Source organism: Schistocerca cancellata, chromosome 4, assembly GCF_023864275.1.
Source record: "Schistocerca cancellata isolate TAMUIC-IGC-003103 chromosome 4, iqSchCanc2.1, whole genome shotgun sequence".
NCBI lineage: Eukaryota > Metazoa > Arthropoda > Insecta > Orthoptera > Acrididae > Schistocerca > Schistocerca cancellata.
In genome coordinates this window covers 180,064,164-180,136,252 of record NC_064629.1, presented here as the reverse complement: position 1 = coordinate 180,136,252, position 72,089 = coordinate 180,064,164, and the positions used below count along the sequence as shown (strand labels likewise).

General features: G+C 40.5%; 1 protein-coding gene across 1 annotated transcript; it reads right to left on the bottom strand.

The window, feature by feature from the left end:
• Positions 1–32,501: 32,501 nt before the first annotated feature.
• On the bottom strand, positions 32,502–71,815 carry LOC126183361 (protein sarah). Its single transcript, XM_049925281.1, has 5 exons — positions 71,601–71,815; positions 71,066–71,352; positions 62,758–62,931; positions 46,193–46,361; positions 32,502–33,365 (listed from the first exon to the last, which is right to left on the bottom strand). Exons 2-5 carry the CDS (start codon positions 71,324–71,326, stop codon positions 33,232–33,234), a joined length of 738 nt encoding a protein of 245 aa, XP_049781238.1. The 5' UTR covers positions 71,327–71,352; positions 71,601–71,815; the 3' UTR covers positions 32,502–33,231.
• Between the last annotated feature and the right edge of the window lie 274 nt (positions 71,816–72,089).

The window sequence follows — 72,089 nt, the reverse complement described above, 5'->3', positions numbered from 1 at the left end:
CTCTACTATTGTAATTTATAATTTACAATTTTATTTATTTATTTATTTATTTTTTGTTTACACATCAAGTTCCATAGGAACAAATTGAGGAGCAAATCTCGAGGGTCATAGAATGTGTCAGTACATGAAATTACAGCATAAAAGTAATAACAAATAAAATAAAATGTTTATGAATGCAAACAAAAGTCAAGCCATAACTTTAAGTAAATGCAGCCAACAATATAACGTAAGAATTAGCTTAATTTTTCAAGGAACTCTTCAACAGAATAGAAGGAGTGACCCATGAGGAAACTCTTCAGTTTCGATTTGAAAGCACGTGCATTACTGCTAAGATCTTTGAATTCTTGTGGTAGCTTATTCAAAATGGATGCAGCAGCATACTGCACACCTTTCTGCACAAGAGTTAAGGAAGTGCGATCCAAATTCAGATTGGATTTCTGCCGAGTATTAACTGAGTGAATGCTGCCAATTCTTGGGAATAAGTTGATACTGTTAACAAGAAACGATAGTAAAGAATATATTCAAAGTGCACCAGAAAAATGCGTACTCACTTTAAGGAATGAAAAGTCTTACTTATGTGTTTAGTTTACATTTAATAATTGATCACACATGTTGTACAACCTTCAGTTTAGCACATGGTTACTTTAAATGTCAGAATGTGCACCACTGGTGGCTACACATATAACAAACAGAATGACGAGCGGTCACCGCAACTACATCAGTCAATGTTACAGTGGAGATTGCTCTGCACATGTCACTGTAATCTCCTGGCGAAGTTCCTCCAGCATGCATGGCTTACGTCGATTGATGTTATCTTTCACAGTTCCCCACAAGTAAAAGTCCATAGGTGTTAGATCTGGCGACCGTGGAAGGAACTCAATGGGCCCTCTTCGTCCAATCCAATGCCCCGGAAAATTGTCATTCCGGAAAGCCCATATGGCTAGGTGGTAGGTTGGTGGTGCCCCATCCTGTTGGTAGAAGACCTCTTCATCAGCTCCATAAAGTGCATTTATACCTGGCAAAATTGATGTGCGTAACATCTCCAAGTATACTTCTCCAGTGAAGTGGCATTAAAGAAAAAGGGTCCTACTAAGCTCCTAGATGATAGTTCACACAACATGTGAACCCCTGGTAGATTGACCACTTTATCCACATAAACATGCGGATTTTCTACTGCACAGTACACACTGTTATGCCAATTCATGGTTCCATTAGGTTTAAATTGTGCCTCATCACCCCACACTAACTTCATCACAAATTGTTCACCATCAATTCAAACTTGTCAATGATGTGTTTAATAGTTAGGTGGGTTGGGGGTTCTGTTTCAAACTCCTGCCTCCCCTGACATTGCACTTTAATGGCATTAAAGCGTATCCCCCCCCCCCCCCCCCCCAATCTTGTTTTCTCAATACCGAGATGAAAGTAGTAGCATCTGTTGAGCCAAAGACCATACTACAACACACTTGTAACTCAAATCATATGACAATATTAATATCTCGATAGAGCCTGACAAAGAGTGTATACATTTTTCTGGTGGACTCTGTATATTGAGAGGAAATGTCAAAATACACAGACTAATGAACAGGGGTCAACAAGAGGTCTGCAAACTTACACCACTTATTGCTCAAACTGCCCATTTCTGAGCCAAAAATATCCGTTTAGAATGGGAAGAGTTACCCCAAAATATAATACCATATGACATAAGCGAATGAAAATAAGCAAAGTAGATTAATTTTCATGTCGAACAATCACTTACTTCAGATACTGTTCGAATAGTAAAAATGGCAGCATTAAGTCTTTGAACAAGATCCTGATTGTGGGCTTTTCAAGACAGTTTACTATCTATCTGAACGTCTAGAAATTTGAACTGTTCAGTGTCACTAATCACATGCCCATTCTGTGAAATTAAAATGTTGGGGTTTGTTGAATTGTGTGTCAGAAACTGTAAAAACTGAGTCTTACTGTGATTTAGTGCTATTTTATTTTCTACAAGCCATGAACTAATGTCATGAACTGCACTATTTGAAACAGAGCCAATTTTACACACAACATCCTTTACTACCAAGCTAGTTTCATCAGCAAACAGAAATATTTTAGAATTACCCGTAATACTACAGGGCATATCATTTAAATAAATAAGGAACAGGAGTGGTCCCAACACTGATCCCTGCACTAAGTGTAGTATAACACTATTATCATAATACATGTAATGTAAAATATGTAGAATGACTGATTAGATGTAAGAAAGGGCCTGACAGTCCTAATATTGCCAGGTTAACACAATGACTGTCACATGCGCAGTGACAGACATTTCACCACCAGGCCATAGTACCAGGAGTAAGGTTCCACTGTGGGCCTCATGGCAGTCAATGTGTTAAATAAATAAATATTTTCCACTGATAAGATGTACTATAGACAAATGTGATACACAGGCATCCGTACACAGTGGGTGCAGGGTCTGCAGTTCCTGCTTCTGAACTTGTGATGGAAGTGATGACCTCTCGTGATGGTGTTGTCCTCTCAGCTGTCACTGTTTACTTTTGATTTTCACTTGCTGCCAGGTGTATCACTGCAGCAGGAGGTCTGGCCACCTCATAGCTGGGTGCCAGTGTACTTGGTTTCCCAGTCAAATGACCAGCAGGTTTGCTGAGTTCCGCTCCAACGAAGACTGAAAAGCCGATTCGTTGCATATCGTACAGAGATGTCACAATTATAATCCACGGAAAACGCAGATGAGTAACTGGTCTGTTTTTTTGTTATTTATTGTTTCCTGCTTCATGATACCACTTTCACAAGCTATAATTCCTTTCTTTAGCACTTCTCACATGGTTATTGTATAGTTTCCCTGCTAATCTCAATTTGTACAATAAGATTCATCTTGGCAACTAATGTGTTTGTCTCTGATACAAATGTGCAATCTGGGAACAGAGCAAGGTGATTGTAAGTGGAGCTCAGCATGAACATCAAGAACGTAAGCCAGAAAGCCGATGTCCGAAGCAGGGTTGAAAAGTGAATAGCAGCTAGACAAGATGTAACTGAATTCATGCAGTGTACTATATTGGACTGAGCCACAGCTATTTGCCTAGAACTGAGCTGCTGTTGGCTGATAACATGTGACTTAGTGGTCACAGCTCTGGTGGCACCTGACCAAGTGTAACTTAATTCCTCTGCTCTCCTATACATCATGTTCACTGGCATGGATGTAAAATCCCTCCCCTACCCCCCTGAAATTCAAATGTAGGGCCAAAACAGTCAGTGCCAGTGCTGGGGGTGGGGGTGGGAGGGTGTTGAGGTAACTCTCCCCATCAGCGGATCTAAGACCACTGTCTTGGGCCCAACCACAGCAATGGGCATGGTTGAGGGCTGAAGGGGCAGCAGACCCATTAGTGCACTCACTTCATGGAACTGTTCCTGTGCCACAAGGGCAAATGATGGGTGTGTCGGAGGGTGCAGTTCTGTCTCCATAGATCCCCAAACCATGGTCCAATCATGTGCCTGCATGCGAATGGGTAGTGTGGGGACAGAGGTTACACCATGGTGCAGGAGGTGTGGAGAGAGTGCGAGAGAACTAGTTGGAGTTCAGTCTGTGGGTCAGAGGTTGGCGCAAAGGCAGGGGTGTCGATGGCGAGTAGGATTGTGACTGGAGCTGGTTGTGGTAGCAGGTCGGGTGAACATGCCTGGCCATGACATCAAACAGCTGATGGTCCCTCTGGCCTACTATGACTCCTTTGGTCCATTCTGCATGCTGGCCAAACGTTCAAGCCCAGACACAGGTGTCCCATTCATAGGTGGGCCTTATGCAGGATAGGCAAGCAGCATGGTGCGATGCCTGCACCCATGCAGAATATCAGATGAACCAGTACATCACAAGTAAGCTTTTCAAGGCATCCTAGGCCAACAAACTCTGTAAGGCCTCCAGCATATGAGTCTTGAAGGTGCACACCATCTGCTCATCCTCTGCTTTGGAGGTAGGATACAACAAGGCCATGGTCACATGGTTGATGTCGTGGCGGCAACAGGAAGCCTCAAAATAAGTCAATGTAAACTGGGGCCTGCTGTCTGACACCAGCATGCAAGGTGCTTTTTAGTAGCAAAAATAATCTCAAGTCAACCAGTAGCACTCTGAAATGGCTGCACAGAATCAACGTGGGCCCTCTCCTAAGAGCTGTCAGTGTGGAGCCATGGTGAAAAACATTGAGCCTGGGACACTTGATTCAGGGTGCAGGCACAGCAGTAACGGCACGTGCATTGAATATCGATATTGATGCCAGAGCAATAAAAATGCCACCTGACCAACCATGTGTGTCATCTCCCAGTGTGATGCATGAAGGAGCTGGAGGATGTGGGGCTGGAGTATGGGGTGGAATGGCAGTGCAGGAGTTAAGAGAACTCCAGGGCCAATGTTAAGACACTTGAGAGGCATTGATCATGTAGCACAGTGTGATATAACTGCAGAAAACAAGATCAGCCTACCGGGAAACATGCTCTGGCCACCACTTCTGGATCGGTGACAAAACCTTGTACAGGACTGGGTCATGGGACGAGGCAGAGGCATCCTTGCATGCCTTCAGTGGAAATTCATTCGAGGTTGTTTGCAGCAGTTGATCCAGGGAAAAAAGAGACAATAGGGTTAAAGAGGGAAGTGGGATGAGGCTTTTGCATTGGCATGTTGAGCAAAATGTATTTTGTAAAGGCACCCACCTAAAAATAACACCCAGCACTGCTGATAGTGTGCCATCTCATCTAGGAGCTCAGACAGATGCCTGAATCAGGAAATCAAGGGTTTGTGGTCAGTCAACAGGAGAAATTTGCTGCCATAAAAATAGACACAAAACTTCTTGACTATAAATGACACACCTGTCGCCAGCATAAAGGGCAGACCAGACGTATATGGCATCAGACACAGAGCCACCTTGAGATAATCCCTAAGGTGCTGAAAAGCCTGTTGACAGGTGGCCGATCACATGAGTCTGATGCCCATATTGCACAGCTGATTGAGAGAGTGCGCGATCTGTGCCAGTTGGGGAATGCATGTGATTTTCCCCAGGAACAGCTGCGACTGTTTACAGTTATCGGGGGCCAACACAGTGATGATCACATCAACAGGGTCGTACGTGGGTGTAATACGGTTGTGACTAAGAATGTGGCCCTGGTATTTGATGCTGGGAGCAAAGAAACTGCACTTTTCTAACTGACAGTGTACACCACCTTCCTGGAACCCCTAAAAATGTGATTCAGTATTCTTGTAATGTCCTGTGTGTGTCAGTCCTGAAAAAATAATATCGTCCAAATAGTTAACACAGTGAGGAATACCATGCATCTGTTGTTCTAAATATTTTTGGAAAATGGTGGGTGCACTCACAACTGCAAATGGTAAGTAATGGTGTATTTAAAACTAGGAACAGGCAGGAGGTATCATCAGGAGGTAGTTGGAGATCACATCCTTTAAATCTATCTTCAAATAATACTGAGCCCCAGCCAATTTAAGCAATTCCTTCGGGTGAGATAGTGGATAAAAATCTATATTAGACTGAGAGTTAATAGCAGACTTAAAATCACCACAAGTAGGTAACATTCCATTCAGTTTTTTAATGACCACGATAGGTGTCGCCCACTGGCCGATGGAAACTGGGTAAATGATGCCACGGTTCTGAAGCCGTGCGCATTCCACCTGAACGGCCTCATGAACATCAAACAGAATTGGGTGAGCTTGGCAAATTTTAGGTTCCACAGAAAGCTTCAGTGAAATGTCAGCTGTAAAGTGATGTGCCCGCCCACACAACAGTTCAAAAGTCTTCCTATACATTGTGCACAGTGTATCAAGATAAGTAAAAGACAATATGGTTGACACTAAATCAACTTGGTCCTCTACTGTGAACCAAAAAACTGGTAAAGGCATCTAAGCTGAGAATTTTAGTAGCAGTATGGAAGTACACTACTTAGAAAGTTAGTACATGTTCGACATTTACGTACTTAGCTGCAAGTGACAGTTCACCGATGAGAGGAATGGCCCAGTGGCAATAACACAGATTCTGGTGCTGGGCCTGTTGCAGATGAGGTTGATTAAAGACACAGCATCAGTGTCCAGCTGGAATTCTATGGACTGCGTACAATGTTAACTTCCGTAGCAGCAGAGAAACTGTCGGCTTCACAGTCGTGACAGAACAGACAGTTGTGTTGTCCTCCTGTCACAGCTAGTATGCAGCCAGCGGGCTTCTTGTTGACACGTGATAGCGAGGTGACCACTTCTGCCACAGGACCAGCAGTTCACCACACGATGCGGGCATTGACCTCTGGTATGCCCACTACTGCAGTCGGGACAGGATTGAAGCTGCTTCTACACGCGTAGCCTGTGTCTCAATACTGAGGAGAGGGGGAGATTCTGACCCACTAAATTAAATTACAGAAAAGCTCAGGTGGTGATGAGGAGGGAGCACAAGAATTGACATACTTATGTCTTTCGCAAGACACTCAAGAGCCAGACACCTGTTAACTGTGGGGCGGGGCACTTAATGGCAGAATTAGAGGATGATGAAATGATGAATTGGAATCATCAGACGATTGCTGCTTGTGGCAGCAACTAACCAACTTGGGAAACTTTAAGTGCATTTTTAAAACCATGTTGAGCTGCCGAAGAAACGTCAAAAGATTCAGCAATTTTAAGCACTTCACTGGGATTAGGACAGGACTTGACCAAAGCTTTAGCTGTGATATCCTTGTCAGGAGCAAGGCACACTGTCACATCTTGAATCAACAATTCCACATACAATAATTTACAGTTCTGGCACACAAAATTGCACTTGCATGCAAGACCTGCAAGTCGGCTGCCCACACTGCATCCGACTGTCCACGTTGTTTACAACACTGATTAAATTGGAGCCTAGCAGCAGTGAGGTATGTCTGCTAACCATAGTATTTGGCTAATATAGCATTTTGAAATAAAATTCACTAGGATCCGAGAGAGTGTGCAATTTCTGCACCACTTCACTTCACATAAATGACTACTAGAAGACAAAATCAAAGCACTTTGATGCCTACCAGAAATGCCATAAGCGAAATAGTACAGCTCAAAATGACAAAGGTAGAGTTCTCAGCTCTCCACAAACTCATTGTATGACTGTGGGGACGTAGCCACAGCCTGCTGTTCTTTGTGCTGTTTGTTACTCTTCAGCCATAAAACTGCTGCTGTTGGAGTGACAGCTGTTGTTGCCGAAGTTCCATAAATTTGGGGTCCATAGTACAGGAAACCAAAGTGAAGACATTACCGTAAACATAATGGGGTAAGAGCTTGTCACCACTAAAGTGTCCATGCCTGATACAAATGAGTAATCTGAGAACAAGTTGAGATTATCGTGAGCAGAACACTGTATAAACACCAAGAACATAAGCCGTAAAGCCAATGTCCAAAGCAGGGTTGAAAACCAAACAGCAGCTAGGTGAGATTTAACTGAGCTCTTGCAGCATACTAGACAAGACTGAGTCACAGCTACTTACCTAGAACCAAACTGCTATCAGCGGAGACAATGTGAGCTGGTGGCTGCGACTCTGGTGGCATCTGACTGTAATTCCTCTGCTCCACTATCCATCATGTCCACTGTTGGTGATATTAAAGTAAAACTTGTGCATTATATCTTGGTTAATTGTACTAATTCCACTCCATTTTTGCTTCTATTGTTTGTGCATTGCAAAAGAAAAATAATCTTAACCTTTCACTAAAAAGTGGTTTGATTCATACGATGTTCCTCTTTGCATTCTACCATCAAAACATCTGATACTGGGGTTTTGCTTCGTAATAATATAGTCAATTATTGACTGCAAGTATCTCATGGACCAACTCTAGTTACATTTGTGGAGCGGGGGGGGGGGGGGGGGGGGGGGGGGGGGGAAAGAAAATTTAACCCACCATCTGGTCTGCCGATCGCTGTTGGCAAGCAGGGTGCACTCAGCCCTTGTGAGGCAAACTGAGGAGCTACCTGATTGAGAAGTAGCAGCTCTGGTCTTGGAAACTGACATACGGCTGGGAGAGCAGTGTCCTGACCACTTGCCCCTCAATATCTGCATCCAGTGACGCCTGTGGGCTGAGGATGACACGGCGGGTCATGGCCTGTTTGGGAGGAGTTTAGTTTTAGTTTTTACTACCAATATATCCACTGAAATTAGCCATGAGCCATCACATTTCCTTCCTCTTTTATGAGGCAAGATTGTCAATCTATAAAAACATTCACCTTTTCCCAAATATGATGCATTGTCTATTGGTGTATATACACCAATTTAGAAAATTTTATGTCCTGATGGTTGAATATCAACAGTTATTTGCTTTTCATTTACAGTGCCCCAACTGCAGATGTTTTTCATGTAGTTAGTTTGCAGAGTTATGGAACACCAACTTTTATCCTATTATTTTCACTGACTCCACTGTAAGAGTTACATGACCTCCTTCCATTTCATTATGATTACCCAGTTTCTTTGTTTTATTCTAAGACATCATAGTTCTTTGTACTCAGACCATGTATGTTGCAACATTCAAAAGTCATAGTCGATTTCCTTTCTTCAAGGGGCTATTATTTTGATGCTAATGGAAGTGGCTATCCAACACTCATTTATCTGTAACCAGCTTTGTCTTCAATTTAGTGTGAGATGAATGTCTTCTTTATACTTTCATTTCAATCTCATTTTGACCCTGATGCTATGAAAGTATTTGATGATGTCTTTATCATTTCCTTGTTCAACTTCTTCAAATAACTTAGGGAAGGGGGGCAGGGTATCCATAGGCATTGTGAAGCCTGTCTTCCTACCCTACCCTGATTACAACTTCCAGTCTTCCAGAGTGGTAATTTAAGTTATCGACCTGCACTCTTATAGCAGAGTTTGTTTAAGTTGATCCCCAACAGCTGCAGTGGTCTGGGTGTGGCAGCTTTGCGGACCTACCTCAACCAATAACGCAATGCGATTCTGTAACCTTAACCAAGGGCTCTATCACAATGCCTCAATGTTATCACAATTCTGTAGAATGGTACCATTTTTGTCTGCAGCCATTAGCACTTCACAGTTGAAAACTGGCAACAGCTCTGCAAGCTGTTAGGGATCTTCTTATGCCATTTCTATATAAAAAAAAATTATTTCTAAAAGGTCCCAGTCAGAAGTCTCTGAAACCAGTGACTGATCAACTAACTGACTAAATTATTATTATTACATTAGTATTTTACATTTTTTTTATTACAGTAAACAAAGAAAATGAATTTATTATGCCAGGTTTTAGGTTTTATATTTTATCACTAGTTGGACACTTTCCAAGTATCTAGGACTGTGTGATGTATCAGCATATAATTCAAGCTGGTCCCAGTAAAGTGCCATTTTGTAGCTGTCAGATGGGTGTTTTATCAGTACCAATGGTTTTCTAGTGCCCACAGAGATCTTTTGGTACTGCTCTTAGAGAGCCGAGAACTACTGGGACCACTTTCACTGGTTTATGCCAGAGTCGCTGTAGTTCGATTGTCAAGTCCTTGTATCTGACAAATTTTTCAAGTTGTTTCCTCATCGATTCTGCATTCACCTGGGATAACAATTTCAATAATCCACACTATTTTTCTCCACAGTTGTGATGTCTGGTGTAGTTGTTCCACCATCCGATCTGTCTAAAGTGAGAAGTCCAACAGTAATTTGGCAAGTTCATTTTTGACAACTTTTTCTGGCTTTTGGTCCCAGCATTAACTTGCCACTGATAGATGTAAATTTTAGCATAACTGCCTGTGGAGCATTTGTACTGCTTCATTGCGCCTCTGCTTCTATGTAATCTGGATGATCTAGTAAAAGCTCAAGGTATGATAAATTGTTTTGTCAGCTTCTTTGCAGAGTTGGCACTATTGGTGTTATGCTGATTTCTCGATTCTGGCTTTGATAGTATTAGTCCTGATAGCTGTTCTTGAGCAACAAAATTCAGTCCTTCCATTTCCTTTTATAGGGTTCCACTGGTCAGCCGGGAATGGGTCTCTTGTTTATCTATTTTGCCTTCAGTCTTCTCCAAAACCTGCCCATGCAATGCTTTGTCACAATGGCTGTCAGTCTAACATTAGAGTATAGCTTTCTGGTTTTGATTCTTGGCATTATGTACCTTCAGAGACGATCTGTTGTTGTTTTCAGAGATGATTCTTTGCTGTCTTTACATAGTCTGTCAGTGCATGTTTTATCTCTTCCACTGCCTGTTCCAATTCCAACCATCCTCTACCACCTCCTTTTCTGGACAATACAGCCTCTTACTGCGAGGGTGGAGTGCATGATTTTTCTTGCTCTCCTGTTCATATTACCTAGATCTACTTGTGCCCAGTTGACAATGCCTGCAGTGTATCAGATGACAGGTATGGCTCAGGTATCGGGTGCCTCGATGATATTACCACCATTTAGTTTGTTTCTTAAAATTTTCCTGACCCTTCAGGTGTATTCTTCGCAGATCACATTTCTTACATGCTCATTCTTGATGTTATCTACCTGCAAAATAACTATGTATTTGTAAACTTGTGACTGGTGGCAGCTGGTGGTTTATCCAGTAGGCATTTTGATGCCTTCACTTTCTGAGAGTCTGTGCTTCTTTAATGATGGTGTGGCAAACTTGCCAAAACCCAAACACATGCTGAAATCATTTTTGAAGATTTAGGGATTATTATTATTATTATTATTATTATTATTATTATTATTATTATTATTATTGATGAAAATGAAACAAATATGTAAGAAATTCAGTTACATTTAAGGGGAGTTAGAACAGAAAATTTTTTTTCACAATTTTCGGATTTTTATCACATTATAAAATTTGCAATTTTCTGAATAAAATGATATATGTATCATTTATAAACTCACATGGGAAATATTTTATTTTATTTATTGTAAATATAATCTACGCTGGTTTGAAATGTTAACATTTTTACTTGCATTACTTCAAGATCTAATAAAATCAGTAATTTTTTATATAGAAGGCTATGTTATAAAGGTTAAATTATGTGTTTGTATTGGTAGCACTGTCAAAAACAGTATCATATCATTTCATAGTATAAACACGCGTTGTACGCCGAAGTGCTCCCTCTTATAAGAGGTAGGCTTACAGGCAAAATGATTGATGAACTACAGCAGTATTATGGGATGGCCATTAGACTTGATACTGAGGATTTGTTGAAAATGAAGCAGGCAAACTGTCAACTGATGAAAAACCAGTACACCACCTTTGCCCTCCTGGACCTAATTCATAGTACAATTACCACAATGCTCAGTACTCAAACAGTTCATACAGCCATAAACATTCCATCCCAGCAGCAGTCATGGATATCATGAAACATATTTACAGATACCTGACAAATACTGAATTACTGAAGAAGTGTCTGCATGGTCAGACTCAAAATCCCAATGAGTCATTCAATAATCTTGTATGGACTTGCTTACCAAAAAATGTTTTTGTTGGAATGAAGACACTAAGGGGGGGGGGGGGGGGTCAATGATGCTGCTATTGCTTTTAATGATGGCAACATTGGTAGGGTGGAAGTGCTACAGCATATGAGAATTAATTCTGGTGCAAAATGCATCAGAGAATTTGAATGGATGGACAAGGTTGATAAAGCAGAGTATGCAGCACAGTTGGCCAATAAGGAGTCCAGAAAGAAGAAAAAATTTGGAAAAAGATCAAGAGGATGATATACAGTATGGTGCAAGGTGCTGCTGAGTGACTAGAAATAAAAAATTAAGCAAATATTGAGTGAGTTACAGTCTTTTGAAACTTTAGAACCTGTTCCTGAAAATTTAGATTTTCAGCTGCATTTTTCCCTAAATCTCAGAAACCACTTCCAGTAGAGTACACAAATTTTCATGGAGTAATAACATACATATCCTGAGTCTACTCTACTAAAAGAAGAACATAATGTTATGTATAATTAAAATTATTTAGGATAACATGCAAAAAAGTAAACAAAATTTTAACAGTGTATTTAAAAAATTGTATTTCCGAAAGCAGTGCCTGAAATGCAATTATTGTAGTTCAGTAAACTCAGAACATACAGTTTAATGCCCTGTAAAAGTTTCATGTCAATGGCTACAGTGGTTCCTGAAATACAGGGAAGCCAAGTCATTAGGGCGTTCCAACTCCCCTTAATTCAATTGCTCCAGGCAGAAGGGGGACAGTGATACTCAGGCACCTGAAAAGGGGGACTGGAGTACAGAGCTTTTATTCATTACAGAATTCTCATACAATTCTAAAAGTGATTTCCCATGATTCCGCCAAACCTCTTGTTCAGCCAACCGATTTATTACATGGTTGACTGCACTAAGACAATACTATATGGCTTTAGCAATCACTATTTATGTTGCAATGATATAAGGTGATTAACATTCACAGTGAAGCTTCTGATAAAAACATGTATGACATGTGTGACTGGCTACAGCTGAAGCATGGACCCACTGCCTTGAACTGGAAGCCGCCGGGGTGGCTGAGCGGTTCTAGGTGGTACAGTCTGGAACCGCGCGACCGCTACGGTCGCAGGTTCGAATCCTGCCTCGGGCATGGATGTGTGTGATGTCCTTAGGTTAGTTAGGTTTAAGTATTTCTAAGTTCTAGGGGACTGATGGCCTTAGAAGTTAAGTCCCATAGTGCTCAGAGCCATTTGAACCATTTTTTGAACTTTGAACTGGATATTATAAACATACCATACGCTATTGGCTTGACCCGGCTCAGTGTGAACAGCACAGTCCATAACAATGGGTCTGATATATGAGGGTGGTTTGAAAAGTTCTCAGAATCACCACGAGAGGTCATCACTAACGTGACAAATTGTTCATGTGATATTCATTGGACTGTTGCCTGTAAACACGTGCCATGTTAGTGCTCTTGGAAGAGAGCTGTGGCAGTGACATGGCTCTGTTGTTGTTCCCACGTAGTGATTTGCGAAGATGTAAAAAGTCAAGATTTGAGCAGTGATTAAGTACTTCGTAAAGAAAGGTATGAAAGCAAAGGACTTTCATGCTGATTTCCAGAATACACTAGGGGACTCTGCTCCTTCATATTCAACTGTTGCCAAATGGACATATGAATTTAAATTTGGTCGGGAGAGCTTAGATCATGATCCACGCAGTGGTCGGCCAAGATGTGTCACTACTCCAGAAATCACTGCAAAAGTGTACAAAATGGTCATGGAGGATCGTCGATTTAAAGTGCGTGAAATTGCTCACACTTGCCAGATGTCATCTGAAAGGGTATATCACATTTTAACTGAAGAATTAGAAATGAAAAAATTATCTGCAAGATGGGTGCTGCGACTCTTGATGCTGGATCAGAAACGTATGAGAATGGACGTATTGGAACAATGTTTGGCCCATTTTAGGAGAAATGGACAAGATTTTTTGCACTGGTTTGTGACCAAAGATGAAAGTTGGGTTCACTACTACACCCCGGAGACAAAACAACAGTCAAAACAATGGAAACATGCTGATTCTCCACCACCAAAGAAAGCAAAGACAATTCCTTCAGCAAGAAAGGTTATGGCATCAGTGTTCTGGAATGCGAAGGGTATTCTGTTTGTAGATTATCTCCCCACTGGGCAAACAATTACTGGAGAAAACTATGCTAACCCTCTGGACAAATTTCAACAAAAGATACGTGAAAAAAGGCCAGGTTTAGCAAGGAAAAAGTCATCTTCCATCAATACAATGCACGCCCGCACACATATGCCATCACCTTGGCAAAATTACACGAACTAGGGTATGAATTGTTGCCGCACCCACCTTATTCATCTGATACAGCTCCATCAGACTTCCATCTCTTCCCAAAACTGAAATTTTTTCTTGATGGATGAAGATTCATTTCAAACAAAGAATTGATAGCTTAAGTTGACAACTATTTGTAGGCCTGGAGGGAACTCATTTTCGAGGTGGGATCAAGGCACTGGAACATCACTGGACCAAGTGCATTAATCTACAAGGATGCTACATTGGAAAATAAAAAAAAGTTTCAGTGATGTTAGCACTTTTTTTCTATTCCATTCCGAGAACTTTGCAAACCACCCTCGTGCCAACTACATATGCAGTGTGGACATGTCTAACAAGGGGCGGCCACGACATATGGATTTACTTCAATCTTTGTACATCTTTAGTAGGCCATTAAAACAACATAATGTGCAAGTAGTAATGTGTATTACTCTGGCAATTCCAAGAAAATTGCAAGAGAAGTTTTACTTGTCTATTATGTAATGGATATATCTGTGCATAGGTGCTGGATGTTACAGTTTATAGTGGTTAAGTGATGAGTGGTCAAACTTCACAAGACGAATATCTGTGAGGCGACGGTTTGACTCCCACTTGAACATAATTTTTAATCTATATTTTTTTCATCACTGGTCATATTAGGGTTTTGTTTTGCTTTGAGTCATACGCACCCATGTCAGAACCATAGAACATGACAATGAAAGGAGTTGAAACGACTATACATTAAGCCCAATCGACAGAAGGAAAGACAGCTAAAAACAGGGACTTGAAGAAAGGTCCATAAAATACACCTTAGAGATAACAGAGGTCCTGAACTAAAGATTAAATGTCCTGTGCCACATTGCTACGATGGATAAAAAGTAAAACGCGGTCAACAGCCCACACATTTTTCTCTGAAAGGGCTGATAAATCACAAGGTAGACATGAACGTGAACATAAGTGGCTAAAAAAAAAAAAAAAGGCATTCTGTCAGGAAATAGCAAACTGTTAGATGTTGAGTGCAATGAGCACAAAGTGGTGGGGGATCACAACTTAACAAATGACAATGGCTAAAACAACAGTGTCCAATATGCAGCCTAGCTAAAATGACCTCCTCGTGGTGAGAGTGCTGAAAGGAGGTTGTCCAAGTCACTGGGAGAGGTTTAATTACTCTGAGCTTGTTCCCATGAAGGGAAGACTGGTGGTGAGGCCAAAGTGACACCACCTGTGGACAGATGGCAAAACACAGATCATCAGCGGGAATGGAAGAAATAGCAGGCTGAGGTACGTGGACTGCAGCCTTGGCAGCAGTATTAGTGGCCTCATTTCCCATCAGACCAACATGACCAAGGACCCACACAATCATCACAGTGGCTCCATAAAGACTGAGCAAGTGAAAGCTTTCCTGGACCCAATGCAATAAGGGATGGATGATGTACAGCACACAGAGGCTCTAAATGGCACAGAGAGTTGGAGTAGATAATGCATTTGAAAAGCCTGTGTCGCTGGATGTACTGCGTGGCCTGATACAGGGCCAACAGCTCTGCTGTAAATACTGAGCAGTGTTCTGGAAGCTGATACTGAAAATTGTCAGTACCAGTGACAAAGGCACACCTGACACCACTGTCAGTCCAAGAGCTATCAGTGTACACAAAGGTACTATCGCAAAATTCTGTGCAAAGGTTGAGAAACTTACGGTGATAAAGCGAGGCTGGAGTAGTGTCCTTAGAAAATGAATGAAGTCCAAGGTGAACACGTGCTGCAGCACGAAGTCAAAGTGATGAAGGGTTCACACCCATTGGGAAAGTGGCAGGTAGCATGAAGTTAAGTTGCCAGGGCAATAGCCGAAAGCAAACTTCAGGAGTTAACAGAGAAGAGGGACGCACCCCATACTGATGATCATGGGAGTCATTAAAGGAGGAGGCGTAGGATGTGTGACCTGGTATGACAGACAAATAGTTTGCGTATTTGCTGAGGAGAAAATCACGGTGGTATGACAGTGGTATTTCAGCAGTTTATGCATGCAGACTCTCAACTGGGCTAGTGTAAAAGGCGCCAGTGGTCAAGTGGATGCCTCAATAGTGGATTGTATTGAGACGGTGCAAGATGGACGGATGCACAGATTCATAAATGAAACACCCATAGTCAAGTTACGAACGGACAAGGGACCTGTGCAAACAAAGAAATGTGGTCCAATCTGCTGCCCAGGAAGGACCACTGAGGACACATAGGACACTGAGGGTCCAGATACAGTGGGTGGCCAGAAGATATGTGGGAGGACCAAGAAAGTTTTCTAATGAGCATGAGCCCCACAAATTTCATAATTTCAACGAATGGAAGAGCAACAGGTGTAAGATGTAAAGACGATGGAACAAACCAATTGCACCACCAGAAATTCATACAAACGGTTTTGGCAGTGGAAAAGCAAAAGCCACTGCCGATGCTCCATGAGTAAAAGACGATCAAGACATCGCTGAAGACACCACTCGAGGAGACAAATCTGTGGAGGACTGCAGTAGGTGGAAACACCGTCAACGAAAAGGGAGTCAGAGATGCCCGGCTGGAGACACGCCATAATAGGGTTAATGGCAATAGCAAATAGGATGACATTCAGGACAGACCCCTCAGGCACACCCTTTTCTGTATGAAAGTATCCGACAAGGCAGAACCCACACAGAGCTTGAAAACTCAGTCTTTTAAAAATTCCTGAAGGAAATTGGGCATGCAGCCCCAGAAGCCCCACAGGTAGAGAGTACAGATGATACCAGTTCACCAGCAGGTGTCATAGGCTTTCTCCAAATCAAAAAAACACAGCCACAGACTGGTATTTCCACAGAAAACCATTCATGATATGAGTTGACAAACTGACACGGTCAACTGCAGAACGGCATGCTTGAAATCCGCACTGTGCAGTGGTTAGTAAGTTGTGAGACTCGAGCCACCATATCAGCTGGGCATGAATCATAAGTGCCATCACATTGCAAATACAGCTGGTGAGAGAAATGGGGCAGTAGCTAGAAGGAAGGCTTAGGTATGGGTATAACAGTGGCTTCACACCAATGTCAATGTTCAGCAACATCTGAATGTGAACATTGTTTGGCCCTGGTGCAGAGGATCAGAATGAAGTGAGAGCATGATCTAGCTCCCTCATAGTAAAGGCGGCATTGTAGCACTCACAAATCTGAGAAGAGACAGGTATTGCCCGTGCTTCCTCCACTCATTTCCAATGGAGGAAGGCATGGTGATAGTGGGTGGAGCTTGAAATCTCCACAAAATAGTGGCCCAAGGTGTTGGGGGTAGCAAAAGGGTCCACTATATAACATCATCTGCTACAGTCAGGCTGGAAATTGGGGAATGGACTTTGGTCCTAGAGAGCCATCGGAGGTTGGTTCACATGACAGAAGAGGCAGTGAAACTGTTAAAAGAACTAGTAAATGAAATCCAGCTAGCATTTTTGCCATCCTACAGAAAGGGATGACACTGTGCACACAACTGTTTATAAGGAACCCAGATTGTCATTGTAGGATGACAGTTAAAAACGTGGAGAGCATGTCTCCACACGCGATTTGTGTCACTGCGTTCCTCAATTTAGCAAGGGATCAGGAAACCGGAAATGTGAGGAATGGAACATTCTGCATTGGTAAGGATAATGTTTGTAAGATATTCTACCTGATCATCACAACTGGAGAAATGTTTGTTGAAGATCACCAGGGAGGAGTAAAGCCACCAGTCGGCCTTAGAAAGCTGTGATCTGGGTGTGCATGTATGTGGGGGGAGTCAGCAAATGGACAGCACATGGGAAACGGTCACTTGAGTACGTGTCAGAGAGAACAGACCACTCAAGACGGCAGGTAAGCTGTGCAGTGCAGAATGAGAGGTTTAAATGGGAATAGGTGTGTGTAGAGTCTGAAAGGAATGTGAGTGCTCCCTTTTTAAGACAAATGAGGTTAAGTAGATTGAGAAGCTCAGCCAAGAAGGCACCTCTTTCACAGGTTCTGGGAGAAGCCCATAGGGGATGGTGTACGTTGAAGTCACTAAGCACCAGAAAGGAATGAGGGAGTTGCCCTATAAGCTGGAGGACGTCTGCCCTGGTGACACCGAATGATGGAGGGATGTAAATGGTACAAAGGAAGAAGGTGAAGTAAGTAAGGAAAATGTGGACTGCAACAGCTTGAAGCCGGGTAGTCAGGGAGATGGTCTGACAATGAACTTCATTCCAGATGAGCAGCATGACTCCCTCATGAGATGGAATATTGTCCTCGGGGTGGGGATGCAGTGGTGGGTGAGGGGTGGGGAGGGGAGGGGAAGGGAGGGGAAATAAAAATGGACCAGAAAGAAATGCGAGAGGTCAAAGCAGTCATGAGGATGCAATTTTGTTTCTTGGAGGCAGAGAACAAGTGGATGATGCAATTCCAAGAGCAGCCGTAATTCCTCTATGTTGGATCTAAGGCCATGAACGTTTCATTGGAGGAGTGTCATGACAAGGAAAGGGGAGAAGGGAAAAAAGGGGTGTGACCTCGGCAGCTGTCAAGTGCCAACCTTCAAGGATTCATTTCTACAGTGTGCAGATGTTGGAGGATTCTGCTCCATGAGATCTACAGAGGTGTAGGCATTGTCTATCTGTTGGTCTGCAGAGTGCAGGGCAGAGAAAAAGTTGGCAGTGAGCACCAGCAACACGGAGGTCGACTGGATGAGGGTATCACATGGTGACACCGTTAAAGAGGATCTCCGAGTTTGGCAGAGGAGAAGACTGTTTGCTTTTGTTTGATTTCTTGGAGCCTCTTCAGTGGGATGCTTGTTGCTTGGAGGGACATAAGAAGTCTTTGCAGGAGTATTCCTTCTGTCCTTTCTGGTCTACCGGTTGTGTAGCAGGTAACTTTGGCCCGTGAGGTGAAAGTTTGGTGGCTTGTTATGCAGCTGTAGGAGGAGAAGGGGATGCTTACCATGACACAGGGTGATTTGACAACTGCGCTGCTGAATTTGAGGTCACATTGTAACAATGACGACGCTGTACTATTGTACATATAAGTAAATTTTTTCCATCTGATTTTTCGATAAGCTAGTGTAATTGATGTTCTGATTTCATTTCTTTTTTGTTTCATGTCATTGTGTTAAGAAAACTGTAAGCAAGTTTCAATGTGAATATTAATGTTTATGTCAAATGTCAAGCAATATTGTAATAGAATTGAAATGTAACAAATGTTGAGACTGTTGTAAGATGTTTAAAATTGTAACTGTGCATCTGGTCCATACGTAGGCAATGTGTTAGGATATGTAGAATGCAAAACCTCGGGTGAATACCCGGTCTGTCAGGGAGCGCTAAAAGATGGATGACAGGTGAGCGCGGGAAAATGCCAAACTCCAACTACTACTGCTGAGCCCGTTGGGCCGTGCAGTGCCCGTGCACTGCACGGCACAACGGGCTCAGCAGTAGTAGTTGGAGTTTGGCACTGGTTTGAGCAACACCTTCTGGAGCGAGGAGGCTCTCTTGGAAGACGTAGATTCACTGAGCCTCGGGTATGCCGTTCCAACGCCCACACAGCATGGCAAAATTCCATAGGCACTAAATGGAAAATTATTGCGACGCTAAGAAGAATTAAAGTGCCGATACGTGAAGAGCCATAGCTGTGGCTGTATGTGTGCTCTGTGCCTCGCCATCTCGCCACCCACCAACCGCCGCATCGATACAAGCAGGTTGAAACTTTTAGTACTGTATTCGTATGGACCATAGAGTAAACTGCTCAATAATAACCTAACCTCAGGAACGTATCTTGGGACGATGTCACAGTCGACCAAGGTGCGTTGTGGAAAAAACGGGAAGGGGCATGATTTAGAGCCTGGGGCAGATTTATATCGGACTTTGAGAATGTCATGAACACCTTACATCATGAAACTACTGGGTTCCCACCGGAAGAAATTTTGTTAGGCAGCAGAAGTAGAAGTTTAATTGAGGAAAAACTAGAGTTTCCACCTTGTACAAGCTTGGGGTTGAGTCAAAAGAAAGAATTAGTCAGAGAAGGGGCAAAGCAAAAAGCTGAATCTAGATCTAAAAGTTATGATAAAAACCTGAAAGTTTCAAAATTTAAAATTGGGGATTATGTTCTTTTAAAAACCCACGAAAAATCTAGTGAACTGAACCATGAAACTTCCAAATTTAAATATATTTATAATGGACTGTATAGAGAACATTCCACATGATAATGCTTACTACCTAATCTACCCAAAATCCAAGAGACCTTTAGGTGTAAGAAACGTTGCGGACCCGAAACTGTATGTTCCTAGGAGTGAGTGACCTAAGTACACTCAGAAAGCAATTTGCAGTAAATGTGCTGTATTTTATGATGAAACTATTTTCTTCTAAATGTAACAAATCTTTGTAAATGTATGTATACTAATGTCAGTGTGCTAATGTACTTATGTAAGTTTCTGATTACCAAATGTACTATAAATATAAAGGTGTATGGAAATAAGGGCTGAAAAGAAAAAGCAAATGCTGCAAGCCAAATAAAAGATGGGACTGCCAAGAATCAAAGTGGGCAGTTCGTGAATCATGATATAAAGGACTGCCAAACACCAAAGAGGGCAGATAAATAATCAAAGGAGAACTGTAAGTGTGTTATAGGTGATGTGATAAAATGATGCGAAATGGACTGCCCAAATCTGAATAATAGGCAGTAAATATATGTAGTGATTTTTCTAAATAGTATTTTGTGTTTATTAGTAAATAAGGAAATGGACTGCAATTCAATGCAAGCAGCAACAAATTGTTTTATAGTATATATAGGTATTTGTATATGCTTTGTAGTTAAGTGTTTGTGTTCCAGATTTTGATTTTATTTCTCTGAGAAATTCAACAATGATAAGTAATTTGCTATTTAAATCATGTTGTGAGAGAAGGTTGTACTGTGCCAAAGGCACTTAAGTATATGATAGGTAAATTTTCTCGATATATTAAAAAATATAGGTCTACATAATTTGAGTGAAAGGAAGTTTTGTGATATAAAATTTTATGATGGTGCATTCACACAAAGATTTAGAACCCCTGTATAAATGTAAAGTTCAGTATTCCCATCAAATTTACACTTAGTGAAATTTACTGGAAACAGGGGCATGTGTGACAACGCTGTACTATTGTACATATAAGTAAATTTTTTCCATCTGATTTTTCGATAAGCTAGTGTAATTGATGTTCTGATTTCATTTCTTTTTTGTTTCATGCCATTGTGTTAAGAAAACTGTAAGCAAGTTTCAATGTGAATATTAATGTTTATGTCAAATGTCAAGCAATATTGTAATAGAATTGAAATGTAACAAATGTTGAGACTGTTGTAAGATGTTTAAAATTGTAACTGTGCGTCTGGTCCATACGTAGGCAATGTGTTAGGATATGTAGAATGCAAAACCTCGGGTGAATACCCGGTCTGTCAGGGAGCGGTAAAAGGTGGATGGCAGGCGAGCGCGGGGAAATGCACACGGGCACTGCACGGCACAACGGGCTCAGCAGTAGTAGTTGGAGTTTGGCACTGGTTTGAGCAACACCTTCTGGAGCGAGGAGGCTCTCTTGGAAGATGTAGATTCACTGAGCCTCGGGTATGCCGTTCCAACGCCCACACAGCATGGCAAAATTCCATAGGTACTAAATGGAAAAGTATTGCGACACTAAGAAGAATTAAAGTGCCGATACGTGAAGAGCCATAGCTGTGGTTGTATGTGTGCTCTGTGCCTTACCATCTTGCCACCCACCAACCGCCGCATCGATACAAGCAGGTTGAAACTTTTAGTACTGTATTCGTATGGACCATAGAGTAAACTGCTCAATAATAACCTAAATTTTACCAGAACTTTCCCATCATTTAATTATCCTCACAACTAACCTAAGCAGGGTCCTTTCCAAATGTGCAATCCGAGTGTCCCGAAATGAAAAATTTAATTTTGTGTTAATAATAATTACTTGCAGACCTAGCTATGTTAGCATGGTGTTTAAAGAACTGTTTTGTTAATGAACCAGTAAATGAATAACGAAGGTCTAACGAAGTTGAAAGATAACTTTAATATTGATATAGTAATGAAGTTTAATTATTTCGAGACAGATATAAAGGTATTTAAATGAGCAGTAAATGAGATAAAAAGAGTAGTAACTCATATCCTGGAAATCTTGAATGCATAATAATTTCAGTAATCAATTTTTTTAATATAATGATCATAACAGTTTCAGGTTCCCCCCCCCCTCCACTTTTTATTCATTTGAATTCTGAAGTGTTCTAAATTGATTTGACCAGCAAAAGTTAAAGTCAATATAAAAGCCAAAATTTATCACTGTTTTATCTTTATCAAACTTGACATTTTGTGTGTGGCTCGAAAGTGCTATTTCTGGGGTAACCTATGCCCGATTTTAATCAGATCAATAGACAGTATAAAGTTTTGTAGTATACATTATAGTGCAGTGTTATGTATTCATGGTTTTTCCATATCAGTACAGAATGTGAAACTATCAGTTCAATAGATTTTATGGTTCTAAAATTTTACTGTATTATGCAGTGTTACTACATGTTGTTTTGCATGAATATACACCAACTAGTACAGGGAAGAAACTCAGTTAATGCCTAATTAGGCTGGCAACCGTATTATTATCAAATTGGTAGCATCTTCAGTGTTGCTTTTGGTCCATCTTGACATGTAATTGCATTTTGAACTTACTTGACGGATCATTGTTATTACAGAGTGGGTGTAAGTCTGATTTGCCACCTCAAACACTGAAGCAGAAGAAAGATAGGAGAAGGGGAACAGGAAAAGGAAAAAGGAATGAAAAACGATGGAGAGACTGTTCTGATATCAGGCTACTGAAAATGCAGAACACCTTCCTAAAAACATCCTAGACATGTTCCCCAAGGGAGGGAAAAAAGAATAGCAAGAGGACAGACATGTAGCATGGAAGGGGAAAATGCTACAAAGGTAGGGGTCCTGTGGTAGCCAAGCACGAACCTGCTAAAGAGCAGCGTGCCTCCTTGGGGGGTCATATTATTTAATTTATATGACATTTGGGAGGTAATCAAATTAAAAAAGCATTTGCATGAATTTCATGTTATTTCACTATTTACTATTTTTAATTAAACTTAATTTTTGAAAGAAACATATTTATAACTACTGACAAGTAAATGAAGAAATGCATAGAGTTTTCCTGAAAATGTATCCCAGTTGTGATATGTGAAATCCCTCGTGCATGCAATCTGGTAAGGTACCCAGAACTACGAGTACTTTGGACCTCAATGCTTCAAGCTGCAGACACAGAGTCAGGCCCACTTGATAGTTAACCTGCGTAGCAGTGAGACATTGCTAATGTAACAAGAACGAATAGCGTAGGTGCAAATTTCTTGAATATTACAGAATTTACACTTGTACTACAAAAATGAAGTTTTTAGTAGGAGTCAAACCATTGCCTCACACACGTTCATCTTATGAAGCTCGTATGCTAACCACTTGACTACCATGAACTCTAACGTCTGGCACCGAAGCATATAGAGATCAGTTACATAACAGACGCGTAAAACTTCTCTTGTGATTCTCTCAGAATTGCCAGTTTATTGCACCTTACTAACTGCACATTATGTTGTTTTAATGGCATACTAAAGGTGTTCAAATGTTGAAGTAAATCCGTGATCCCAACATCGTGGCCTCTCTTTATAAGGTATGACATATTTCACCACTTCTGTGATAAGGGAAAAATCCTATTTAATTCATCATTTATGAGTTATGCACATAAGATATCTGCAGGCTAATGAAAATGTATTATCACCACTGTACACGGATAGGCCACTCCAGTCAACAGAGTGACTTAAGTTCAACCCATAGAAGGTGATTACTACTCATTCCAGCCCAAACAGGGTGTATACATGGACAAGGAAAAAAAATCCTGGATTTCCCAGTTTAAAATACACTTTCTCCCAGGTGGAAACATAGTTTTTCCCTGTTAATTGACAGTATATTTTCTCTCGGAACTCTATAACTTATCATAACTTATCAATCCTTTGAATGGTTATGGTTTTATACATGGGCATAGAATTTCCCGGCACTTTAGAAAATGAAACTCAGGGGAAAAACACCTTTTGGAAAGATGTTTGATGTGCAGTAACATGCACGCTGCATATTTTCATATTACGAAAGTATAAATTTGAATTCCACCAAACACCGCATGTTACTTTCTGAAGCATTGAAATCGAGACTGTGATGCGTATTTGTAAGCCAGTCATAGCTCATGTCACGTGATCTTGCCAGCCGATGACAGTGGATATTCAGAGCTTCGGACATGGTGTAGTCAGCCAATAGCAACATCACTGTTAAGTAGCGTGAACACACGAACAGGAAAAGTTAATGGTTTAAATTAATATATATAATGTTGCTGCAAGAAAAACAAAGCTTTCACATATAATATTGGTCTCTAAGGCCAATATGCTGCAAGATAAGCTAAGCTTTCACATATAATGTTGGTCTTTTATGCACGTATTACATTTTAAGATATATCACACAAATGTGCCAGTAAATTTTTTAATAACAACATAAAAGTGTGATCTTCTGGGCTATAAATTCTTCTAAATGGCTCATCATCATAGAGCTGATTTTTAAACGAGTCCCAAATTCCCAGTGAAGTAGGCATCGATCTGATATTAAGCTTTTCAGTGTGGTTTCGGGATGTAAATTTCCTTGGGTACCAATAATTTGTTATCTCATGTCTGGTTCTTTGTTATGGCGTAATGCCATACAGGCTAGAAGATGAAAACGTATACTTGAAATGCACCAAACAGTTGAAACTAGCCAATAGTTTGAAATTAAATCCTTTGTTTCAAATATATTGACTGACTCAGTGGAAAAGATCAATAAAAGAAAATTTCTTCAGCAAACCGATAAAAATAACTTCATTGTTCTGCATGGCAATTAATGCTTGACTGTCAGAAAGGTGGAAATATAATAAAATCTGAAACTAATAACGTATTTTAGCCTTCTGAAATTATGTGAATGTATTTTAATTCACATGATAGCTCCAGGCCAAAGAAAGTCAATTTCGTTTTCATTTGACGCGAGTGCAGTAGACAAAGAGGAAACAGCAAAATCACTAAATGTAAACACGGGTCACATGGAGACTACCCGTTTCCCTATTATAACTCAGACTGCTCTGCGCATCAGACCCATACCTACGAAATTTCCGAACTGGGGCAATAGTAGATAGTGGCATCCCTCGAGCATTTGAGATAGGACGTCGAAAATAAAAAAAAAAAATTATATATATATATATATATATCAAATTTTCAAAAATATGTTCATTTTGTAGCGCACATCTTTCTGAAGAGTCTGATACATAAAACATACGTGTCCGAGGAATTGTAAGATGCATTATTTGATCTTAAGTGTGCCAAAGTGCAGCACCACACCTCTTCCCACAGCATTCTTCGATCGCACGTCACTGTATTTCGGTCTGTGGAATTGAAACGTGTATATTTTGTACTGGATGCCATCAAACTATATTCAGGACAGTGGAAATTAAAATGTTCTATGGTGCCACTCCTGCTTCCAGTCGGCCGGTTTGACATCTTGGCCCCCCCCCCCTAAAAAATAAAAACTCTTCAGAAAATTTGCACTCTTTATTCCCTATTAGCTAACAACTTCCTGCTTTGTTGACATAAAATTAAGTATAGGATACATAAAACCAGTAAAGAGAAGAGACAAGCAAGACAGTAAACATTTCTTGAATCCTTAGCTCCTAGAATTTTTCTCTCTCTAATCTTGCTACAGCTCTACATGGCATGCTTTCCTTTCTGCAAAAGGATCTGTTACTTCATCAAACATTTTGCTACATGAAAAATCAAAATTTCGTTGTCTAATACTGAAAAAACTGTAATTACATATAGGCCCAAGACTGGTGTGGTTTCTCGACCTGATTACCTATATTTTGTCACTTTCTGTGAGATAAAACAAAATAGGCAGAATATAATTCACAAAGTACCAATATCAAATGCCTATTAGACCTACTACAAGCAAAAAGCTTTACGTTAGGAAATAGTTTTACACTTCATTCATACGCTCCAGTTTCGCAAGCATGAGATCGAAAAGTAGTAGTGCGAAATTTTTATATAAATTTGGAATTGTCATATTCTTCCATAATTTAAGTGATGTCACAGTTTCTTCTCCTTCCTCATTGTAACAAACAGTCTTGTCATCACTAATTCTGTATCTATTCCTGCCAATGTGAAAGCTTATTCGCCGGTTAACTTCACTAACTCTATCAGAATCACCAGTTTAGTTATCCTGCGATTATTCTCTGGTTAGGCATTGTTATGTGTTCGTACAACGCGTTTTTTGCGCTACATCCAGAATAGACCTCAAAGTGGCTGCTAGCTGGAGACTTTACAACTGGCCCTTGCTAGTTTAGCGATCCGGCCAAAACTTTTCTGTCAAAATTTCATTTTCTTGGATAAACCGAGAAGATAGTACATAATCTTTCTTACCTGTTAGTCATTTATTTGCACTCTGGTAGTCTGAAGCTATGGATTTCGCTGGTAATCATAACAACGCTCATTCGCAAACCCTATTAACCACATTATCAGACAGTGGTTGGCTTTCTTTCATTCGGTTATACTCTGCTCAGCTCGTATAGCTCCTTTTGTCTGCAGGAAAGTTTATTTCTAGATGTGATGAGGATTCCACTGACAGAGACATCACGCACACTATGCACGCACTCACAAATCAACTTATGATTCATTCAGAAATCAACTTAGAACGTGTTCAACAATGTTCAAAAACCGACAGGGACATGTTTCAAAGTCATATGAATAATCGATAGACCAACATGCGCTGGATGCTAGACGCTTTGTGAAACAAGGTTCCCCCCCCCCCCCCCCCCACCACCACCACCACCACCACCACCACCACCACCACCACCACCACCACTCCTAGATCCAGGGTTGCTGCGCAATCTGGCAGTTTTTCCTGGTAGCACCTAGCTGCCTTTTTTCTTTTCTTCGCTGCGACTGCTTACACAGCCAACAGCCACGTTTCTGTAGCCAGAAGCGGAAGAAGATACTACTCAACTGTGCATGCACATGATCCCACTCATAACTGCTAAAACAAATCTAATGTTAACAATTGTGACGTCATGCTCATCGGAGGCAATTTGTTGTTACGAAGCATTGCATAGTCTTCCTAAAGCCTTTGACACATTTTGCTGTTGGCAGACGCTTGTATGAGCACTGTGTTTTGTTGCTGTATGTGGCGCATTTCCTTTGCAATTTAAGTTTTATTTTAGTTTTTTCTCTTGTTCATGTTTTATTGCTGCAGTATTATTCTGCAGTAGCAGGATACAGTAATATCCTTTGTTAGAGTATTGGTTCTTACCAGTCAAAATTACAAAAATTTAACCGAGAACAAAAACAATGGAAAATTCCCGGAATTCAAAAAAATTCCCGGGTTTTTCTCAGGTCATAGACACCCTGCCAAAATGGAAAACATTGTCAGCGAGATGTAACGCAATCACAGGGATGTCAACACTATGTTGTCCGGTGACACCACAGTGGTGTCGTGTGTGAAATAGCGGTCAACGGCCGGCGACACCACAATGGTGTCGTCTGCATAGTATCACTCAGTGGCTGGCGACACCACAGTGGTGTCGCGAGCATAGTATTGCACAGTGGCCAGCAACAGCACTTTAGTATCTTTCGCATTCTGTTGGTGTTTTGTTTAGGTCACAATAAGTTTCACACACACACACACACACACACACACACACACACCACATATGTATGTGTGTAAATGAACCCAATAATATTATTTCAACTGCAGTGAGGAAGTAGTAATTGTTAGTTAGTTAATTACATAGTGAGGATATATTCATTAATCCCTGAAATATGCATACAATTTTTTTTTACGATTCGTGTTTCAGTGTTCTGGAGATTTTTCTTGAATGTGAAGGACTTTTCCATCATGTATAGCTAACATGAGCTCTAAAATGCTGAACTGGAAATGGGGAGGAGGGGGAGAGGGGTGTTTAGTCTGTAGAGAAGCACAGAGTCAATTTTCCGCCACACAAATGAAATGGGGTGAAAAAACTCATAAATATGTTTCAATTGTAACAAGTGCCATTGCCCATGCACTATAAGAATGATTTGTCAAGTATAAGTACAGAACTTCAAAAAAGATTCCAAGGAAATTTTGAAATTCTCTGTAAGCCATATCGGCAAATTCTTTTGAGGTGTTTCAAGCTGTGATGTTTATGCCACCTGTTTCTCTGACACAGCAAATCTGAAAATGCTACCTGTCTTTTCAAAGAGTGTACCTCTGCATTAAATAAAGAGAATGAAGATTACAACAGCAATATGGTTTACTGCATCTATATCATTACAGTGTGTTACATATAACATTTGACAATACATTAACATCATTATTAAAAAGAGAGGTTATGAAATAAAATGATTCTGTGCTTAAAAATATCTGACATATATTCAAAACATTTACATAAAAATTAATGTTTGTGACTTTGAAAGTATGTGCTGGTGTGAAAAAAAAAAAAAAAAAAAAAAAAAGGGAACAAATTCTACAGACCAGAACACTTTGGCAGTTGTGTCCCACAATGTGAATTCCTGTATCTATAGCACAAAAATCTAATATGCTTCCAATTTATAAAATGGGACACTTTAATTTGCTTTAAAATGGATTTACATCCAATATAATGTGTGAACAAATACAATTTTACAATAACATTTTGAAATAAGATAATTTTTCTTTATAATGTAAACATGGACTACACAAAGAAGGAAAATTAGGGATTAATGTCCCGTCTACAAGGATGTCATATAGACAGAGTAAAAACACAGAATGGACAGGGATGGGAAAGGAAATCTGTCTGTATACTTTATACAGTTATGAAAAAATTAACAACTGGAGTAATAAATTGATATGAAAGCAGGGAAACTTAAGCACATTTGTTGAGAATATTAGTATCTTAATACTAACAAATAATACATAGTGTTTTGAACAGATTTGGATGATATGCTACCTCTCTCCTATGTCACAGCCAACTATATAAATCTCCATTCTTTACAGCAACATGCCTGTATTAATTATTAGGTGAAACCATAATATACATATTTTCTTCGATAATAGTATTTTCGTCTACAGTGCACAAAACAATTGTTTTACACATCACCTCAAGCTTCAATCTTTAGGATGCTGTGTTCAAGGAAGAGTTCCAGAAAATACTGGTGAATCCTAGCTTTTTAATGCAGATCTAGTGCAGTCACCAATGGCTATGCTTAGTAGCACAGACTTCCCTAATCACTGTGTAATCGAAGCCTCAAGTGATGTATAAATATTTGCAATAAATATACCTTTTCTTTCATGTCAAATAAAACTGGGTTGTTCATGGTAACTTTAAAAGACACCTTAGTGCAACAGCCCTACTCCAAAAATATATAACATACTGGCCATTTATTCTTCTGTTAAAGGGGAATTTTATGGATCCATAGAGTAGTTATATATAAGAAATAAGTCATTCTCACTAGCACCAAAATATTCATGTCACGATGACTTCAAAATTATTAAAGAAATAATTTTCATATCTACATTATCAATATACTCTGAAGTACTTCACAATGTTTTGAATTGCCAACTCTTCACGGTTTCATTGATGTAAAATAAAACTATCATTAGTATAAATTATTACCTAAAATTCATTTGACTACATGCTGTTTTTAAACAGTAACATAGGTATAACTTTACTTTTTATAAACCATTAACCTCTAAAATCATAGAAAGAAAAATATGCTTTTTTGGTCTGTTAATGTGAAGAATGCCATTAACTGTAAATTTGCACTTCAATCACAACTTTTGTTGTTACATCCATCATAGCTATAGGGTACACTATTTTCCCTTCTCACAAGGGAACTTTTGATTTGTGCATTCAGAAGCAAAACATACTATGAACATTTCAACCAAATGCCAATAAACTCCTAGTAATGAAAGTTGTAAGAATCACCAACTGTGTTACATAAATAACTTTTCTGTTGCTACATGACACACCAATCATTATGTGCAAGACTTTTCTTCCTCCCTGATATGACAGCAGGCTGGGGGAGTATCTAAGGCATATTACTGTTCAAGTTAAGAAAATGCTATTACACTTAAGGCCATTCATTGTAATTGCTTCCATGCCCTAAGAAATTTTTCTTCAAAAAAGTATATAGTTTTTAAAAACAGATAAACCAAAATGATCACAAAAACCAAAAATTGTCTGAGATTATGATCCTATACCTTTGCCCTTTAACAGCATTAATGTAACAGCTTGCTCAAAAAGAGCAATTATTTAGCATAGAAACAATTCATAGACTCTAGGCCGTAATACAAAACGACATCACTGAATTAAGTGGGTCTACCATTACATTTAACAAAGGACACTAGCACAACTTCTTGGACAGACTACTATTCTCCTATGAACAACTGAAATCCAAATCACTTCTGCAACAAGATAGGTTCAAGTGACTCTAAGCACTATGGGACTTAACATCTGAGGTCATCAGTCCCCTAGACTTAGAACTACTTAAATCTGACTAACCTAAGGACATTAAACACATCCATGCCCAAGCCAGGATTCGAACCTGTGACCGCAGCAGCCGCATGGCTCCGGACTGAAGTGCCTAGAACCTCTCGGCCACCGTGGCCGGCAAACAAGATAGGAAATACAGAACTGGCAGAAATTAAATGTTTTACATTTTAATCCAAACAAATGTAATTAATGCTGCCTTTTCATTCATACAAAAAGAAAAATCTTATTGAAATACCTCCAACATGAAATTCACACTTGCTGTTACACAGTAGATGGTCAGCTCATTTATTTTAATCACTGAATGCCTATGAAAAATAATTTTTGTCAAGACATTTTGGAGGGGTGGAGTGTATTGTACTACGAGTGAAGAATTTCCAGTAATTATGCTTATACCTATTCACCATTCTCCAGCATGCAGCAATCAAAAGCTGATCAGAATCCTGGATATTGCATCTGGAGTCTACAATGGGGCATTACATACAATGAAATCACATAATAATACTGCATTGTAAACATTAACCCTTTGAATACTTTAAATACAAATTAAATTGATATGACTCAATAACAAAATATTATGTATTTCAGTAACAGGACATTGTATGTCAACTTTTGGTTCTCCCTATTCGACTCAAACTCATCTGAAAATATTTTCAAGTGTAAGTGTGTGTGTGTGTGTGTGTGTGTGTGTGTGTGTGTGTGTGTGTGTGTAAAAACTGTACAGATTGGTACTTATGTCTGACAGAAAATATTATATACTTTCCTTAGTAATCCATAAAGTAGTACTTTCTTGATTATTCATTTTTCAATATGTAAATATATAAATCTAACATTTATAGGTGATTTAAATATCTGTCTTTATTTTTATTTTATAGCCAACCAACTTTATCCCTCACACAGTACTGTAACTATCTACATAAAATAAACCATTTGAATTTCTTTCCATTCATTCTTCTAGTCACTTCATTTAGTAAGCTACAAGAACTGCATTAAAAGTTCATAATACTAGTATATATTTTTTGCAAATTTACAACTGATGAATAATAGTGTTCTTTTATTACCTTAATTTTGCACTTTGGCATCAACAATTACACCCATGATTTGAATAGGTTATGTTCAGTCAACTTAAGAAATACTGGTGATGAGAAGAGGGTATACCAACATGAAGTTTCAACAACATACCTTTAATAATGAACCTTCTCTCATTATATTCAAAAGAGAAGTTTTGGTGGTGGTGTTTCTTCTTCTTCATTGTCTGATAAATTCCCCCTCCCCACAAGTTACATGAAAGATGAAATTAATTTCTCATGTTCAACAGTAATGTGAAATAAATGCTTACATGGCACACGCAACCCAGTTAAAGACAAGAGAAGTGTGAAGATAATTTATACTCTATGGAATCTGTGTGAACTGAAGTAGAACAGAAGAAAAACTACAGGAGAGAGAAGAATATAGTACATGACCAACTAAAGTAATGGTACCAAATTACAAGAAACGCTTCAGGTTATTAACCTCTAGAATTTTCTTTTCCAAATACATGTCCTTTTGCTTTGTGATCCCTAATCCTCAACAAACAATGATTTTACCAAATACTGCTTTGATAAGAGCCATTCCCTTCATACTGTTAAAGACTATATCCTGTTTCCTTCTGATACTCCACAATATTTCCAGTCATCATTCAACTTTGTCAATGAACTTTCAATTTCTTCTCTACACATTGCCCCTATCAAGTGCATAAACATTAATTAAGGTCCATTTTAATGAGGAAATGGCAATACATTTCTCACATGCTTTCTCTGTAAATACTTAACAAAAAGTAAATGTTTGAAATTACATTTTCCCTTCACATCTTTTGATGAAGGCCAATGAGACATATCACATGAGTGCTAGTATTCCTTCCAAACATTATATATTTACCTTATGAATCGATCACTTCATTGAAGGGAAGAGAAAAAAGCACTCCGTAGTTCATGTAGAGCCTTAAAAGCAACAGCACAATAAACAACCGTATATCACACACACAATACTTATATGAATGTACATATCGAGAAGACACATGAACAAGACAATTTTAACACAAGTAACAAGATAACTGCTGCTATTTCTTTCTTCTTCTATTACAGTAATTATTATTTTTTCCATTTACACCTTACGCACCAGAGTTTCACTTAAACACAGGAGCCCCCCCCCCCCCAATCCGACAACCTCAACAACACAACTGGTAGTAGTGACACTTTTAAGAAAAACTAATCAATGCCCATGGAAACCCTGGCTTACCTTCTGCAACATAACATTTAATAATTATGATATTCTGTATAAACTAACAACACAGAACACATTTACAATATCCAAACTACCACCTTTTATGAACTGACAATTTAAATCACTGAGATAGGTAGCAAAGCTCAGTACAATCAAAAAATTCTGTGCCACACATATTGATATCCATTGACAGTTTACTGGGGAACAGGGTATTCCCATGCTGAAATGTGTATATATGTGAATATATTTACAAAAACATATGTACGCACCGATTCTTACATTTTCAATTAAGTTAAGCATGCTATTCCCAAAAATAAATACACAGACTATGAAACTTCTTAGGTGAATTAGAGATTTGGACTAGTTTAGGAAGGTGCACCTATGCATCAAGCCTGTTATCCTACATTCACAAAGATGTAATTATAAAGTAACTTGTAGAACTGTACAATTCAGGCTGTCAATACTTGTTCTGCATAGTATGACTTCCAGTTCTTTCAAATACATTTACCATTTTACAATACAACATACAGTTCAAAGTATCAGAAACACAAATATGTACAATGAATCACACTTATAATTTTATCTTAAAATCAGTAGTCATGTCATGCAATATCAATTAAAACATGCAACATTCATTAGAATTAAATTTTTACAGCCTTCTACTCAGTTATTCACTTGTGTTCTGGACATCGTGTCTGCACTATTCGACCTTTTGGCTGCTGAGTTCCAGAATCTGACTCCTCACAGATGTGGACAACAATTCCTGGTTGGTCTCCTGATGGAGGATGCAATTCATGTGTTTCACCTGGTAACATTTTTACCACAACTTTTAATGCACAGAAATAAAAATATGAAAGAACATTACTTACTAGGCAATGCTGAATATTTGGTGTAACTTATATGAATCCATTACTACGATTTTCTTCATTTCTTCTCATACTGATAGATTCTCTTTAGATCATACAATGAGATGCAGGGCTTAAGGTAAAACAGATTAATACAAAATAACTGCACAGCTGTAGTCAGACGTCAACAGAACTTATCCTGGACAAAAGTATTTTCCTACTTGTAACTATACGTTTATTTGACATTGCGCAACATTGTTTCAAGAAAAGTAAAGATGAAATTAGGGTGGAGAGAGTGATGTATTCAACACAGGGAAGACCCAGAATTCAAGTGTGTGTGTCTTTGTAGCAGCTGCCCCTACATCATAACAGGAAATGGTAGTGGGTTGAAACCAGGAGTAGCATGCAACTAAATATCTGACAACACATGAGAGTATATCAGAAAGATACTGTAGACTCTGTGGGAGAAGGAATGGTTATAGTATTAAGTAGAAATATTAAGTCTAGTGAAGTCTAAAATGAATCAGAATGAACTAATACGGACAAGAGCACCAGTGGTCAGTGAACATAGATTAAAAATCTGATGTTTCTGTGGACAACCGGATTTAGACAAGTCACTCACAGTCATTCAAAAACAGCCTAAAGTTCATGGTACAGAAATACCCCTAGCACACTGCAGTTGTAGATGGTGACTAATCATACCAGTATCAACTTGAAGAACTACAAATATCTTATTGTCAATAAGGACAAACAGCCTCAAGAAGTAATACCTAATACACTGTCTGGCTATTGCCTCTAACAATTAATCTGACACTCCATATCCAAAAGATACATTTTAGGGTACAGATCTTATTTTTTTCACAGTGTCACACACAAAAGGATTAGTGACCCGACACTATTACAGAAACAATGATTACTGAGGCAAGAAAGTCATCAGGAAAATGGAGTATTTGTGTTTGGTAAGCTGTATGCTCCCAAATTAGATCGATTCCTAGCTCATATTTATCGAGAATCTCTTGCACAGCAAACAATCTTGCATGACTGGTAAGGACCACAGGCCACACTCAGTTGCAAAAAGAACCAGATATCAGATGCACAGAATTTCAGACCACTATCACTGACATCTGTCTGTCACATGATCCTTGAGCACAGTCTACACTTAAATTTTATGACTTTCCTGGAGAAAACAAGCTTCCGCCAAAGACTCAGCATGGCTTGTAGCAAAATTTGCTCATATGAGAAACAGCTCACTTTGTTTATACAATCAATAGACACAGGTGCAAAGGTAGATTCTGTCTTCCCAGATTTCCAAAAGACATTGACACATTACTATGTTGTCAACTACTAACCTAAATACAATTTTATGGAGTATGGTTAGAGATATATGATTGCCTCAATGTTTGACTGATACAATAATGGATATTATGCTAGATGGCAAATGTTCCAAAGAAATGTTAGTAACATTGGGCGTGGTTGGTTGGTTGATTGATTAAAGGGACCAAACTAATAGGTCACGAGTCCATTTTTCCTCTAACAGACAGGTCGACATGACTGTAGATCAGAGAGAGCCTACGGTGCAAAACCCAGGAAAAGAAGACTCCAATGTCTACAAAAGATCAATGAAGGCACGGTAAGCGACAAAAAGAAGAAAGGGGAGAGAGGAAGAAAGGCAAGCTAGGTGCCCCATCTAGGGAGCAACTGGAAGTCCCCGAGAGCAGACTGCAATGAAGTGACTGACATACATCCCCCAAACCTACCAATTACCAAAGGTACTCCACTTAGAAATTGCCTAGGAAATACTAGCAACACAGACAGGGCAAGAGAAGCACACAGAGACAAAAGATGAACAACGGGGGGAAAGAATAGTAAAAAAAAAAAAAAAACAGGTGAGGGTGAGGATCAGGCTGGAACACTAAGCCCAGACAGCTGCAGTCCGGTCTGGGCAGTGGAGGCAACAGAGTGTTCTGCAAACCCCTCAATGGGCCAATGAGGTTAAGCGGCCCTCCCTCAAAGAGTGTGGTAAAAGGCCCCTTCATGAATAAAACTTAAAACTACCTGCTGAGGCATCATCTTCTAACACCATGGGTAGTGAGTCACAGAGATTAAGTGAAAGCCACAGGGCAGCTAGGCTGGGACAGTCCAGCAAAATGTGGACCACCATCAAACGGGAACTGTGACAACAGTGTGGTGGGTCTTCGCGACAGAGGAGATGACCACGAGTCAGTCAGATATGGCCAATGCGGAGTCAGCAAAGGACGGTAGAGTCCTTGTGAGAGGCCTGCATGGAGGACCTGCACAGATCCGTAGTCTCCTTTGAAGAGTGAGCCAGTCTGTATTCCTAAAACTTGATGAGATAATACCAATCGGAGGTTTTTTCCCAGAATACTGATCTGAAAAGTTGGTTTGCCGGTAGCCACTTTGGCCAGGCTATCAGCGAGTTCATTCCCTGGGATCCCGATGTGGCCTGGGGTCTACACAAAGGTCACTGAGCATCACATTGCTCGTGGGCACACAGGGAATCCTGAAAAGCAATGACAAAGGGATAGTTAGGGTAATACTGGTCAAGAGCTTGCCAACTGCTCAAATAGTCGCTGTGGGTGGAGAAAAATTGGTGGCAAGACTGAGCCTTTTGGACCTTGTGATAGGTCAAGACAAAGCTGTGCCCGAGGGATGCATCATGGATTACACGATGGGCCCGGAGGACAGGTGGAAAAGGAAACAATTGGAGGTCAGATAGGTCTGGCCAGATGGGGATTGGGCCACAATTGTGGGTGATGAATTTCCGTTTTTGGAAAGAGAACATGGTAGTTCGGACACTTAGGGGAGCTGCAAACATGGGTAGCATAATTGACAAGCTGTTTTTGGCGCCTGATCCACAACAGAGGGACCCCTGCCACCACAAATACGCGGTTCACAGGGCTAGTTTGAAGGCTTTTGTCGCAAGTTGATCCCCACGGTGGTGTATTGGATCCAGTATTTGCAGCGCTGAGGGTGATGCTGAACTGTATGCCAGACTCCCATAATCAAAACGGGATTGTATCGAGGCTTTGTAAAACTGCAGAAGGGTAGTTAAATCTGCACCCCAGATAGTGTTACTCAGGCAGTGAAGTGTGTTAAGGTGCAGCCACAGATTCCACTTAAGCTGGCAAATCCAGGGAATCCATGTCAACCGAGAATCGAAGATCAGTCCTTTAAAGTTATATGTTTCCATCATACTGTGTAGTTGGTTGTTGAGGTAAAGTTCTAGTTGTGAACAGTACAGCAACAGAAGTGCACGGCTTGAATCTTGGTGGCTGAAAACCGAAAGCCTTGGGTGAGGGCCGATGCCTGTGCCTTTTCTATGGTGCCTTGCAGTCAACATTCAGCGACACTCACACTAGAGGAGCGACAGTAGAGGCAAAAGTCATTAGCACTCAAGGAGCGTGATACTGAGGGCCCCACAGCTGCTGCTAGACTACTAGATGGCTACTAGAAAGAGAGAGACAGACACTCTGTAGAGAGCCATGTGGGGCACCATACTCTTCGATGGGGTGGGGCGGGGGGGCGCGGGAGTGGGGGGGGGGGGGGGGGGGGGGTACTGTGGGAAGCACCAACTAAAACCCAGAATGTATGGTGCGACGGGAAATTCTGGATAAAAATCTGGAGTGGACCCCAGAGACCCCATTCGTGTAAGGTAACAAGGATATGATATCATGTTGTGTCATAAGCCTTTTGCATGTCAAAGAAGATGGCTATAAGGTGTTGACGTTGGGCAAATGCTGTTCAGACACCAGGTAAACCAGATTACCAGTAGAGGAATGGCCTTGGAGAAAACCACACTGGGGTGGAGCCACAAGACCGCGAGATTCAAGGAGCCAACACAGCAGCCATCTCACCATGCATTCAAGCAACTTACAGAGAACTTTGGTGAGACTTATTGGGCGATAACTGTCCGCTTCTATAGGGTGCTTACCCAGTTTGAGCACTGGAACAGTGATACTTTCTCCTCACTGTGATGGGAACTCCCCCTTGCTCCAGATGTGGTTAAAGCTGGCAAGGATATGATGCTGGCAATCCACCGGTAGGTGCTTCATCATTTGGTTGTGGATGCTGTCTGGCCCCAGGGTTGTATAATGGCAGTGGGCTATGACTGATGAATTACCACTCACTGAATAGAGTGGTGGCATGTAGTGGAAGATAATTGCTTTTGCTCCATCCATTGTTTTAGAACATAAAAGGCAGGTTGATAATTCTCAGACACTGAGGAATGAGCATAATGTAGAGCAAAATGTTCAGCAATTGCATCTGGGTCAGTGTAGACAGTGCCATTCAAGGTAACACCAGGTACACATGCAGGTGTCTGGTATCCATAGAGACATCTGATCTGCGTCCAAACCTGGGAAGCAGAGGAACAAGGTCTGGTGGTTGAAACTTACCATTCCAGCATTCTCGCTTCTGTCATTTTATTAGGTGGCAGACGTGGGCACAGAGCCACTTAAAGACTATGAGGTCATCAATGGGTGCCACTTACAGTGCTGGTGAGCCTGCCTACGGTCTCTAATGGCCTCTGCAATTTCTGACAACCACCAAGATATTGTCTTCTGTTGAGGTGGGCCAAGGAACAGGGGATCGCTAAATCAGCTACCGAAAGAATGGCTGTAGTTGTATTCTGGACTACCTCATTGATATCTCCATGCGGCGGGGAGATAAGGGCAACAACACAGGCAAAAGCACCCCAATCAGCACAGGTGACAGCTCATCTGAGCAGGAGTCCAAAGGAGTGACACTGATGGAGGGACAGGAAGATTGGGAAGTGGTCACTACCACACAGGTCATTGTGGACTTTCCAGTGGATGGATGGGCCTAGACAGTTTCTTGCACCACTGAAATGTGTGGGGGTACAAGTATTCAAGAGGCAAAGGTCATATTGTGCCAGAAAGTTTTTGAGGTCTTTACTGCTGCCGGTGATTGTGGTCCATCTCACAAAGGGTTATGGATGTTGAAATCACCCAAGGTTAGCAGATGTGGGGGTGAGCTACGAAACCAATGCAAATAATATGTTCTGAGACAAGCTACCATTGGGAAGGAGGTAAAATTGCAGATGGTAATATCCTGAAATTCCGTTATCCAGACAGCCACAGCCTCCAAAGACGTATTAAGAGGCACAAGTTCGCTACATAGTGTGTGCCCGAGGAAGTGTAATATTACCTCTAATGTTCTCAATGTGCACAAACTACTTATGAGATTGGATCAAGAGCAATATAAGAGCGTTTTCTGAGAATGCTGTTTACTGGAAAATATTGTCGTTGGACGATCATACGGAAATGCAGAAAGGCTTTGACAAAATTTACACTTAGCATAGTGTTATTTAATGCTAGATAACAAAGAGAAACAGCCTGATCTGATGATGAGAGTAGCGGAGAATATCTTGAGCATGTTACCTCCTGCAAATATTTAGTAATAATACAGTGTGTCCTTGAAGACCCACAATCATTTTAAAAAATTGTAGCTTGGAAGCTATTTTAGATACAGAATTGTGGTTTCTTGTAAAATGTTTAGCAGATCTCAAAGTTTTTCCTTGCCTTTTGTAGAAGATTTGACTGAGTGCATCAAAATTGTGGCAGACCAGCAGAAGGCACAATGTGTCATATGGTATGCAGAATCCAAATCTGTGACAACAGTACTATAACATTATCAGTGCCAGTATGGTAGGGCATGGTGAGCAACTGACAATGGCTCCCAAATCAGAAAATGTGTGTTTTCAGATGAAGAAATGTTCGACATTTCTGGACATTTTAATCACCACAGGATTATGATTTGGGATGCCAAAAACCCACACAGCATAGATGAACCTATCAGCAGTAGTCAAAAGCTTAATTTTTGGTGTGGCCTTATGCATCATAGTGTGATATATCCAATTTTCTTTGCAGAGAAAACCATAACACGAAATTTTTACTTGAGCATGCTCATATAGTTCCTGTTACCACAGAGAGAAGAGCTGCAGCTGTCCATCTTCCAGCATGATGGTGCACCTCCACATTGGAGTCTGACTGTGCGGGATGTGCAGAACATTTCCTGAGGCACAGATGGGTTGTCACGGCCACATTGCATGGCCTCTGTGCTCTCCTACTGTCATGCCATTAGACTACTACTTTTATGGGGTTATGTAAAGGATATCGTGTACACAACACCAGTCAATAACACTGCTACCTTTTGTGCACGAATTAATGAAGCAATCATACTGTTGATGTGGCAATGCTGACCCATACATGGGCAGAACTAATATTGCACTGATGTTCTGTGAGTGATGCATACAATGCATGTTCTGTGAGTGATGCATACAATGAAAATCTGGGATAAGAAAGAGAGAGAGAGAGAGAGAGAGAGAGAGAGAGAGAGAGAGAGAGAGAGAGAGAAATGTTTTACAGCAAACCATGATGCTCTCTCTCTAATAGTTTTCACGTTACGATATTTTGAAATGATAGCAGAATTTTATGGACCCCATCCTAAGAAACAATATGAAATTGGAGGATCATGCAAAATTAGTATTAGGAACTGGAAATGAAATAGTTTAATTTGTTGGGGGTTTTTAGAAAGTGCAATGTATGAGGTGCATCCAGAAAGCAAGTTTCCTGACGCTGTTTTCTTTAAAAATGGTTCAAATAGCTCTGAGCACTATGGGACTTAACTTCTGAGGTCATCAGTCCCCTACAACTTAGAACTACTTAAACCTAACTAACCTAAGGACATCACACACATCCATGCCCGAGGCAGGATTCGAACCTGCGACCGTAGCGGTCGCGCGGTTCCAGACTGTAGCGCCTAGAACAGCTCGGCCACCCCGGCCGGCTGTTTTCTTTAAAGCAGATTTATTTAGCAGGGAAAATTGCACATGTGCTGGCCGGACAGATGAGCCAAATCAACTGGTATACTCGATATATTTGGTGAAGTGTTTATAGTGCACTAACCGAGTGAATCCTCTCCAGCGCCATCATAATGCTATATAACTCTGCATCATAATTACTAAATTTTCCCAGAAGATGCACTTTGAAAATCCTATCAGGGAAAACAGCAGAACAACTGAGGACAATCTCTTGCTGGGATCCATCTGCATGAACAATGATAAAACCGTGGTATGTACTTAAAATCGAAGAAAAAATTTGTAAAAACGTAATCTGGAGTACAATTTTTCTTGTACCATGCCACACTTAAAACCACTTTGGGCCTCTGAAGACACCAAGGTGGCAATGCGTTCCATCCCTTGCTCTCTATTCGGAGGTCTGACAGATCCAGATTCTTGAGACAGTCAGTAGCACATATCCCGAATGGCTTGGTCACATGTGGTCAATTCCTGAACAGCTGTTCAAAGTTGTGTTGGACCACTGCACTAAATGACAATGACTGAGGTGATGCTGGGATTTTCAGTGCCTGTCAAGCCAAAAGGATACATCGCCGAATCTAAAGTTGTGGTTCACCAGCCTCTGCACACAGAGTCCGAACTGGGCTGGTCCAGCCAATATCCGAATGCCCTCATGGTGGACACCATCTAACATCTTGAGGTAGGAAATATGGGCTAATCCACAGACCATGCTGCCATAATCTAAACATGATCAATCAAATGCCCTATAAAATTGCAGGGGGCAGAACCTCTCAGCTCTTCATACTTTTCCACTAAGGCATTTCAAAATATTCAATAACTGGAAACTCTTTGATTGTAGGTCTCATGTGTGGGGAGCAAGTTAAGTTTAAGTCAACCAATAAGCCCAAAAATGTAAAATATTGTCTCCCTTTGTGAGCACTGGTTGGATAAAACTTCAACAAGTACGGTTAAAACTGACAAATGTGGTCTTCTCTGGTATGCACTGAAAACCAGTTGTCTTGGCCCAGGTTCCCAGCCTCCTGATGGGCAGTTGTCGCTGCCTCGTCATTATAAGATCAGAGGAGAAAAAGAAGATTGTGAAGTCATCCACAAATGAAGAGCTCATGACTGTTGAGGAAATGCCACTGCCAGCAATGGCAAACAATGTGACACTAAGTACACTGCCTTGGGGGACCCCACTCTCTTGAACATTAATATTGCCTCCTTCAAAGTCATGGGTTACTATAAATCAAACTAGATCTAACTGAAATAAGAGAGGAGCTGCCCTTCTGCTTCAGGGCACAGATGACAGAGCATGGCATAATGAACCTCATCAGGTCCTGTGCAGTGTCTATGGCCACAGACAGAGCTGATTTCAGTTCCCACATGGAGCATGGAATGTTGTACATTTCCTCATAATGCAAGAAGAAATGGAGCTTCATCATCTCTGCAGTCTTGCAGAACACCTGAAAAGCAGGAGCTTGCCTGGATGACACAGTGACTGTTCAAAAGTGTTCAGCTAAAACCTGAGCCATGTTTTTAGGTGCGTCCACCAAGATGCTATTCCTTGACAAGGCTGTATGGGGATGTGTACTGCCCTTGCCTGAAATCAGCCTTATTCATTCACAAACTTTTGCAGTGGAAGTGGACCACTTAATGGATGTTAATTCCTGCCAGGGATCCCTCTTCCATATTTTTATCACTCGCCTTGAATGAGCTCTCGTGGATCTGAAGGCATGAGGGTTTTCTGTAGTTGGATGGTGTTTGAAGTGCCCCAGAGCGTTTCATGTGGCTCCGATTGCCAAGAAACAGTCGTCATTCCAACAAGATACAGGCTATTGTCTGAGGTGGTTGCTAGACTGGGGGATGGACTCTGCAGCAGCCCATTGGATCTCAGAAGTGATATGGGCCACCATCTCCTATGCACGATCCTTTTGTTCAAAAATAGCTTGTCAACTTTACTGAAACCAATTTGCACTTTCAATCATCCACCTTCATTGTCTCCTGTTAATCACCATCCAAATCAGTAGATAGGTCCACAGTGGGAAGCGATCACTAGAATGGAAACCTGTAGCCACTTGCCACTGAACAAAGTCTGCAATAGCTGGAGAGCAAATACAAAGGTCAATGATTGAAAAACACCCTTCAGCGGTGCAAACGTGTGTCACCTGTCCACAGTTCAAAAGGCAGATATTCTAAGAATTCGACCCCTGGAGCAAGTGGTAGCTGAGCCTCACAGCTCACTGAGTGTCCCCCCCCCCCCCCCCCCCCCCCGATTCCCGATGGAGGAATTGGAGTGGGAGTGCCCAGAAGAGCTCTATCAATGCGTCTGAATGTTAAAGGATCATGATGTGGAAGAAATAAAGAACACACTATGATGTTAAATGGTGCTACGACTTCCACAGCAACCCTGTCTCCAGTCATATCGTCCTTCCTGTAGGGGTGGTAATCCCTTAATGCAAGTGTGTTGGTGGCTTTAAAATGAGTTTCTTGTAAGCAGATGCCGAACAGTTTCTCCCGGACCAGGAGCAGTAATTCTTCCAAATGTGACCAGTATCCATGTAAATTCCACTGCAACACAGAAGTCCCTGTGGGAGCCATTAATTAGAGATGGTTGTTCTTGACTTTCTGCCTCCAAGGCGGTGATTTACCTGAGAGGTTAGGGAGAATGTCAGTTGGTGTTCAGCTCTCTGGTTCCTCCAAGTGGAATTCCATATCCCCAAGAGTGAAGTTCCCAGCTGAGAGGGAGAGAGCTCAGCGATCTGAAGATTTAACTGCCACTTTCTTCAACTCTGAACTACTTTCTGAAGGGTGTTTTTCCTTACTTATAGGAGGAGTTGGTTGCTTGGCTTGAGGGGACAGCTTAGTAGGCGTCTGATGGTGGGCAACAACATGTGGCTTATGTTGTAAACCCATCACCGACAGCTTCTGAATGACTTCCGGATCAACTGTAACTTGTCTCCCCCCCCCCCCCCCCCCCCAAGGCACAATGACAAGTGCATGTTCTCATATTTGAATCTGTGGTCTCAGTTTGTGTGGAGGCATCACACTTTGCAATTGGCTTCTTTAGGGCGGATGCAAAAGAAATAGCAAAACCTGGAGGTTGCATAGCTCTGAAAGCTTTTTTAGCTTCACCATAGGGTATGCGTATCGTGACTTTCAGCAGTTTATACATTTTGGAGGAAGTGTACAAGAACTGTCTGATTTGTGGGCTGAGCCTCTATAATTTCTACATGAAGCCCTCCCGTTACATTCCACACTGGTATGGCCAAATCTTTGACATTTGAAGCAATGCACTGGGTTAGGAACAAACGGGCAAACCTTAAGGTGGGTATAGCCTGCAAGGATGTGTTCAGGTAATTCTGGAGTGCTAAATGTTACAATATATGCTGCAGATTTTTACAATGTGCCATTGACTCTCCTCATATAGTTCTGCACTTCTGTGATGCCCATATTTTTCCATTCTTCATGTAACTCCACAGGGTCCATCTCCATTGTATCGGAGCAGGTAACCACACCTTTACAGAAGTTAAGGGTGTTATGCAACTCAGCCTTGACTGGATAGTCACCTAAGGCCTTACACCCCAGAAACTTAGATAGTTGGTTTGAAGTAGCAGTTTCAACTAGTAGTGTTCCATTATGTCATTAGAGACTTTTTAGGGACCCAGAATACCCTCCAATGCCTTGTGAATATAGAAAAGGGACACCTTCTCAAACATTCCCCCTGTTCTCTTGATTACAATGAAAGTGTTATAGCACACTAGTGTCCTGTCACTATGATTCTGCAAATACTTCTTAGGAGGACTGACCAACGTAGCTCCCTTTGATGAGTGGTTGTAGGAACTACCTGACGGTACACCCGTCCCATCAGGAATAGTTGTTTGATGAGGTCGATCCATAGCTACATCAGCATGTAGCACACTTCGAGTTTGAGGTTTCTTTTACGGAGGTGTGTACCTCCTTCATGGGCCAGGCGGTGAAGCCAAAGACTGCCGTTCTACAAAACACACAACATTACACTGCCGTGGCACACAGTGGTCACTGAAGCGTGCCTGGAGCTTATGGTAACAGAGGACTGGTGGTGCTTACCAGTCCCCAGCTCAGGAACCTGGGGTCACCAAGCCGAGCACTTGGTGGGAAGTGTTTTAGAGTACACCATTCAGTGCGCATTGTTGAACGTGGGGCTCTGCAGTCTAAGGCCCCTTCCAGTTCCCATGTTGACCCAAGAATATCATCCCTGCCATTGCAGTGGGTGTATGGTTATGAAAACTTGATACAGGATCATACTGCCTGGTTGTGCCCAGATACATCCATAGTGCTCTTAGATTTGATGTCCTGAATCTCTTCTTGTGGCTTTGCATCTCCACCTGCACTTCAACTGTTTGGGCGAGGACCCTTTCCAGGGTATGTCATCTTCTGTTGTCTCCTGTCCTCTTTCGCCCCCAAGACAATATTAGATTTCTCTGCGCCCAGTATCCAGCATGTTAGCCAGTCCATTGTGGTGGGGCCGTCATGTATCCATTTGGTGGTAGCCTCCTGACAACACAGTGATTGCACTGCTGATGCCTGAGCTGTAAACTCACCACGTATGCCAAGGAGTAAGTGCTCGTCTTCCTGGGGCATCACGACTCCCGGCAATGGCCATCGTGCCAGTTGGCCTTTGCTGTGGCAGGGTGGTGCCCATGGGGAGAGCCCCTGATCAAAGTGGGTGGCATCAGGGCGGACGCTCAATTGAGCTACAGACCCCCTTGAAGATGTCTCCCGCAGTCGGAGACGAAACATTGGGAATCGACACAGAATTCATCAACCGACCACGGCATAACAGCCTGGATAATTATAATGGACATGATATTTCCGGCCGTGAAAGTCTACATTTTAGTATACTGCTATCCTCGCACATCTATAGCACAAGACACCATCGGGGAAGATATATAGTGGGAAGGGATCCAGGTAGCCTGCAATAATGTTCGTGTAAGCACAGCCTCATAAAAGAGCATTCTGGTCACTTTGAAGTATTTTAGACAGTGCAGTGAATGCACTCACCCTATTTGAAATGGAGCCCACTAAATCCATGAGAGGTGCACTAGAGCAATTCATGATGATATTATGGTCTCTCAAGGTGACAAACTCTTACTGGAATGGAATACATTGGAAACAGGGCTATTTTCATTTGATGTCATGTATAGAGTCATGTTCTTCACACAGGAAATGAACTCTCACTCTAATATTATACAAGAAAAACTTGAGAAAAAATGTCAAAATACAATTTTAAAATTCACTAACTATCTGCTACTGAAATTAGTACGTCTTCAGATTTACAACATTTTTACATGTGAATGGGAGCATGCCAAAGTATGCAACATTTCACAAAAACTGCCTATTTTACATTGTGTCAGTAAAAACTGCTGATTTCACATTATTTTTTGTGCTATCCTTTACATGAAATTTTTAAGTCCCTACCAACTGAGCATGGTGTAACACTGATTTTTGCGCAGTTAGAAAATAGTGAGGGGTCGGACTTAACCTCACATCTATGGAACAATCAGTTATTGCCAGTACACTCTTTTGCACATACTCTTTGAATTTAGAGTCTTTAACCATTTCTGTTGAGTGCTGCAATTTTCAGAAACACCAAAGTTCATGTTGACCACTCAACTTTGGCAACTCAGTAAAGAAGGATGAGACTGGTCTACTACAGTTCCAGAGAAACCATTAATAAGACAATGAAACGGTCACTGTTGACTGTAATGACAAGAACAAAGCAAAGATTTAATCTAGTTTGTATAGAAATCATCTAAATGGCAGAACTAAAGTGGAAAACATCATATTTGAATAGAAGATGGCTAACATAACAAATCTAGGACACAATTACTTAATGCAGTTAAGTGTATAAGCATGTAGCACAATGTGCAACAGTTAATACCAATTATCTTACTAGAAGGTACATACCTGGAGTGAGATTAGCTATCGCAGCGAGCAGATCATAGTTAACAAGTGGTTCACCCTCATCCCTTGGAACCCATCCAACAGGTGGAGATGCAGGAGGAGATATGAGAAACTGCTTTACAGGAGCTGGTGGTTGTAAGTGCTGATCTTCAAAGCCAATGGGTGAAACAGGCTGAAAAATGTATGCAAAATACTAAACCAGGCCACATACAAGTACAAAAACATTTTAACACACTCTGTTTATGACAGTAACTTATCAGTTAGAAATGCAACCACCTAATCTACATAAAGAATAGTCTCTCTGAAAATATATTCTAAATCAAAATTGTACATAAAAGTTTCTGATAACTTAAAGGAATATGCAAGCTCCTTGCATTTTTTGGAGCTTAAAATTTTAATTCATTTCAGTTTTACCACACAAGCTTGATAGGAGTATTAAGGGGAAGGGGCAAGGGTTGGAGGCATGCTGTTTACCTATACAGAACCCAGTTTGCCATATGTGGATCCACTTTGGTCATTTGCTTTTTGGGACTGTATATACGAAGACAGTAACTTGTTCTCGAAAGAACAGTTACTGTTGATGACCATGCAGCTTTTCCCTTTAATAAATGATGAGTAACTGAAAACCTCAGCTGCCGACAGGTGTTGTTGATATACCTCGATGTGGACAGCTGAAAATGTGTGCCCCGACCGTGACTCAAATCCGGGTACTCCTGCTTACATGGCAGATGCTCTATCCATCTGAGCCGCCGAGGACACAGATGAATAGCGTGACTGCATGGACTTATCCCTTGCACGCTTCCCGTGAGACTCACATGCCCAACTGTCCACATTTCTACATATGTATTGTACCTTATAGACATTTGCCCACCCACTCATTACTCGCGCATGCTTTGGCGATTCCCGTAAGAGTTTGGGCAACCTGTGCGCATTCGTACAGATGAAGGTCAATAGCTAGGTGCCTTTAACTATATATACGAAGACAGTAACTTGTTCTCGAAAGAACAGTTACTGTTGATGACCGTGCAGCTTTTCCCTTTAATAAATGATGAGTAACTGAAAACCTCAGCTGCAGACAGGTGTTGTTGATATACCTCGATGTGGACAGCTAAAAATGTGTGCCCCGACTGGGACTCGAACCCAGGATCTCCTTTTTACATGGCCCCAGTCGGGGCACACATTTTCAGCTGTCCACATCGAGGTATATCAACAACACCTGTCTGCAGCTGAGGTTTTCAGTTACTCATCATTTATTAAAGGGAAAAGCTGCACGGTCATCAACAGTAACTGTTCTTTCGAGAACAAGTTACTGTCTTCGTATATATAGTTAAAGGCACCCAGCCATTGACCTTCGTCTATGCGAATGCGCACAGGTTGCCCAAACTCTTACGGGAATCGCCAAAGCGTGCGCGAGTAATGAGTGGGTGGGCAAATGTCTATAAGGTACAATACATATGTAGAATTGTGGACAGTTGGGCATGTGAGTCTCACGGGAAGCGTGCAAGGGATAAGTCCCTGCAGTCACGCTATTCATCTGTGTCCTCAGTGGCTCAGATGGATAGAGCGTCTGCCATGTAAGCAGGAGATCCCGGGTTTGAGTCCCAGTCGGGGCACACATTTTCAGCTGTCCACATCGAGGTATATCAACAACACCTGTTGCAGCTGAGGTTTTCAAGTACTCATCATTTATTTTGGGACTGTGTTGTTTGAAACGAAGAACTAAGCCAAATTGTGATCACTAGAATGAACACTTGTGACCACTTTCCACTGAGCCGTACAAGCATGGGCTGAAAGGTGGCATGAGAGCTCACCACCGAGGACAATTGTGCTGCAATGATAAAATCTATTATTTGTATGTGTTCACAATACAGCTATCTTCTCATAGTAAGAGCTCTCCATCATTCAACTCTTGAGGCAACAACTGGTGGAGCTACACAGTACATCTAGTGCACCTAAGTCTCTAATGACAGAAATGGATGAGGGAGTTGGCTGAGCAACCCACCGACACTGAGGGTTCAGTAACTAGAGTTGCGTACAATAACGCAGGAGAGATAAGAGCAAATGTTTTAATTATTGCACTTACAAAAATAGCAATGTGTATTGACTAAAGTGCAGCCATAGCTTCCTTTGCACTTTTACGAGTTAACTTCCTTTGCACTTTTATGAGTTATGTATTCCTTTCTATTGAGACTGCAGCTCTGTAACACAGTTATGTATGGTGATTTCAAAGGAGCCTCTTAAGGGGCGCAAATTGGTCATTGTTTGCAGTTATATTTTATACATGATTACACTAGTCCACTGGACTTAGTCTTGCACTGAAGATAATCACTCTGTGATTGAAATTGATATGCAATAATAAAAAAGTTTCAAATTTATACAACCAATGCTAAAGTTTCCCTTGTTTTCCATACTTGCTGTGTGGTCATGGTGCACAAACTTCCTAATAGAATACAATCTAAAAAATAAAAAAATAAAAAATGTGAAAATGTGTGCCTGACCAGGACTCTGCTACTTATCACTAGCAGTTGCCTTAACCGTGAGACAATCAGAGTACCACTCAAGCCCTGACCCAAACTTTCACTGTCACATATGTTCTGTAATAGATTGGTATGCTGAAAAAAATTAGTAATTGGTTGTCGGAACACACTGTTACAAATAATAATACTGTAAGAAATTGATATGGAATTGACTGAAAAGTTGACACAGAAAAGCTTTAAGAGATACAGAAATACTTGCAATTGCATATATTTACAGACAATCTTAGAAGGAAGGCTTTGCAGTAAGTCTACAAATCAAGTAACTTACATATAAAATATTTCTACAATGCTTCATGATCTTCTTTGACAGTTCTTTTCCTTTGTACTATCACAAGCTGAACTACTGTACTAATAAAAAACTTGTTTGGAAAACTAATGGCATTAAATATAACACATACGAAGAAACAAGAACTGTTTCATAATGAGGAAGACAGTTACAATCTGCTGGTACAAATATTTTTTACTTTTGTTATTTTCACATGTGGCCAGTGGTATCATATTTTGAAGTGACTTTGCATTAATGAAGAAATAAGCAGTTTTAGACAGTGCCCCTGAACATGTTAATTTGGATTGGCTTTGGTTTAGGCTGCTGCAACATACAACCTTCACTTCACAGACAACCTGCAATTTCAAACTTAGAACTGAGCCCATTAGTCATCTGACAGAGTAGTTCTTCATTGCCTTTATGAGTTTTAGACTGTTTCCTGCATCAGAATGGTCTCTGCACATTTGACTTGAAAAATTTGCCCAAGCCTGCACCTCAAAACTGAGATTTTCTGTATTCCATGTGTGTACTGCAATTCTGTAGTGGTTCTGACATTGCTGAATGCCACTAGCAGCAGTTGGCACTGCAGCAGATGTTACATCTGGAGCAGGTACAGTACTTCTCTCTCTCTCTCTCTCTCTCTCTCTCTCTCTCTCTCTCTCTCTCTCACACACACACACACACACACACACACACACACACACACACACACACACACACACTTTTCAGGCACCTTATTGATTTAAATCTTTCAGTTTTCCTTTCTTGCTTTCCTCTGAATACGCTGAGTTTATTAAATAAGTTAAATCCTTTGGTCAAGCAGAATTCTTTCTGCTTTTTACACATACATAACAATCTTTGCACAGTTAATGAGTAAGTCTTATGTGGTGGCCACTCAACTACAATTCAGTCAGCAGAAGGAGCCAGGATCATACCCATTACAGTGTGAATTGCTTAGCTACAGACTGTAGTCAATGCAAATGTGTGTGTTCCAATGAGGAATGTCAATGCAACTGACCTGCACTTGCAGGGCAACACAGACATTGTGACCTTCCTCATGAACGAGTAGCCAACACAAGAGCTCATTAGAAAGTCAAGATATCTCACAATGCACTGTGGCAGGCGCCACACGATTACACAGTTCTCTACGATGATGATGATGATGATGATGATGATGATGATTAGTGTTTTAGGGCGCACAACAGCGAGGTTATCAGTGCCCGTAGTTCTCTACGGTTTTTTTTTAGCATAACATCATTCTGGTTATTCCACTTTGCCCTCCAACTGCCTTTTCCCCATCACCTCAGCAATGAATTCTGCTGCAATGACAACAATCTTCCCTAACTGCTCTCTGACATAGGCTATTTGTGATTGATCACACCAAAACATAATGCAGGTATTACCACAAAACGTGCCATCTGCTTAGCATATGTCACAATAGCACTACCCAACCTGTTTCCTCCATTGGCACAACAACGGTAAAGACCACTGCAACTATGTAGATCCCATAAATTGACAAGTTGAATAGATTAGTTATTTATGTGCATATGAACTTCTTTCCTATCCTGTTTCTAGTGGTCACAGGTGTGTCAGCCTCCTTAATAAATTAGACATTCTACACTGTCCAGCCACATTAATGTGAAAACCTATCAAAAGCCTGACTAACCATCTTTTGCAGTATGGACTGCTGTGAGATATGCAGGAAGAGAGACAGTGAGGTTCTGGAAGGTACTGACAGGGGTGTGAAGCCATGCTAACACCAGTGCTGTATCCAGTTGCGCTAGATTTCTTGGGTGAAGATCTGTGACTTGAACAGCCTGAGCAAGGCGGTCCCACAGATTATCAGTCAAATTTAAGTCTAGAGAGTTTAGTGGAGACATGTAGAGTAATCTCACTCTGGTGCTATTCAAACTAAAAACATACATTGTGAGCTGTGTGACACACTGCATTACCCTGCTGATAGATGCCAGTGTGCCAAGGAAAAACAAAATGCTTTAAGGGGTGGACATGGCACACAAGGATAAAGGCATACTTGTGTTGATCCATTGGAGAGATCACCCAGGGAATGCTACAAAAACATTACACAGACCATAATGCTCTCTCCTCCAGCCTGGATCCTTCTGATGATTGTTGCAGGATGTTTGCTTTCAGTCCAATGGAGCATAAAACGTGATTCATCTGAAAAGGTCACCTGTTGCCACTCTGTGGATGTCCAGTTATGGTACTGGCATGCAAATTTCACCCTTTGTCACTGTGAACAGCAGCCAGTGTGGGTGCATAAACCAGGTGCCTGCTGCTAACGCCTATAAGCAACACCGTATGCTGAACAGTCTATGGCCCCTTGGTTCATCTGGGCAGTCAGTCACTCAACAGTGGCATGTCTATTCAACCACACACATCACTGCAGCTATTGTTCACCGTTGTCAACTGTGGCCTGTGGCCCACCACAGCCCCATTGGTGCCACTTTCAGACAGCGCCATTTTTCCATGAACAGTATACTTTAACTGTGGCAGCCTGCAAACAGTTCACAAACTTAGCCATTTCAGAAAATGCTTCCACCCTCAGACAAAGCCAATGATGACGTCCTTTTGGATGTCAGATAAATATGCTCTGTTTCTGCAATATGACAACAACTGCAGTATTTTTTGGTCTCCCTCCACTCTGTAATGGTACTTGAATTATGGCAGCTCACCTGAACCTCTCGATACCAGTAATATTCTACTATGTTTCTGTAAAGTAGTTGACATATTTCTGAGACAACATTCAGATTTGATTTCATTAACGTAGAGGTACTTTGATAAATCAATATGTTTATATTGCAATGATATTATTCTTATGTGTATTCTTTCTTTTGTCACTATGATCTTTGTCGTACCTGTAACTCTGATTTTTGGGCCTGTAAGCGATTATTTTAGTTAGAGAGTCGGACCTTGAGAAAGTCACGTCTTGAACGTCATGTGGGAAAGACGCATAATGTAGTCAGCTTATAAAATGTGAACTTTAACAGTGAGGAAGATGTTTTCAAGTATGTTTTGTATTGTGAAGTGATGTTTTGTGTGTTACGTGATATTGCAAAAAAAATCAATAAAAAGGAAGTGTAACTTAAATTCGGAGTGCTGATTATTTTTTACATCACCATTGTGCTAACTTTGAAAGGTTTAATCTTCAAGAATGGTTTGTGAAGCGCATCTACAAAACTTTTGAATATAGCAGAATAAAACCTAGGCCTCTTTTCATCCGAGCTTGGAATCATCACCACCTAGATTTTCGACGATTGAGCCATGATTTTACAACGAGACCAGCATGAGAAACATGAAAAGATGAGTGCCTAGTTTATTCATTATTACATGAAATGACTTTATTAACTGTGCTCTAATGACACCTGCCCCATAATAACTTTGTTGTTGCCCGAAAATGCAGTATTTAGCAGCGTGAGCAACACTACAATCATTATTAAATTTTAACCTTTGTTGTGGTAGGTTTGTTAGAACTGCCAGTGATGCACCCTGCTGTCAGTCCGTGGTTATTGCATTAATGTTTAACATAGGTGGTGGTCACATTAATGTGACTGGACCGTGTATATTTGCTGTGGTTTTACAGTGCTTAAACCAGTGCAAAGGTGTTTACGAAGTTACAGAGTGCAGAAAATTCCTAAAAAGGGTGACAGATAATGGAAATGTCATATGAAGAGGTTGCACATGTACTATCATCTCATGTCCAATATCAGAACTGATTTTATTGTATTTACGGCTTGCCACTTCTCAATACGTGAACAGGTTATTTTTTTATCCCACTTGTGCTCCTGAGGACTGCGCCAGTTGCCACCAGTGTCTAACATATGGTGGCTCACCTGCTGCCATCACCATCATTGCCTCACAATTTCTGGACTTGCTCTGCATCACACCACAGGCTATCCTCGATCCCTTTGATCTTCCACTCACTTCTTGAAATGGAATGCAACTTGGGTATACCACTACAACCATCTCTCTCAACATATTCCCAACTAAGGCCATCCTGGTGCATCACCATCTCCCACACCTCTGCTGCAGGACATTAATGTGCAGTACAAGTCAGTACTTACACCAGATAAAATGTACATAGTCAACCAGGCTGCTACATTATATCCTCCACCTCCAAACAGCACTACATCCCAGCTGCAGCATTTCCACCTGTAACTGTCATTTGGGGGTTAAAGTTACATCTCTGATAGACTCTGAAGAAGAAACATCAATTGGTACCCTGGAGATGCCACTTGCCTGCAAATTACAGTCAATGCTATGACAGCAATGTACTACATGGCAGATATGCAACTGATGGACTAGATTTCGTGAACGTGTAGCACAGTTCCATGTAAGAAGACGCTGCAGCAACAAAGAATGGCCTCACTCAGGTACTTGGTATTATGTCGAAAACCTTCCATAGTCTGTGCTCCTCACGACATTGTTAATTTGGAAGTTCTTTGGTGTTTGATTTTGGAATGGATTGTGCTCAATTCATGGATAACCAGAGTTCCAGACTTGGACTGAAGTGCCTTAGCTACTGAAGAAAGTTTCTTTTCATTTACGATGACTTAGGTAGCTCATAACTGTTTCCTGGACCAGAAACTTTTTTCTGTGTTTGCAATAAGCACAACAAATTCGAATGAGATGGCATTTCAACATAAGACATTCCCCTGATGAACGGAAGCCAAATGTACAAACTACTTCCCAATATCAAAATTAATCATCACAAGGCACAGGTGGTCAAGAAAATTTAGACCTGACACAGTAAGATAACAGTACAATGACTTCCAAGAATTCTTATTCAATGACACAACTACTGAAAGTGACCTCAGGCAATATGCATAATTGGCAGCAATGTACTATTAATGTATCCAAATGATACTTACGTTCCATGTTGGAGAGAGTCTTAAAAGAAATTTTTGATAGCTCGTTCATCGGTCGTACTATTTACCACATTATAATGGCACACATGTTCTAAACGATGAAAATTTTGAACAGATATACTGAGCACTTCTCTTAATAAAACTGATGTAGTATCACACAATGCTCCTTACTAAACTCTATTCGCAGATCCAAAGAGTGGTAGTGTGAGCATTACTCAGCCGGAAGAAAGACATTGTAAGAACAGAAACATAATGTACTTCATGTATTCAGCTCTGGTTAACATTCCTTCAACAAACATTACAACTTTATGATAATTGTTTCACTATGAAGCCTGGAGTTGGTTCCACATACTGCTACTCAATGCACTTCAGTAGTTGCTGCTCTCCTGTTCAACACAGCACTTGCAAACCATCACTGATGCCGAGAATTTTGTCTCATTGCTAAACATAATTTTGCATAATTCATCTCCACATCATGATGATTGAGTGGAAGTTTAGCAAGCAGCACTATGCCTTACACCTAAGCTTTCAATAAGCCATTCTCGATTGTTCTAGTTGACACACTGGGTATTGCATAGGTAGCTCTGATTTGTACAATGATTACTTTCTGTTTAGTGATGACCACTCCCATGATATGGTAAAACGAGTGCAAATATGGGTTCTGCTGGATAATCAGCTTAAAAATCGTTTTTTCACCAGCACAAACGCCTTTTCAGTGATGTAATGAGGCAAAAAATGGAGAAATATTGAAAACAGCCTATATCAAGGAAGTATATTTGCACAAACAACTTAGACAACAGAGCTGCAAACAGAGGAGGATGGAGGAAGAGGGGGAAAAACTGTCAGAAGCATTCAGGGATCTCACTGAGCAGAAAGACAGAACTTTCCTACTTCAAAACTAGTGAAGAATAAGGTTTCTTCTTTACATCTGTATAACCAAGAAGTGAACAAGAAATCACCAGTAATACGAGCTGCTTCACAATTGTAACTGACATTGCCACACCTGAGTGAATTTATTAAGATTTGTGGCTCCTCTACCAAACAGCTCTCATACACAGTGAAACAAGTTACTCAGCAGTAATATGTTATTCCAAAAGGAGATCTATCACTGCCCATCAAGGATCTTGCCCCATCTGGTAGACATTACACAAATTACACTGGAGCGAACTGGACAACATATGGAAAAGGAGGCTACTCACTCTGTAGCACAAGTCCATAGTGGGAATTTAAATGCAAAACTGCAGACACATATGGCGATAAAGTGTCATCCCAGAAGAAGAAGAATGAGACTGACAGGTCTCACAGCCCAAGCATTGGGGTTACTGGATTTAAATGCTCCCAAATTTAAGGCTACAACTTTATTGTATTGTCACATGTATCTCTCTTATGAAATGTTCTCTTTTTGTCCACCACATATTACCAATGAAGAGACTACTCTTAGTCCTTTAGCACAGTAATTGTGAATGACCACTCAAAATTTTATGGATTACCTGCAACAGCTCCATCAGGAGCTCGAGACACTACTTCCACTGCCAAATGGAGCTGCGCATTTGCACGCGAAGACGGCCACTGAGGGGGTGCGACTGTCATGTGAAATACATAGGATGTATAAAAGAAGTACAAGAAACACCTCTCTTTTATCCCCCTCCTGGCCAGGATCACAGTGGGATGAAGGGGCAGGGGCCACCACCACACAGAACAACTTTCATTAAATTCAATATAATGGGATAAATAAAAGACCTACTCACCAAGTGGCAGCAGGATAAAATAGATATAGAAGTTAAGGAAATGCATAAGCTTTTGAAGCGAGTGGCTCCTTCTGGCAGAAGGGCTGAAGGAGAAGGAAGAGAGATGAACAAAAAAGAGTTATGGAAAAGTTGCTTAGAATCCCGAGTAAGGGGAGACGGACCAGACAGAATGAGAAGGAAAGGCAGATTGTTTGGGACTGCTGCCATAATATGGCAAGTAGATTTTTTTTTTTTTTACCTATTCACTTATAGTATATTGTTATAAAATTTTCCCCAGCAATAGGGTTTAGCATTAAATGTCCATTTCCAACAAATACACTAAAAAAGAGACCAAGGTTTAAAGTGCTGCCAGTGCCAATACTAAAGTTTGAAAGCGTGCTTACTCGAGATTTTCTAGTTTTACCTGTTACAACTGCTAGGTACAACATTCAACAATAACACCAATAGTCTGTCTCCACAAAATTAGTACCAAATTAACACAGTACAGTACAAATACTGAGGATTTTGAGTTGCAGGTTGTCATGAACAGAGTTTAATACTGTCTTCTTTTGCAATATGGCATCGGCTCAAATGCAATCTACTTTAGCCAAACCTTGGAAAGACTATCTCATATATTAATGATGTTACAGTGTCCCTAATGTCTCTTATATGACTGCAGGTTTTGATGGCCAGTGTTTGCATTATTGTTGATATTTGTGTTATGGGCATAAGGCCGTGCTTGAAGGCATAACTCTCTACCTAATGTTTCATCTCCCAATGCTGGAGACATCATCAGAGGCTAACAACTCAAAGCAGTTACAGCCTGAAACAAGCTGAGCAAGCTGAACTGTGTATATGTATCCATGTAATGGTTGGTTTGTGACATCAGCCTGCTCCCTAAGACCGTGAAGTTGCAATGGGATATGTTATGGAGCTTGTAGTGTGGAAAAGCTAGTGCTGTTTGTTTTATTTAGCACTAAGACCCACAGCTTATGTAATTTGTTTCTATTTTTAACTAAGGTCACAAGCACCCACGTTAGAACCTTAGAACACTAACACGACAAAGGAGTTCAAAACGACGACACATTAATAAGCCCAAGTGATAGGAGGAAAGAGAGCTACAAACAAGGACTTCCTCTTGGAGAAAGGCCCATAAAATATGCTGTTGAGGCAATGGAGGTGGTGGTACGTTCCTATGGGACCAAACCACACACACACACACACACACACACACACACACTCTCTCTCTCTCTCTCTCTCTCTCTCTCTCTCTCTGAGGAAGGACTCTAATCTGACGGGGGGAGCCGCGCGAACCGTAGCAAGGTGCCGCTCACAGCACAGCTACCCCGTGTGGTGAGAAAACAGAGGTTCCAAACTAAAGATTAAATGTCTTTCATCATATTGCTACAACGGATAAAAAGTAGAACATGGGCGACAGCCCACACGTCATTTGCTAAAACAGCCAATAACTTGGACAGTAAACATACATTTGATTGTAGATGGTTAGAAAAATGGGATTTGGTCAGGAAATGGTGAAGTGTCAAAGGTTGATGACAATGCACACAAAGTGGTGGGGTATCAACACTTACCAAATGGCGATGGCTAAAATGACAGGCCCAATATGCAACCTAGCTAAACTGATGATCTCGTGGACAGAGGGCCACAAATAGGTAGACCAAGCCACTGGGAGAGATTTAATTCCCCAAAGCTCATTTCCATGAAGGGAAGACCAATAGTGATGCCAAAGTGACACCACCTACTGACAGACAGCAACATGGAGATCATCAGAAGGAACGAAGAACTAGTGGGCCAAGATATGATAACTCCAGCCATGGTCACAGTGTCAACAGCCTCGCTTCCTGTCAGACTGACATGACCAGGAGCCCACATAAACATCACAGTGGCTCCCTCAAGAGTGAGCAAGTGGAATCTTTCTTGGATCCACTGCACTAATAGATGGACTGCACACAGCACACAGAGGCTCCGAAGGGCACAGAGAAATGGAGCAGGTGATGCAATTGTAAAGCCTGAGTCGCCGCGTGTACTGCAGGGTCTGATACAGGGCGAAGAGCTCTTCTGTAAATACTGAGTAGTGTTCCTGAAGCTGATACTGAAAATGGCTCGGTGCTAATGATGGAGGCACACCCGCCACCATGGTCAGCCCGAGAGCCATTAGTTTACACAGAGGTACTATCACTAAGTTCCTTGTTAAGGTCAAGAAACTTCCAGCGATAGGTCGAATCTGGAACAGTTTCTTTAGGACGTGAATTAAGTGCAAGGTGAACAAGGGCCGCCGGAAATAGCCAAAGTGGTGAAGGGTCCACACCTATCAGGAAAGTGACAGGTAGTGTCGCGTTAAACTGCCAGAGCAATAACCAAAAGTGAACTCCAAGAGGTAACAGAGTAGAGGGTATGTCCCATAATGGTGGTCAAAGAAGTCGTCGAACAAGGAGGCACAGGATAGGTGTCCGGGCATAGCAGACAAATGGTAGGCATATCTGCTAAGTAGAACATCACGCCAGTATGACAGCAGTAGATTGGCAGCGTCTGCACTGAGACTCTCAACTGGGCTAGTGTAAAAGGTATCAGTGGCCAAACGGATCTCACAATGGTGGATTGTATTTAGACAGCATAAGATGGACATACATGCAGATGCACAAGCGAAACAACCATAGTCTAGTTTCGAATGGACATGGGATCGGTACAAACTGCACCACCAGAAATACATACAAACGCTTTTGTCAGTGGAAAAGCGAAAGCCACAGTCAACGCTCCATGAGTAAACATGACCAGACATCGCTGAAGAAGCTGCTCAAGGAGACAAGTCCACGGAGAACTGCAACAGACAGCAAAATTGTTGAGAAAAAGGGAGCCACACATGCCCAGCTTGAGACAGGCCACAATAGGGTTAATAGCTATAGAAAAGAGGACGATGCTCAGGACAGAGACCTGAGACATCCCATTTTCCTGGATAAAGGTGTCTGACAAGGCGGAACCCACACGGACCTTGAAAACTCTGTCTTTTAAAAATTCCTGTAGTAAAGCCACCAGTTGGCCTTAGTGAGCTTCCATCTGCATGTGCACATAGGTGGGGTACGAATCAGCAAACAGATCACACATGGGCCGTGTCAGAGAGGACAGACCAGTCAAGATGACGGGCAAACTGGGCTGCGCAGAACGGAAGGTCCAAATGGGAATGTGTGTGCGTGGAGTCTGAAAGGAACATGGATGCTTCCATGTTAAGGCAGATGAAGCTGAGTTGATTGAAAAGATCAGCTAAGAGGGCACCTCTTTGACACATTCTGGAACAGCCCCACAGGGGATCGTGTGCATTAAAGTCACTGAGCACCAGAGAGGTGTGGGAATTGACCAATAAGCTGGAGAAAGTCTGCCCTGGAGGGATGTAGATGTTATAAAGAGAAAATGTGAAGCGAGGAAGGAAAATGCTGACTGTAACAGCTTTCAGCCGGGTATTCAGTGAGATGGTTTGACTATGAACATCATCCTGGATAAGTAGCACCACACCCCCAAGAGATGGCATGCCATCCTCGGAGGGAAGGTCAAAGTGGACTGGAAAGAAATGTGAGAGGTCAAAGCTGTTTCATGGATGCGATTTTGTTTCCTGGAGACAGAAAACAAGTGGGCACTGCAATTCTAAGAGCAGCCATAATTCCTTCTTGTTGGATCCAGTGCTGTGAACATTCCACTGGAGGAATGGCATGACGGGGAAAGGGGAGGAGGAAAAATAGAAGGGTTGGTGAGTGCCAGCCTTTGAAGACTCACTGCTACAAGGCATACAGAATGGAGGATCCTGTTCCATGACATCTACAAAGGCATCGGCAGTCTCTCTAGGTCACCCTGAGGATTCCAGGACAGAAAAACAGCTGGTGGTATGCACTGGCAAAATGGAAATCGGCCAGGTGAGAGTATCACGTGGCGACACCGTCAAAGAGGCTCACTGAGTTGGCAATGGAAAATACCATTTGCCTTTGTTTGATTTCTTGGAGCCTTTGCAAATAGTAGAGGAAAACTCAGATGTTTGTTAGCTGGAAGGATGTAAAAAGTCTTCACAGGAGTATTCCTTCTCTCCTTTGTGGCCTGCTGGTTGTGTAGCAGGTGATTTCACTTCCAGAGGCAAAGATTTGGTGGCTTGTAGCACAGCTGGAGGAGGAGGAGGAGGAGGAGGAGGAGGAGGAGACAGGGATGCTACCATGACACTTGGCAATTTTACAACCATGGTGCTGAATTTGAGGTCGCAAGCTGCGTTCTTCATGGAGCAAAGTGTAGCAAGAGCAGTACTAAGTGCCAGATGGTAAAACTCAGGGCTTTTTAACTAGCCAACAACTTGTGAGCATCAGGGTAAGGCACTTTTTCCTTCATTCGGATCTCATCAATGGCCTGCTCATCGAGCTACATGGGACATTCTCAGGATAAGACTGCATGGCCGCCATTGCAATTGATACAGCAGGGAGAAGCAGGCGCGCAACTGCCATTATGAGCATTCCAACCAAAAATAACACTTTTTCTGTGTTTTGGCAGGAAATTTGAGTGTGGTTGTAGTGTTGACAGTGGTAGCAGTGCATCGGTTTTGGAAGGTACAGTCAGGCCGTGGTAACTTCATAGCCTGCTTTGATCTTTGATGGAAGCACTATCCTGCCAAACACGAGAAAAAGAGTGCATGTGGGTGCTAAGGTTGAATAAACTTTGTTCATTACCTGATGGACTGCAGTGATGCCCTGATCAGAGAGGTAAGTTTGGATTTCTGCCTCAGTCAGACCATCGAGCAGCCTAGTGTAAATAAGACCATGTGAAGAATTCAGGATTCGATGGGCCTCAACACAAGCAGGATAGCCATGGAGGAGTGGAGTTGCAAGCAGCTGTTGGGGTTGAGAATCACAATTCGTCTCCAAAAGCAAAGTGTCATTATGTAAACAAGAGTAGGATTTCACAGAGTCGGCAACTGCATCACCACCTTTCTGAATTATAATCAGATTAACCGTAGAAAAGGACTGATCTCCTCCATTAAGTGATAACATGAGGAACCGAGGTGCAGCTGGGAGTGTCTTGGAATCTTTAGCCTCATTCCATTTACGTTTAGTAGACATAGACTGAGATAGTGAATCCTCCACAGTTGCCAGCACCTTTGATGGCTTGCTCATTCAAACTGGGTTCCCCTCAGAGGGGAGGCTCACCTGACTTAGGTGATTGTTTATACCTCGGCACACACCTCCCAAACTTTTGACAACTGGAAATTTAGGAACGTGACAGCTCAGGCCATCACCCCTCCCTGGGCCTAGCCTGTACCAGGGGGTACGTCTGAACCCTACCTGTCGACCTGGGGCTGGGGATTATGCAATACACAGTCATCTGTTACGTGGCAGACATGTGGGCCAGCCTTCAGGAGTGAACAGGGAGGAAGAAGAAAAAAAGAGGAATTTCAAACAACAAAGTGGAGGAAAGATAGGAGATGGGGAAAAAGTGTGGAGACTGTTCTGATGTCAGGCTATTGAAAATGCAGAACACATCCCCAAAAATATTCCAGAAACATTCCCTGAGGGAGGGGAAAAAGAGTAGCAGGAGGACAGACATACAGCATGGAATGGAAAAGATGATGCAAAGGATGTGGTCCCATGGTAGCCAAGCATGAACTCATCGACGAGTGGTGAGCCCCCTAGGGGGGTTGATTGTCTAATTTCAATCCTCCTCCTGTCCTGTTGAAGTTGTGCTTTTGAATTTCTATGGTCTCTCCATGCATCTTAGCATACTAACAATTAGATCTTGCTAAAACCACAGCATCAGAGAAACAAAATTGGTGGTTCCCTAGCCACAATGTATAATCTGCTACTGCTGATTTATCTGTCTTGTCCAGGTGACAGCTGCTCACATTAATGCTTCCTTATGTAGTTCCTAAATACACTTGGCCAGAAGGACAAGGCTTTCTCTCTCTCTCATTTTCCTGTCGTCCGAGTTTCACATGCATGTATGGTTGCATTTCGAACAAATGCTTTTGTGATCCATTTCTTTATTGCAAACTGATGTTTCTGCTGGTGAGTAAGTTGTTCTGTAATTTAAATGTAATTTTCATCAGCTGTGTTCTGCTCATAATTTCTTTCTGGCTCCTACCATCCCTTGTGATCCTGCTTCACAAACAGGTAAATTCCTTTACCACTTCTAACTGCTCTCTTGCAATCTCACTCTTAGAGGTTCATATTCTTCAGTACTGCATACTATCACTTTAGTCTTGCTGTAATTTATTGTCGTACCATACCAGTTACACACAATCCTTTAATTGTGCTGGGGGCCTTTTCTAGACTGGATCGGTACAAACTATAGAAATGTTATATAAAATAAGCTTCACTTTTCAGGTACAACTGGGCTTTCTGTTCTGTTGCACTGCAGTCAAAATCATATTATTATTCATTAGTTTCCAGCTTTCCAACAACAGCTATTTACAACCTATAAAATATTAAACGAATTTTTGTTTCGAATCACTTGGTTTGAGGGGCAACCACAGCTGTGACGATACATTTCAAATGATGAAAACAAACAGATGTGACAAAATGATCTATTAATGATGACTTGTTTCACGATATAATCATACCTTCAGGTAACTGCTGACATAAGAACAGGTTTGTTACCTGAAGATGTGAATATAATGTCACATAACTAGTTGTAATTGGTAAGTCAGTTTGATGCAGCTGTTGTGGTTTCAATCATCTGCAATGTTATTGTTTATCTTTGATGTTTTGGAACTCATTCTTTCCTGTACACATCCACACATTAATAAACTAATCAAAAAATGATTAGCTCAACATTTTGTGTGTGATGTACTTGTTAAGAATAGCATTCCAAATGACTAACCTGTGTCACAGGTCAAAACATGTACGGTCAAACATGGTACCGAGCATAATTAGTTGAATAGTCAGTTTAAAAGTTATGTTTGCAACATTCAAACATAAATATAGTTGTGTTAACACAGTATACTTGCTGCAGAAATAGAAGAAAATTTTCATTCTATACACAACAGTAGTCAAGCATCTGTGGTCAAAATAGAATTACTAAACTGTTTTCCTCCCCCAGGAATAAAAAGTAACTTGAGGTACACACACATAGAACCACTCACTTTAAATGTACGGCAGTGAAAGGTAGTTACCTGGGCAAAATAACAGTTTATGACAGTTTCTCCAAACTGTGTCTGGTGCAACTGTATTCTGGCCTTTGCAGCAGCTGCAGGACAGTTATAATTTACCCTCAGTCTTCGGAAGCTTCGAAAATACTGAAATGAAATTGGCTCCCCAAACTGACGGAACAGGTTTTCTAATTCTTTCTGCAACAATAATGAAAAGGAAGGAACATCAGTCAACACTAGTTGGTAATTTTTAATTCTGCACATAAACAAGTACTGTAGGCAACACTAAAATTACATTAAAATTTATTTAGAATTATTATTCTAGCAGTCAGTCCCTGACATAGCTCTTGCAAGCATCTAGTAAAGAAATTTAAGCACACGATTTCGATGTACTAAACAAGCTTTCACTTTTATTAAATGGAAGCTAATTAGCTACTCTACCAAAAGCCTGGAGTACAGCATACCATTTTGAGTGTATTGATTGGCAGTACTTGGAGTTGTGTGTCCTGAAGAGAAGTACTGGCCAGTAATTCTGTCTCTCTATGAACTGAATTTTCCCTTCACATGTTACAGATTAACGTAAAAAAAGTTCTCATGCTAATTATCTAGACATTTCATGTAGTTTACATGTAATTTTGGTACTATTATTTGTGCACTGTTACTTATGAACAGAAGATTACAGATTAATACTAGAATATAAGTTTGCTCTCTTTCTCTACCTGTGCTTTCAAGAGACTTGGTCTTAGATGCAGTGATTCCAGTCTCCAAAAATCACATGGTGGTCTCTGATATTTACTTCAACTGAGATGGGGAAGAAGGAAACTTGACAATAACTGAAAATATTCACATTTTGAGATAATGAGATGAAACTGAAAATGATGAGTCAAAAGTCTGAGAAAGTCCTTTCTTGGCACACCTAATTGAGCTTTTCACTTAGCTATTTTTCAATATATTGAATTAAAAAGATTGTGTAACTAAATGCAGAAATCAAATTAATAATTTAAAATTTCCAGATGGAAATGAAACATCAGACAAAAAGTTGAAAAAATAACAGGAGATTAAAGTTTGCAAAGAAGAATGTTCTTCATTTTATTTGCATGTCACCAATTTAGTCATCTATTCTTCCTCTCTATTAAAGGTTTTTTTTTTTTTTTTTTTTTTTTTTTTTTGGGGGGGGGGGGGGGGGGACGCGCCATTGAACGACACTATTTTCATCTCTCAAATTATTGCTCAAAGTATATGCTGAAGTGTCGAAAACCAGAACTGTCCTAAGATATTGGTGCAATGATTAAGAATCAAATAAATCTTGTTGGCCATTCCACAGAATTAAATTTCACAACCTAGCATTTCTCACTAAATTCAGAAATCTGTAAGGAATTTGTCAATTAAATGGGAAGAAAACTTATTCATGAAGTACTCCAGCCTTCCCACTGCTGCATACAGGCCACCTACATGCTTCACAGTCTTTGGAAGTATTCATCCATGTTCTCACACATTTTATAATTTCCTAATTTCCATTATGTTGTCATATAAAAATACTTTCAATCATAAGCATGAAATGATAGTTTAGATATATGTGAAATAATGATGCAAATATTTACGGCAAATTTTCTATTGTGATATACTGACAACAGATTTTCTTTTGTTTTTGTCTTGATAAAACTCTTACACAATATTGTTCTTTATTAAATCTTTAAGTCTCATTTTAAACAAAATTTATGAAACAAATATTCTTGACCTCCAAAGATCACATAATACCTGCTGAAAAAAATATGTCTGAAATACAACTTTAATATTTCTAATAATAAAACAAAAATAATGGCATTCTGGGCAAAATATTTAAGCCTTCCACCACAGCATTATCTATGTTATCATTCCAACTTAAATTGTTCATAATTGTAATTTCTACGTATTTAGTCAAATTGATAGCCTTATTGTGTAATCAAAATTTAATGGATTTATTTTTGTGCTCATGTGGATGACCTCAAATTTCTCTTTATTGAGAACAATTGCCACTTTTTGCACTATTCAGATATCATGCCTAAGTCATTTTGCAAATTATGATAGTATCACTTGCACACAATCTAATTAATGACTCCAGAACAAATGTTTTTAAGAGTAGTTTACAAAGGATGACCTAGGATGAAATTTGTAATGAACCCAAGTGCTGCCATAAAATTCAATTAATTCCACAATAAATTCATACCTTTCCTCATAAACTAATCAGAAAGGACATTAGAGAGACATGTAAAAAAACCATGGATTAAAGTATCTTGTGCAACGAGAAGAAGGAAGAGGGCCATACCATTGGCAAGAACAAGCAGAGATCCTGCAGTAGTTGCATACAACAAAAATTACTCAAAATTACTGAGAAAAGTTGCTAAAAATCAAAGAACATACAAATAGTGTCAGAAATCAGTAATTACAACAATCGACCTAGGGCTATATGTAACATAGTGAAATGAGAGAGAGAACAACCAGTCACAGAACAAGATAATATCACTACTGAACTGAACAGTTCAAGAGAAAAATCACAGCAGTATGTTGATAAAGCAACTCTCATAAAATTCAACTACATGAACATATCACCAACTTTTTCTGAAATTAAGAAAATTATATATTCTCTCAAAAATAAAAGCTCATCTGGGCTTGATGATGATGTTCCCAAATAATAAGCCCTGTCTCATCCGAAATATGTAATGCATCACAAACACAAGGAAATTTTTCCCTGACAGTTTGAAATACAGCATTGCTAAAGCCCTCTGCAAGAAAGGTGATAGGACAGATGTCAGTAACTAATGACCTGACTTACACTACTGACATTTTCCAAAGTTTTTGACAAGGTGATGTATTCCTGAATAATATCCAACTTGAGAAACAGAAATATCCTCAGCAAATCACAGTTTGTATTTCAGAAGAACTGCTCCACTGAAAATGCCATTTACATGTTCACTCATCCAATTTTACAAGCATTAAATAACAAAATAGCACGTGTTGGTATTTTTGTGCCCTATCCAAGGTGTTTGATTGTGTGAATCACAATATTCCTAGATAAACTGAAGTTTTATGGGACTGGTGGTACAGCCAACCAGTGGATAATGTCAGATCTAACCAAAATAATGCAGAAAGTCATACTTAATAATTCAACCAATGTAGTCTGGGGACATTCTGCTGTGGAGAAATCACTTCTGGTGTTCCCACAGGCTTGATCTTAGGTCTCCTATTGCTCTTCATATGTATAAACCATCTTCCACCTAACATACAACAAGCAAAATTAGTTCTTTTTGCTGATGACAATAGTATCGTAATCATCCCAAACATACATACAGAAACAGAAGGAATGATAAACAATGCCCTTGATAGTACTATTGACGTCTTTTCTGCAGATGGGCACAACCTCAGTTTTCAAATGGTACAACATCCAGTTCTACACAATTAGGGGTATTACACCAATAGTACGTGTAACACATAGTGAGGAAATAATAAATAGGGCGGAAACTTCAAAATTCTTAGTACAACTGTAATTTTACATTGTCTATGGATGAATAAATAAATATTTTCATTCAATACTGTCATATGGAATAATGGTCTGAGCTAACTCATATTTAAGAATAAAAGTCTTCATTGCATGTGAGCAGTATGAAAGGAAAAACATCAAAAAGCTTAAATGATAGTACATGGCCAGTCAATCCCACGCAACCATCATCTGTTCATTGGTTCAAGAAACATAGATCAGAATGATTCTGGCCATTAAAACCTGTGTTATAACAGTAACATTTGTTGCAGAATCGTCACTCTCCCAATGGAAATACATTACTGACATTGTTACAGGTATTACAAGGTCCATTCAAGCTCCTCAATGCAATTCACGGTTTGTTCACTAGGTGAATGTGCAGTGAACATCCAACAATGGTTCTTGCAATAATCAATGATATGAAACTATTATCTGTTCTTCACACTGATCTCATAACCTAAAACTTTCATATCCGAATTCACTGCCTACTTGTCACAATACCATAAGCTTCTATACTTCCTTGTAATACTCTACCAACTCTCAAAATGTAAATAGTGCTACTATAAAGAACAAACTACAGACTCATTAGCAGCCAAGAATTACACAGGCTGAACAAAGATGGAAACATTGTGCACCCCTGACAAGCTGTTAGATGTCCATGAATTATTATTAAATGTGAGGGTCCATTCTTAATTTGAAGAACAGCCACACCCATTGCTATGGGGAAACTACTGCTTACTATTTGTTCTCTTGCAAAGTCTCATCTTAAACAGATTTGACTACTCTCTACAAACAGTGAGATTACAAGTACTCAATTACAACCATGTAGGAAAACAATGTGTTACTGTGGCTGAAATGTCATTTCACCATCTATCAAAGTCACCTGTTACATTTTCCCATAGTTGAATAAGTTATTGAAATGTCAATTGTCCTCACTATATCAAGCTTACAAGTGTGAATTACTCAGAGCTTTCATACAGGCAGTCTCTAGAACAACTGGAATTTATCAATCTGCCATTTGTCAGACAGTGTGCATGTACACTGATGGAAGTATTCATGTTAGTGCCCAATCTTCTATTTGAAATTCCCATAAGTTTCATGAAGGCATATACAAGCTCAATCATGAGTACCAGTCTGAAGACAAAATGAGAAAGAAAATCAGACAGACATCACAAAATTCAAACTCTTTTGGACAAGTATTTACGAGTATCTACATTCAGTTATTGACCAAAAAACAGGCTGAAGCACCACAATAAACAAAGAAGTGTATCATCTTTGTAGGATATTCGAGACCAAGTACAACAATGAGTACAGAAATAAAGCTCATCCTTTTACAGAGGGACTAATAATGAAATCGCAAAAAACTGGATGGGGCTCGTACCAGCTCCTCTCAAATGAGAATTCAGTGCCACAACCACTGTGTGTGTGTTGTGTTGAAACACTGCAGAAGCTAATGACAGGTATGTGTAAACTGAGATCTAAATCACAGCTCACAACCACAAGCAAATGAAAAGTCCTATTTCAGTAGAAAAGAAAAAAAAAGCCCTAATTGATTAACCACCTAAACAGCTGCAAAAGGCATATAATTATGTTTTTGATGCTGTTTGCCTTTGTTTCCATGAGAAAAGTGAAGTACTCAATATCCATCTTCCATGATGGAAGAAACATCCAGAGATGACTGAAGGATAAAGGTAACACATGAATTAGTGTATGATGGAAATCTCTGGACTACATTTAAGGAAAATTATCAAAGTTGTACCTCTCAGCTTTGCAGGCAAGACAAAGTCAACACTTTGAGCTGTTAAGTATTCCAAAACCTTTTGATCTGCGACAAAATTGTATGCACATGGGACATGGTTGTAGGAACGATCATTATTGGTGGTAGTTTCTCTTCACACTTTACATGCATTATGTAGACTACTTTTCACATGATCCAATAAGAAAAAAGTTGGTGGAGACTATTCATTCATTCATTTGCATATGATATTTTTTAAGTCCCAGCCTAAAGGAGAGCCTTCAAGGGATGGGGAACAGCTGAGTCAAATACACTGTTCATTCTAAGATTTAAACACCAATTCAGTTTAGACAAGGATTATGGGTTAAAGGACTATTCTAACAATTGCCTCAAGATATTTAAGTTAACAATGGAAACCTAAACCAGGATAACACAAATCAGATTAGAGGCTTTGAAATGACAGTCTAGCATTTTTTACTTAAAACATCTTCATTTTTTAAGGAGTATGACCACCACATCTATCTTTTAGAGTAAGTCTGGCGAGGATGCTCTAGCACTGTGTGGATTCTATTATAATGAACATTAGGAGGTTAGATTTGGCGTTCCTTAGAAATGAGCACCAAATTCTAGTTAACTGGGGTGGAAAAAAAAAATGATCCTGTTAATTAATCATTTACTACATAAGTCTGCAGACTTTCATGGCCATTGACACACAAATTAAAATAATCTGGATTGTTAGGCCGCATATAAAAAGTGTCCTAACAACCCAGAAGATTTTAAAGTCAATCCTTTACTATGTCCACAAAGTAATCTTATCTTTGTCAGCAACTCTCCACGATGTTGATACTTTTGCCTAAATAAACAGATATAGGGGGGTTGGGTTGTTTTGGGGAAGGAGACCAGACAGCGAGGTCATCGGTCTCATCAGATTAGGGAAGGACGGGGAAGGAAGTCGGTCGTGCCCTTTTGAAAGGAACCATCCCGGCATTTGCCTGGAGCGATTTAGGGAAATCACGGAAAACCTAAATCAGGATGGCCAGACGAGGGATTGAACCGTCGTCCTCCCGAATGCGAGTCCAGTGTCTAACCAATGCGCTACCTCGCTTGGTACTGATATAGGACTACTTTAATTATCCAAAAGGCTTCACAAGAGAAACAATTAGGAGCATGAAATTTAGGCTTGTTCATACATCACTGTAAGCCAGAGCAGGTGAAAACGTTCAATAAAAACATGAGGTCCAAAATCTGACTTTCCTTGCAGCCACAGTGTAGCTCTTACAACAGAGTTCACACCAACCGACAAACTGATCAAGTGCCCATTTACTTACTCAATAAAGCATCTTCATTTCAGAGACACCTATCCTATTTTCCTCCATTTCATTGTTATTGTCAGAAGTGACTAATTTACTACAAACCTTAAAGCCTGGAAAAATGGTACACTCTTGATGCCTCCTATTCAAATCATACACTCTGGCTTTGAAACAAATTTTCTAGACATTCTGACATTGTCAGTACTGTAAGCAGGAAGGAAGGCACTCATAATCACAGATAGATTTCATTAAGTCCTCTATCGACATGTTTTATGGTAGTTATCCATGCAATTACCCAGTTTACTATTGAGGGGCCTGATCACATCCTGAGTGGTTTAAAAATTCTTTTACTTTTCATAAAAAGTAATCAGAATTGTATAAACTACTGTCCCTTTATTGCTGCTGAAATGACAAATGAGCAATGAGAATGTTATCAAAAACCGATTTCTGAATTATACTTTAGTTCAGAACATAAATCCCTTAGCAGCAGATTACTTTAATGACCAGCAATGATATGTTGATTCCGCAATTCAGTCCAAATTCTAAACTGCAGGTGACCTAAATTTAAATATTATACAGATATCACAATCATTCAACTAATTCAGGATAAGAGAAACATGTGGAGTTGTTAAGAAAATATATTTTTAAAGCACACTATAATATCCACAAACTTAATCAATAGATCATATAACAAAACCTAGAGTAAATGTTTGCCAAGGTCACAGCAGGCCATACACTATTATGATAAGAGCAATTTTCCTGTATTTCAAATCAAAGTTGTGAACATTGGGTAGTTTTTGCAAGTTTATTCATAGCAAACTACTTTGTTATCACAATAAATATTTCTTATTATACCTACATCCTGCGCTCTAGAAAATAATGCTATTTTACTGTTACATGCAGCATGACTGCTGGCAACTGTTTCTTTTAACTGTCTGATTGATGTAAAAAGAAAAAAAAGGGGGAGAATTCAACATAAAATTAAGCTCTACAGCCTATGTAAAAGGGAAAAACCTAAATGATCTGACAAAGTAGTAACTAATGTTATTCTGTAAGTCAGTTTCATTTACATACATATAAAAGATCAGCATTGTGGTTGCAATTAGAGCTGAACAATATAGCATTTCATTAACTTTAAAACACTGAATGATAAACTTGCTACTCACAACACAAACTCTCAAAGTAAAAATCATGAACACTTAATCAGTAACAGCTGCAGAAAATACAGCAGTGTTACCAGGTGCAGTGCTCTATATTTAAAAGCAAAGGGTACTTTAACAATACCTTCCAGAACTACAGCAATAACAGTAAATATATTCCATCACCCTTACAATTATGCACCAAGGGCGTAGACTAATAAGCATTTTAAGAGATTTTGATCAAGTTGCATAAAATCAAAACACAGGCTCCAAAGTCAACGCCACCAGGATTCTACTGAATAAATATTATATCAAATTTATGGGCAGGCACACAATAGTGGAGTACATTCAGGAATTTTGTCAGGAAAAACAAAACTGGTGGGTGCACAAGCAAAATAATACTGTACATTACCAGCTACTGTTTAATACATGCTCAATGTGTTTTGGACTACCAGGAGTCAATATGTATTTTAACAACATAATAAAAACAATGGAACTGCAGGACTTTACATAAACACACTACACATAATACACGCATTCACTGAATACAGTTTTAAAATATTCCTCCTGTTGACATGCACGTACAAAATAGACAACATAACAAAAACAACTTAACAGATATTTTTATTTATACTTTTCTCTCGTCGTTTTTGAAGAGTGAGCTCTCCAAATTAGTGACAATCAAGGAGGTTGGCAGATCTTCGTCGTGAATGAGGTCCTCCAACGACCGCTCACCATCTGGATTTTGATGTCTCATGTCGCAGTTCAACTCTAATTCCGTGTAGTTTGGGTGGACGTTCGGAAGTCCATCCACTTCGTTTATAATAATGTTGTTTTCGTCATTGGACATAGGCTCATCTGAATCAACAGCCATACGACCTTCTTGCTCTTCCATTTCAGAGTTCTTGAGAACAGATGCAACTGTAACAGAATGAAACAGATTATCTACAGTAAATATTTCGAATATGCTAACTGCTAGTAAACCATGTACGAAATTTTGCTAACGTATACGCCACTTATGTTTACAAATCAGTATCGTCGAGTTTAGACAGCTGTCTTAATTGTTCATCGAGTAACAACTATGACCTGCATAAAAATCCTGATTTCTAAGCATGGCAACAACTTGTGTTTCAGCTGTAATCAGAAGCCGTCATTCCATTTATACTCACGTCGCTGCTGTGTAAACTAACGAAACGCTGATTTACCCGAAGTCAGGCCGTAATTCTCAAACTGCACGATACATGACGCATCATGAAGGATTTCGCAACTCGCAGCACCTACATTTCAACACTTGGGCCTTTAAATTATACGAACTGTTCAATGATACAACGCAGAGTAACTTCGCGCTGCTGCAACTATCGTGCACACGGCACACCTCCTACTGTAAGACTGTCAGGCAGCACAGCAGTTGGCCCAAGCATGTGTGACACCGAGCTGTAGCTCAGCGCTGTGGGCGGTGCTGCTGGAACTACTCAGTGGCGCGCAGTTCGAATAGACTCTCTACTGTGACGAAGCAGTTTCCAGCTACCCGAACCGTTGTAGCAACGAGAGTTCCGGTAACACGCTCTTAGTGCGCTGACAGACTACTGGGAGCCCTGCAAGTTAATCAAATCTATCATCTCTGTTTCTTATTGGATGTTTTACACTCTACATCTACA

Coding starts and splice junctions, on each gene's coding strand:
- LOC126183361 (XM_049925281.1), bottom strand. CDS start 71,326: ATGGAAGAGCAAGAAGGTCGTATGGCTGTTGATTCAGATGAGCCTATG. Junction 46,362..62,757: donor TAAACTGTTATTTTGCCCAG/GTAACTACCTTT, acceptor TACATTTTTCAG/CCTGTTTCACCCATTGGCTT. Junction 33,366..46,192: donor GATAGCTAATCTCACTCCAG/GTATGTACCTTC, acceptor AAATGTTACCAG/GTGAAACACATGAATTGCAT.